This window comes from Jaculus jaculus, chromosome X (genome assembly GCF_020740685.1).
Source record: "Jaculus jaculus isolate mJacJac1 chromosome X, mJacJac1.mat.Y.cur, whole genome shotgun sequence".
In the NCBI taxonomy this organism is placed as follows: Eukaryota; Metazoa; Chordata; class Mammalia; order Rodentia; family Dipodidae; genus Jaculus; species Jaculus jaculus.
In genome coordinates, this window is record NC_059125.1 from 119,941,789 (window position 1) to 120,013,877 (window position 72,089).

Here is a 72,089-nt window from a genome sequence, read left to right on the forward strand (position 1 = left end):
TAGGCTTCACAGGCAAGCACTTAGCCACTAAGCCATCTCTCTAGCCCCAGATGCAAATTTTAAAGGCAAAAGTAAAAACAAAATCAAACAAACCCCCCACATACAAAAAGGAAAACAAAGTGGGGCATGTTAGCTCTCAGTACTTGATATGTGGAGTGAAGGCAGGAGGATCAGGATTTCGTGGCCATCCTTAGATACATAGCAAATTCAAGGCTAGACTGGTGAGCCCTACTTCCAAAAATAAGCAGGGAAAATAAAAACAAAATAGTGAAAACAAAATCAAACAAATAAACAAAAAACGTGCTAGCCCGGTTTGGTGGCTCACACCTGCAACCCAAGGATTTATGAGGCTGAAGCAAGAGGATCACACATTTGAGGCCAACCTGGATTATGTAGTGAGTGGCAGGCCAGTCTCAGCTGCATACTGAGACCCTACTTCCAAAAATAATACCACAAAAAAAGCAAACAACAAAAATTGTCATAAAATACTTCAAGCCCAATGAAGCTGTTTGAGGAAATAAAAGATACATAAATCTTCCAGGTCAGGGAATGAAAGAAGGGTTTGCTTAAGGAAGTCTATTCACCTACTTTAAACAAATTACCGGGAGGCAACACCAAAGACCTAATGAGAGGTTCTGTTCGAAGAGGCTGGAGGCTTGCCCTAGGGAAAGAGGGGACCTATAAGGCTAAGGAGATTTACTCTTACCCTGGAGGCAGCTGAAAGGTTTAACTCAGATAGCCTTGGGCATGCTAAATTGTGGGAGTAGGGACAAATCTAGGGACAGAGAAATCAGCAGACTGAGTAATAGTCAGGTTGTCCTGTAATCAAAGATCTAGGATTGAATCACTCACTGTTTCACCTCCCACACAGACTTGTAGCATGAGTAGGCAAATCATCTAGCCTCTCTAACACTCACTTCCCCCTTTATCTTTATTGATTCATTTGAGAGAGAGAGAGAGAGAGAGAGAGAGAGAGAGAGAGAGAGAGTGTATGTGTGTGTGTGTGTGTATGGGCACACCAGAGCCTCCTGCCACTACAAAGAACTCTAGAAGCATGTGCCACTTTGTCTGGCTTTATGTGAATATTGGGGAATTGAACCTGGAGGGGCAAGAGCTTCAGGCTTTGCAAGCAAGCACCTTAAACCACTGAGATATCTCTCCAGCCCTTTTCTCTGCTTTAAAGTGGGGTGATGAAGCCAGGTGTGGTGGCGTACACCTTTAATCCCAGCACTTTGGAGGCAGAGGTAGGAGGATCACCGTGAGTTTGAGGCCACCCTGGGATTACATAGTAAATTCTAGGTCAGCCTGAGCTAGAGTGAAACCCTACCTCGGAAAAAAAAAAAAGGTGGGGTGATGAGCCTGGTGTGGTGGCACATACCTTTCAAAGATCCCAGCACTTAGGAGTCAGAGGTAGGAGGATCACTGTGAGTTTGAGGTCAGCCTGGGTCTACTCAATGAGTTCCAGGTGAGCCTAGGCTAGAATGAGACCCTACCTCAAAAAAACAAAATCAAAAACAAGCAAAAACCAAAATGGAGTGTTGATACATCAATTTATTCTGGAGACAGAGACAGGAAGGATAACTTGAGGTTTCCTCCCCCACCCTTTCTGTCTCTCACACACAGTCTCTTGCTTTGTTTTTTGAGATAGGATTCCAGGCAGTTTAGGCTGACCTCTGGATCCATTATGTGGATGAGGATAACTTTGAACTCCTGAGCCTTCTGTTGAGAAATTTGTGGGCACCATGGACAAAATGGTAAGACCCCATCTTCAAAGAAAATATGGGGGTTAATGAGTTATATACCAAATAAGACTGTTGTGAGGAATGAGATGTTTGTTTGAAGTTATTTGTGTGTGGGGTGCTGGAGTTTGAACCTGGGCCTTGTGCGTGGTAGACCTTTGCCACTGAGCCCCACGCTTAAGCTAGCAGCACTACAGTAAGTTAGACGAGATTCTCAGTGCTGTGACAGTAAGCGATAACCTCAAAGACGTCCCAAGGACAAAACAACATTTTTTCCCTCTCTTGCCTCCTAGTTACCTTCATGTAGTACAGTATTACTTAACAGCACAGGTGCTACTTATGATTTTCCATTTGAAATAATATTCAGATGTTATCATCTCAGTACAAAAGTGATAGCGCATATCTTACTTCAGTCCCAATACTTGGGAGGCTAAGGTAGGATTGGTGTGAATTTGAGGCCACGCTGAGACTACATAGTTACTTCGAGGTCAACTTGAGCTAGAGTGAGGCCCTACCTGAAAAAGAAGCCTCTAAGAGTGTAAGTTCCTGCAAACAAAATTCTCATATCTATCTAAAACTATTACTGGATATGTGAGACAAAAGAGAGGGTGTGATCAGTTTCATGTGCAAAGGCTTTCCGTATTTCTTTTCTGCCTGCTTTATTCTCTCTCATTTTTCCTTTTCCTCTCTCTCTCTCTCTTTTGTTTTTTTCGAGGTAGGGTCTCACTCTAGCTCAGGCCAACCTGGAATTCACTATGTAGTCTCAGGGTGGCCTCGAACTCATGGTGATCCTCCTACCTCTGCCTCCCACGTGCTGGGATTAAAGGCGTGTACCACCACGCCCAGCCCTTTTCCTCAATTCCAACATTGCCCCACCCTGTCTGTCTCTCCCTATGCTATCATTCCTTTCACCGCTTTCTCCTTAAAAACATGTTCGATTCTAATGTCAGTTCCCTTGTCTATCAGGTAGATAATACCTTTCCTGGGCCTCAGTTTTCCCTGCAGAGTGTATTCAGTAATAGTACCCTGGCTTAGGTTGCCAAAATCACAACAAAGAACACGTTATACGTCTATGTCTAGCACCGTGCCTGGTATATAGTTAAGCCTCAACATGCTCAGTCCCTATTACCCTCGTTCTTTTCTTTTTTTCTTTTGGTCTTTTAACGTGTACTCCCCCACTTCTCAGCCCCCAAAGTCCAGCCCTTAAAAGCCGTGGGAAAAAAAAAAACCCAGGAGGCTAAAGAAGGAAATGCTTGAGCTAGGGGCGGGGACTGCGCGGTGTCTACCGCGCATGCGCGCCCGCTAGGTCGGGGTTTGGAGCTGGAGGGGGTAAGGGGGATGGGATGGGGGAGATGAAGAGGACTCGGTGTTTTCTGGGTGCCCCCTTCCGGCTCCGGGAAGTGGCGAGACGTCGGCGGCGCCCCGAGCGGGCGCGACGCTAGTCCAGGGACGCCTGGGCCCGAGGGGTAGGTTGGAAAATGGCGGAGCGGGGAAGAAGGAGGGGCTTTGCAGGGCGGGAGCTGACCTTTCCCGTGGGGAGGTGGGAAGGAGAGGGCCAGAGGCCAGTGGCGTTGCTGGGGCCCGGGAGAGTGACGGGCCGCGCCCGGTGGCTTTTCGGAGGGCCTGACGTAGACACATTGGGTTCCCGACTCCGGGGACTTTCGAGGGCCGGGCCGGCTGTGTGAAGGCGACGTAGCCACTTCCGTTTCCTTCTAGGCCGGGGACCGGCGGCCCGACGGACTTGGTTTGGCCAGGTTAGGGCTCGGGCCGCCCCTCCTCCGGGACCCTCCCCTCGGGAATCTGCGTCGCCGCCGGCGGTGGGAGCCACAGCTTTCCTGGCGCGGTGGGTACCATCCTGGCGGGCTTTCCCAGCGTCCCCTCCCCTCCCCAAGGATTCCTTCCCTCTCCTCCTCTCCCCGAGGATTCCTCCCTTCCCCTCTCCCCGCCCCTCCCCGGGCCCGCGCGATGGGGAGGGCGGGAAGGCCGCGCCCGCCGGTCCGCGGAGCTAGGGCTCCTGGCCTTGATTCTTAGGACTGCCCAAAAGGAAGCTGTGGGCGGATAAGTGGGTGGGTGACTTGGAACCCTTGAGTCTGCCTCCTTAGATCTCGTGACACCTAAGATAAATCAGGGCACATAACTTAAAAAAAAAAGCGATCAAAGGGATCCCCCCCCCCCAGTCTGATGCCTGTGGTTAGGGGGGTGTGTGTCTGGCGAGGGCGTGTGAAACCAAAAGAATGGAGGCCAAAGAGCTTCCGGAAGAGGAAATTAGCTGGTAATTCTTTCCAACCTTTACTGCCCAGGTCATCTCCCCAGCATATTGTGTGGAACAGAATGCCAATTTGACTTTCAGTTTCATTATTTAGACTACTCAGTTCATTGAAATCGTGTGTGTGTAGGGAGAGGAGTGGTGACTCCTGAAACTAAGCTGTAGTCCCCCAACATCTCCATAAAGAGAAACGTCAATCAAAGCTTTATAAAAACCTATCAGGTTTTAATAATCTACTACTTTGGCTTGATATAGTTCTGTCACTGTCTTGTTATATCTGTAACTTGATCGTTAATTAACCCATAGACATTTACTCTTTGTAAAACTGGAAGTTGTCCATAGTGTTTCTTTCTACTTTCATTTCTTTTTTTTTTTTCCCTTTCATTTCTTACAGCCAGTTCAAGAGAACACTTACCCATAGCCGTCTTAGGATTTTTAACATTTTAGGGTTGTAAAAGATCTTAGTCAACCCCTTTGTTTTAGGAAGTAGAAGAAATTAAGGCTCAGGATCTCATGGCTTGTCTAAAGCTACCTAACTAGTTAGATTAGAACCTAGGTTGTCTGACTCCTTACCCACGCCATTCCTGCGATATTGCTTCACCAAACCTCCAAAGCACAAAAATTAAATATTTTCTCTTTAACATTTCTGAGAAGTATACTACTTTTTACCAGTGACTGCCCCATTTTCAGTGCATTGAACATGCATGTGAAAACGGTGCCAGGGATTTCTCCCTCATTTAAGAAGGAGAAACATGCCGGGTGTGGTGGTACATGCCTTTAATCCCAGCACTCAGGATGCAGAGGTAGGATCACCATGAGTTTAAGACCCTATCTTGATACCTACCTTGAAAAAGCAAGCAAAAAATGTAACAGTTGAGGTTAGAAAGATTTATGCCTTCACAATCTTGTCAGGCACACATCCCCCTTGTATTGGGTCAATAGTTTCTTCCCCTTTTTTGGTGGGGGTGTTTTTCTTGGTAGGGTCTCATTCTACCCAGGCTGACCTGGAACTCACTCTGTAGTCTCAGGGTAGCCTTTAAACTCACAGTGATCCTCCTACCTCTGCCTTCGGAGTGCTGGGATTAAAGGTGTGCCCCACTCTGTAGTCTCAGGGTAGCCTTTAAACTCACAGTGATCCTCCTACCTCTGCCTTCGGAGTGCTGGGATTAAAGGTGTGCCCTATCATGTCTATCTAAGGTCCATTAGTTTCTTGAGAGATACACAGGAATATTGACAACCATGGTTGTAGGATGAGAAACTTTTACTTTGGTCTTCACTTCTGTCCTGAATCTATGTATGAATATCTTACCTTAAGTAAATTTTAGCTTTCTTAAACAAGTTTTTTTTTTAATTAGTTATTTTTTTTTTTTTTTTGAGGTAGGGTCTCACTGTAGCTCTGGTTGTCCTGGAATTCACTATGTAGTCTCAGGGTGGCCTCAAACTCACAGCAATCCTCCTACCTCTGCCTCCCCAGTGCTGGGATTGAAGGCGTGCACCACCACACCCAGCTTTTTTTATTTTAAAGAGAGAGAAGCAGATATAGATGTATAGATATAGATCTATTTTTTATTTTTATTTATTATTGTCGAGAGAGAGAGAGAGAGAATGGGCATGCAAGGGCCTCTAGCCACTGCAAGCAAACTCTAGATGCATGCACCACCTTGTACATCTGGCTCATGTGGGTCCTGGGGAATCAAACTTGGGTCCTTTAGCTTTGCAGGCAAGTACCTTAACTGCTATGTCATCTCTCCAGCCCTTAAACAAGTTTTGCTGGAAAATGTGCTAAGCTTCTTTATCACTGAGTATTGTAGCATACCATAGTAACCAAAATACTGAATTTGACATTTATATGAAAGAAATTGAAAGTGTAGGATCTTTGTATATGAAAAAGTATTTTTTTAAATGGTTAAGGAGTAGGCTGGGATGTAGTTCGGTTGGAGAATGCTAGCCTAGCATGTACAAAACCCTGGGTTTGATTCTCAGCACTGTAAAAAAAAAAATTAAAAAGGAGAAATAGGGAAAATTAAGCCAGGCATGGTAGGTCTCACTCTATCCCAGGCTGACCTGGAATTCACTCTGTATTCTCAGGATGGCCTTGAACTCACGGTGATCCTCCTACCCCTGCCTCCTGAGTGCTCAAGTGCTGGGATTAAAAGCGTGCAGCACCACGCCCGGCTGCACCTGTGGTTCTTAAAGTGTGGAAACCAGGCAAGAGAAGTACATGCTCAAGGGGAGCCTGGGCTAAGTAATGACACCTGTCTCCAAAAGAAAATATAGGTCCTTACAACTGCAATCCTGGGGTTTGAGAGGCAGAGGAGGAAGGTCAGGAGTTCTAGCCTCACCCAGCTTACATGAGACTCTTTAAAAAATGCCAGAATCTGTCTTTTTTTTTTTAATTTATTTATTTATTTATTTATTTATTTGAGAGCGACAGACACAGAGAGAAAGACAGATAGAGGGAGAGAGAGAGAATGGGCGCGCCAGGGCTTCCAGCCTCTGCAAACGAACTCCAGACGCGTGCACCCCCTTGTGCATCTGGCTAACGTGGGACCTGGGGAACCGAGCCTCGAACCGGGGTCCTTAGGCTTCACAGGCAAGTGCTTAACCACTAAGCCATCTCTCCAGCCCCTGTCTTTTTTTTTTAAGGCAGGGTTTCACACTAGCCAAGGCTGACCTGGAAGAACATTTTCTACTGCCCAGCATTGTTTGGAACTTAAAACGTGTAAACTTTTCCTTTTGTGGAGTCTTTGTCATATACATGTCATAAATGTACTAGGCAGATTTAAAACATAGTAAGTTATTATTATTTTTTTTGATGTAGGGTCTTACTGTAGCCCCAGCTGGCCTGGAATTCACTATGTAGTCTCAGGCTGTCCTCAGACTCTTAGTGATCCTCCTACCTTAGCCTCCCAAGTGCTGGGATTAAAGGTTTGCGCCATGACGCCTGGTTGTAAATCATTTTTTAATTGGAAAAGATTACAGGGTTGGAACAGTTCAGTAGTGGAGTTTTTTCCCTGCATACACAATGCCCTGGGTTCAACTCTCAGCACTAAAATAAATAAATAAATAAAGTTGAACTTGGAAAGGTCTCTAGTTATTAGGCGTTCAAGTGTGTGTATGTATTAAAAAATGCTAAATTGCTAATTAAGACTAAAGGATGGAAAAATAAATTGCCCAGAATTGTATAGCTGTTTACTAGTATATCCTTTTTTTAAGGTTTATTATTTTTTTTAAAATTTATTTATTTGAGAGTGACAGAGAGAGAAAGAGGCAGATAAAGGAGACAGAGGATGGGCGTGCCAGGGCTTCCAGCCCCTGCAAACGAACTCCAGATGCGTGTGCCCCCTTGTGCATCTGGCTAACGTGGGTCCTGGGGAATCAAGCCTTGAACTGGGGTCCTTAAGCTTCACAGGCAAGCTCTTAACCACTAAGCCATCTCTCCAGCTCAGATTTATTCTTATTTGAGAGAGAGAGAGAGAATTGGCCCAGGACCTGTAGCCATTGCAAATGAACTTCAGATGCATGTGCCACCTTGTGCATCTGGTTTATGTGGGACATGGAGAATCAAACCCGAGTCCTTAGCCTTCGTAGGGAAGCTCCTTAACCACTAAGCCATCTCTTCAGCCCTATCAGTAGATCTTTGATAAGAGTATTCTGTAGCAATCCTCCTATTACACCTGAAACTTGATTGCTTTCTGTTGCATTCAGTGAGCTTAACTAAAAAAGTAATTCTAAGTACTGGCTGGAGAAATGGCTTAATGGTTAAGGCATTTGCCTATGAAGCCCAAAGAACCAGGTTCAGTTCCCTAGTATCCCCATAAGCCCGATGCACATGGTGGCTCATACATATGGAATTGGTTTGTAATGGCTAGAGGCCTTGGTTGAGCCCATTCTCTTCTCTCTCTCACTCACTCACAAATAAATTTTAAAAACACTTTTAAAAAGTAATGCTAACTAAGGTCAGAGGAGGATAGAGGGGAAGGAAGGAGGGAGGAGAGGAGAGGGGTCATGAATTTCAATGGGCAAGAATTATTGTAAATAATGTACTGGTTATTTTGTATAGAGCTTACAGTATTGACATGTTCTCCTTACATTTCAATGGTAAAGGTTGATTTGTTTATTCTATGTTTAATGCTTATAGACCCCAAATATACACATGAGATTTCACTGTTTTTTGTTTGGTCTATTTTTTAAAAAAAGATACTTATTTATGAGAGAGAGAGAATGAATATGGGCATGCAAGGGCCTCTACCACTGCAAACGAACTCCAGATGCAAGCATTACCTTGTGCATCTGGCTTATGTGGGTACTGGGGAATAGAACGTGGATCCTTAGGCTTCATAGGCAAGCACCTTAACCACTAAGCAATCTCTCCAGCCCTGTTTGGTCTAACATTTAAGTCTAGTAGCAAGTGCTGTCTGGAAAGGGCTCCATACCTTTAATCCCAGCACTTAGGAGGCAGAGGTAGGAGGATCAAGGTGAGTTCAAGGCCAGTCTGAGATTACATAATGGGCTATAGTGAGACCCTACAACAAAAAACCAAAGAGAGAGAGGGAGGGAGGGACATTTATTGAGTACCTGCTGTGCACCAGACACTACACTTTACAGTAGGATTCCAAGGATAATAGATGTCATGTGTGGTGATGCCCACCTGTAATTCCAGTACTTAGTAGGTTGATGCAGAACCATCACAAGTCTCATATAGCCTGGGCTATGTGTGCAAACCTTGTCAAAAAACTAAACAAAAAACCCGGGTGTGGTGGCACACGCCTTTAATCCCAGCACTTGGGAGGCAGAGGTAGGAGGATCACTGTGAGTTTGAGGCCACCCTGAGAATGCATAGTGACTTCTAGGTCAGCCTGAGCTAGAGTGAGATCCTACCTCGAAAAACCAAATAAAAACCAAAAATAAAAAACCCAAAAAACAAACAAACAAAACTAAACAAAAATGCCTGTCATGGTGGCCAGTGTTCTTAATCACAGCACTCAGGAGGCTGAGGTGGGAGGATCACTATATCCTGAGGATACAGAGTGAGTTCCAGGTCACCCTTGTCTAGAGTGAGACTCAGCCTGGAAAACTAAACAGAAAGATGACTAAAGATGTTAAAATAGATGCCCTTATTTTGAGGTCAGAAGATTCTTATGAGCTGTCAATTCTTAAATGTTATCTCTGGTATAATCTGTTAATCATATTATCAAATGTAATCTCTTAGCACAGTTTAAGGTCATTGAGTAAATGAGAAGAAACGGTAGTGAGAATTAGAAATTAATATTGAATTTAACAAATATCATGCTATGGGAAACTGAGTCACACACAGATGGCACCAGAAAGAGTGGAGAATCAGAAAATGTATTCATGTCAGCATGGATTCAGAAATAACTTCTAAAGCCTGAGTACTGAGCTCTGATAGTTCAGAGGGGTTTTTATTTTTATTTTTCTGAGGTAGCGTCTCACTCTAGCCCAGGCTGACCTGGAATTCATGTAGTCTCTGGCTGGCCTCAAACTCAAAGTGATTCTCATACTTCATCCTCCCAAATTCTGGGATTAAAGGCAGTTTAAAACAATGTATTTTATTTATTTATTTTTATTTGAGAGAAAGAAAGGAAGAGAGAGAGAAAGAATGGGCACACCAGGACCTCCTGATGCATACATCACCTTGTGCATCTGGCTGATGTGGGTACTGGTGATTGGAACCTGGGTCCTTAACGCTTTGCAGGCAAGTGCCTTAAAGCCATCTCTCCAACCCAGCTCAGAGTTTTATAGACAGTATGGCAGGCAGTCTGACATGACCTTGAATTCTTTACACTATTAGTGGGTTACAAGTTTCTAAAGTTACATGATTTGGGGGCACAAACAGAAAATTTCTTACCAATAAGTCATTGAAAAGAAAGTGCAGCCAGGCATGGTTGCACAGGCCTTTAATCCCAGCACTCGGAGGCAGAGGTAAGAGGATTGCCATGAGTTCGTGGCCACCCTGAGACTACATAGTGAATTCCAGGTCAGTATTGGCTAGATTGAGACCCTAACTTGAAAATATAAAAAAAAAATTAAGTACAAATGTAGAACAGAAAGCTGTTTGTTCCCGGGTGATTGTGCCTGTGGCTGCACTAACCAGATAACATGCAAGCAGGAGCTGCAGAGATAAGGAGGAGACTCAGGTTACTCCCTGGTAAGGGCTTGTATGATAGAAAACTGTCTTAGGGCTGGAGAAATGGCTCAATGGCTAAGGTCCGTGCTTACAGTCTAAGGACCTAAGTTTGATTCCCCAGTGCCCACATATGCCAGAAGTGGCACATGTGTTTGGAGTTCATTTGTAGTGGCTAGAGGCCCTGGCACACCCATTCCCGCCCTCTATCCCTCCCTTTTTCTCTCATATACATAGATAAAGTATGTTAAAAGAAGGAAACTCTTTTAGAGTATCATCTAGGCCTGGTTTCCTAGTTAAATTTCTTCTACCACAATGTGGGACAGTGGAAAACACACTGGATTTTTTGCCATGATACTTGAAGCTTTGTGTTGGCATTATTTTCAATTAGTTGTGGGATTGTGACTCTGTGTCTCTGTTTCTTTGTTTTTTATTTTTATTTTTAAAATATTTATTTTATTGATTTATTTGAAAGAGAAAGAGGCATATTTTGTGTGTGTGTGTGTGAGAGAGAGAGAGAGCGAGAGCGAGAGCGAGAGCGAAAGAGAAAATGCACTTCTAGCCTCTAGCCAGTGAAGACAGATCAGATGTATGCACCCCCTTGTGCATCTGACTTACACGGATCCTGGGGAATCAAACCTGGGTCCTTTGGCTTTGCAGGCAAGTGCCTTAACCGCTAAGACATCTCTCTAGCCCTGTTACTTTGCTTTTTTACATAAGTATGTTCTATTAATTTCACACCATAGAAAAGATATTTTGAGCATTTTAAGTTATGAGGTATTACTGAAATTTGTAGTCACTGTAGTACATTACTTTGTACACTTTTACTTCAAAACCTGAGCAAGAGCAGGGCATGGTAGTGCATGCCTCACATTCAGGTAGACCAGGAAATCTAAGGAGTATAAGGCCAGCCTGGGCTACATGAGACCTGCCTCAAAAAAATCCCAAACAATAAAATAAAAATATTTAAAAAGAATTTATGGCCAGGCATGATGGCTTATGCCTTTAATTCCAGCACTTGGCAAGCAGAAGCAGGAGGATCGCTGTGAGTTCAAGACCACTCTGAGAATACAGAGTCAATTCCAGGTCTGCCTGGGTTAGAGTGAGACCCTACCTTGTAAAAACAAAACAAAAAACAAGTATTTATTAGAAAGGAGAAAGGGAGGGAGGGAATGAATTTACCAGGACCTCCTACCACTATAAACTCCAGATGCATGCACCACTTTATACATACAGCTTTATGTGGGTACTGGGGAAACAAACCCAGGCCTTCGGGATTTGCAAGCAAGTGCCTCAACCCCTGAGCCATTTCTCCAGCCCATTGTAGAGCTTTTGATTTGACTGAATGTAATTAACCTGGAAAAGATTGTATTGACCATTTAACCTAAAGTTTAAAGGAAATGTGTTTTATTTTTGAGACAGTTTTACTGGTCTGGAATGCACTCTGCAACTTAGGGTGGCCTTAAACTTTGCAAGCAAAACCTGCCTTTCATCACTGAGCAATCTTACCAGTCCTGCCTTTGAACTTTGAACCCTCATGCCTTAGCCTCCCCAGTGCCGGGATTACAGCTTCTTTTCATTGTTGAAGAACCTTAGTAACATACATGAATAACTTTACTCAAAGTTGGGTTTGATGTAAATGCTTGCCTACATGCTGAAGTGGCTCAGTGGGTAAAGAGCTGAGTTTGGAGTCCTAGAACCTGTCTAAAGTGCTGGGCAAGGCAGCACAGCACATTGTAATATAAGCACTGGGAAAGTGGAGACAGGAGCATCTGGGCTTTTTGGCTAGCTAATCTAGACCAGTTGTGACATCTGGTTCAGTGAGAGACCTTGTCTCAAAAAATAAATGTGGCTAGATGTGGTAGGAAGTATAGGAGGATCATCATAGTTCGAGGCCACCCTGAGAGTACATAGTGAATTCCAGGTCAGCCTAGGCTAGAGCAAAACACTACCTCAAAAAACCAAGATGAATAAATAAAATAAAATAAATGCGTTTCCATAAACAACCTGAGTCTATTTCTATGCAGGAGTTCTTTACTAGGATTAAGATTCCTGGAGGGATTAAACTTGATCCTGGCGTTGTTGTTTGTGAGCTAAGCCCCAGAACTTGGCATCAGGGCTGGTTAGCTCAGCTGCCATTCAAAACTTATAGATGACCCCAATTTGGGTCTCTAGGTAGGCTTGTATCAACTCCTGCCTTCTCATGGGCAGGAGCTCTTCATAATCTCTCCTCTTCCCTTCTCTTAGTTTAATAAAGTCTCTCTAAACTTGAAAAAATTCTTTTTAGTATATTTTATATATGAGAGAGAGAGAATGGGCATGCCAGGACTTCCAGCCACTGCAAACTGCAAACAAACTCCAAATACATGTTCCCCCTTGTGCACCTGCCTTACGTGGGCCCTGGAAAATCAAGCCGGGATCCTTTGGCTTTACAGGCAAACGCCTTAGGCACTAAGCCATTTCTCCAGCCCTCTTTTTTTGTTTCACGCATCCAACTTTTTTTTTGTTTTGTTTCCTAAGATAGGTTAGCCCAGACTGGCCTTGAACTCCTTATCCTCCTGCCTCTGTCTTCCAAGTGCTGAGATTATAGGTATGGTTTACCATACCATGCCTAGCTAAGTAGTATAATTAATTTGAAGAGTTTCTACAGTACAGGTTTCTGATTTGTTTTTCCTCCAGACTGGATTTCAGTCTATAATTCAGCCTGGCCTCGTACTCAGAGCAACCCTCAGCTTCCTGAGTGCAGAGATTATAGGCATGAGCAACCATGCCAAGTACAGGTTTCTGTCACTAAATAATTACATTGTCTGGAATGCACATATTATTTCAGTCAAGTTTCTAAGGAATCATGACATATTAACAATTTTATTTTTTTAATTTTTATTTATTTGAGAGAGCCAGAGAGATAGGAGTAGGGAATGGGCATGCCAGATCTCCTACCATTATAAATGAACTCCAAATGCATATGTACTACTTTGTGCATCTGGTTTTTTATGTGGGTACTGGAGAATCGAACCTGGGCCATCAGGCTTTGTAAGGAAGCACTTTTAACCACAGAGAGCCATTTTTCTAACCCAAGATAAAATTTATTATTATTATTATTATTGTTATTAAATATTTATTATTTTTAAATTTTTATTAGCATTTTCCATGATTATAAAAAAATCCCATGGTAATTCCCTCCCTCCCCCCGCACACTTTCTTATTAAATATTTAATTGCAAGCAGAGAGAAGACAGACAGAATGGGGTGCCAAGGCCTCTAGCCACTGCAAACAAACTCCAGATGCATGTGCCACTTTGTGAATCTGCCTTTACGTGGGTACTGGGCCATCAAACCCTGTGTCATTAGGCTTTGTAGGCAAGGACCTTAACCACTGAGCAATATCTGCAGCTCTAATTTTTTTTTTATTTGTTTGTTTTTGTTTTTTCAAGATAGGGTCTTGCTCTAGGTGGCCTATAATTCATGGCGATCCTTCTTCCTGTCTCCCAAGTGCTGGGATTAAAGGCATACGCCACCACGCCTGCAAGCATTGAAAATTTTAAAATACACTTTTTCTGAGTTAAATAGATGTATTCCTTAAAATATTTTTATTGTTTGTAAGCACTGAGGGGCGGGGAGGAAGGGAGGATGAGTGGGTGTGCCAGGGCCTGTTGACAGTGCATATGCATTCCAGATGCATATGCCACTTTGTATGCCTGGCTTTATTTGCATATTGGGGAATTGAACACAGGCTTTGCAAGTAAACACTTTTAGATCCTAAGCCATCTTTCCTATCCCCTGTTGTTCTTTTGGTTTGTTTTGTTTTAGTGTTCTGTTGTGTAGCCAAACTGGCTTGGTACTCATTACTCATTATAATGTCTGGGCTGGGCAGAACTTACAGCATTCCTTCTGCCTCAGCCTCTGAAATGCTGAGATCATAGGCATGTACCCCCACACTGACTTTCAAAGTGCTTTTAAGGGCCAAGCGTGGTGACACACACTTTAATCCCAGCACTTGGGAGGCTGAGGTAGGAGGATCATTGTTAGTTCGAGGCCATCTTAAGAGTACATAGTGAATTCCAGGTCAATCCCATCTCAAAAAAACAAAAGCTGACGTTTTTAATTTCATAGTGTATGTTTTTTTTTTAAGTTTCATATTTTATTTAGGACAGCTGAATAGTAATGGAGTGGAAACTAGTAGTTGTATTAGCTTCCAAGGGTTGCCTATTAACAGAGTACCACAAAGAAAAATACCACAAACTGGATGGCTTAAATAGCAGAAATATATTCTCTTATAGTTCCTGAGGCTAAAAGTTCAAAATCAAGGTATCAAAAGGCTTTAGGGGAAACCTTTTCAAAGCCAATACCAAGCTTCTGGTATTGTTGATCCTTGGTGTTACTTCCTTTATGTAGGTTCAGTCACAACAGTATCGCCTATCTTCCTGTGGCAGTTTTCTTGGGGGTGGGGTATTCCGTGTCTGTATACTTTGCCTCCCTCTCCTTGTGAGGAGCCTCCTTTAGTTAGGGACAGCCCAACTTCCTTGGCCTTCTAGGTGCTGGGATTACGAGTATGAGTCATCTCACATGGTTCTTTTTTGTTGTTGTTTTGTTTTTAAGAGGTAGAGTCTCACTCTACCTCAGGCTGACCTAGAATTCACTATGTAGCCTTAGGGTGGCCTCGAACTCTCAAGCAATCCTCCTACCCCTGCCTCCCAAGTGCTGGGATTAAAGGTGTGCGCCACCACGCCCGGCTTACATGGTTCTTGTTTTAGAAGGATTCCAGCTATATTAAATTAAAGGTTACTATGAGGACTTCATCTTCGCTTCATTATATTTTATTTTATTTTTTGTTTTTTGAGGTAGGGTCTCACTCAGGTTCAGGCTGACCTGGAATTCACTGTTTGTTTATTTATTTTTATTTATTTGAGAGCAATAGAGAGAGAGAGAAATGGCCACTGCAAACGAACTCCAGATGCATGCACCACCTTGTGCATCTGGCTTACATGGGTCCTGGGGAATCAAGCCTTGAACTGGGGTCCATAGGCTTCACAGGCAAGCGCTTAACTTCTAAGCCATCTCTCCACCCCAACTTCATTATATTTGTGAAGCTTCTATTTCCAAATAAGGTCACATTTAAGAACAGTGATTTATCTTGCTCAGTGGGGTTAAGGTGTTTGCCTGCAGAGCCTAAGGGCCAGAGCTCAATTCCCCAAGGTGGCACATGTGTCTGGACTTCGTTTGCAGGGGCAAGAGGTCCTGGCATGCCCATTCTCTCTCTCTCTCTCAAACAAATAAATTTTTTTTTTTTGTTGGTTTTTCGAGGTAGGGTCTCACTCTAGCCCAGGCTGACCTGGAATTCACTATGGAGTCTCAGGGTGGCCTTGAACTCACAGCGATCCTCCTACCTCTGCCTCCCAAGTGCTGGGATTAAAGGCGTGCGCCACCACGCCTGGCTACAAATAAAATATTTAAAAACTTTCAGTTGGTATTTATAATAGTTAATTCTCAGTTGTCAAAGAAAGTGCCTTAGGGAGCCATTTTAAATAAAGTTGTATTACTCTTCAGAGTCAAAGGTACTTCCTTCATGGCTGAAAGTTATGACTTAATTCTGGTGGTGGTTTTATGGCTAAGAGAATGGCGGACAATGAAGGCTTGGCTCATGATGAACCAGATGGAAGTAAGGACTGTATCAGAAACATTGCTAGAGGCAACTTAGGTGATACTCTTGCAAAGAAACTGCCTGTGTCCTGAGAACTTGAGCAAAATTGAATTTGAATGTGATAGACTAATGTGTTTTGGTAGAGGAAATTTCAGGCAGAAGAACATTGAATTGGTAGTATAGAATCTCTTTGCTGCCTTGATTCAGATCTACAAGGGAAGAGAAAAATACACATTAGAAATATATGAAAAATACAGTTTGCCACAGAATTAAATGTACACAAATATAAAGTTTCAGGCCCAAAGATGGCATTTGATTTGGTTGTAGTTATTAGAGATTACTACCATTAATAAGGGACAATAAAAAGCGCCCCAAGAACAAGACTCCAACACATTGGAGGCTCAAAATAGGAAAAACCAAAAATTTTTTGGAAAGGAAATATGCAGAAGGTGGTTACTGTCCCACAAAGTCAGCATTCAGTGGTTGCTACAGCTGTGTTCTCTGGGCACCAGGCTTCATCCCAATCTGTCAGCAGAACTTGGCAGTGCTGTCCAATGGTATTGGTTTTAGAAGAATGAACAATACAAGATTGAGGAGGTCATGGAGTATTGTACCATGGTTTCACAGACCTGCTGGCACTAAGCAGTGTTAGAACTGAAATCCCAGTGAGACCACTTGTGAAGGTAGGAAGGTGAATCCTCAGTTGCAGTGGAGACCTCAGAATGATAAAGATTCTAGGACCATGGGACATCTGCTAAGAAAAGCTGTGGGTTGGGTTAGATCTGGTCCAGGAGAGAGGTTGTAGGTAGCACAGTTGCAAGGGTGAAGCTACCCAAGGCCTTTGGAGTCCACATGATTCCATCCTGAGTCCCAGATAGTGGGCATGGAGCTTCAAGATTTGTAGTTTATTCTGCTTGATCTTGCTTTGATCATTTCTTGCCATACCCCCCAATTCTTCCTTTTGGATTGATAAAGTTTACTTTGTGCCAGATGTTATAGGAGTTCATATTTAAGAATTTGCCTGAGTTTCATGAAGAGACTGCACTTACACTTCTAAACAGTTAAAGGCTATGAGAATTTTTGGAGTTGGATTGAATGCATGAGTGCATCTTCCATTTTTAGATGGCAGTGAACCTTTGGACATAGGGATGGAAGGTTATGGCTTTTCTTTTTTTTTTTTTTCCTTTTTTTGAGGCAGGGTTTGTCTCCTGGAATTCACTCTACTCTCAGAGTGGCCTTGAACTCACAGTGATCCTCCTACCTCTGCCTTCCAAGTGCTAACATTAAAGGCATGCACCACCATGCCTGGCTAGGTTATGGCTTAAAAGTGTTACTGTTGGAATGCCAAGTGTGGACTTTTGATGGATAATCTCTGGTTGTCAAATTGACAGGATTCAGAATCATCATGGAAACAAATTTCGGGTCCTGTCTGTGAGGGATTTTCTAGATTAGATTAGTTGAGGTGGAAGGACCCACTCTAACTGTAAATGGCTTTGTCCCATGGGCTGAGCTTCTGGACTGTGTGCAAAGTAGAATGCTAGCTTAGTATTCAGCCTTCATTATTGCTCTCTTTGCTCAGTGCTGGAATGAATGTGACCAGGTCCTGCCATGCTTTTCCTGCTGTGATGGACATGCCTTGGTATATAGGCTGAATTAAACCCTTTTCCTTCTGTAAATTACTTCTCGTCAGTCATTTTTTTCTCAACAACGGGAAAGAAACTAATACAAGGTGCAGGTACAAGTTGAGATGAAGGCTTTTAAAAAAAATATTTTAGAACACACCTTTAATCCCAGCACATGGAAGGCAGAGGTAGGAGGATCGCCAGGAGTTCAAGGCCAACCTGGGACTACAGAGTGAATTACAGATCAGCCTGGGCTAGAGTGAGACCCTACCTCAAATTGTTTTTTTGAGGTAGGGTTTCTCTAGCCCAAGTTGACCTGGAGTTCACTATGTAATCTCAGGGTGGCCTCGAACTCCTGGCGATCCTCCTACCTCTGCCTCTCAAGGGCTGTGATTAAAGGCATGTGCCACCATGCCCAGCGAATTTATTTATTTATTTGAGAGAGAGAGAATGAAAGAGGCAGATAGAGAGAGGGGGAAAGAGAATGCGTGTGCCAAGTCCTCTAGCCATTGCAAAAGAACTCCAGACACATGCGCCACTTTGTGTATCTGGCTTACGTGTGTATTGAGGAATCAAAACTGAGTCCTTAGGCTTTGTAGGCAAGAGCCTTAACTGCTAAGCCATATCTCTAGCCCTTCAGAATACTTACTTATTTTTATATGGTTTTTTTTTTCATTCTTTTTTTTTCCTTTTTTTTTTTTTTTTTTTTTTGAGGTGGGGACTCACTGTAGCCCAGGCTGACCTGGAATTCCCAATTATTTATTTATTTATATTTTTTTCTTCAATTTTTTTTTATAAACAACTTCCATGATTATAAAAAAATATCCATGGGAACACCCTTACTCTGTCCACTTTCCCCTTTGAAACTCCATTTTCTATTATATCCCCTCCCCCTCTCAATCAGTCTCTCTTATTTTGTTTATTTTTTTTCAATTTTTATTAACATTTTCCATGATTATAAAAAAGTATCCCATGGTAATACCCTCCCTCCCCCCCCACTTTCTCTATCATATCCCCTCCCCATCTCAATCAGTCTCTCTTTTATTTTGATGTCATAATCTTTTCCTCCTCTTATGATGGTCTTGTGTGGGTAGTATCAGGCACTGTGAGGTCATGGATATCCAGGCCATTTTATGTCTGCAGGGAGCACGTTGTAAGGAGTCCTACCCTTCCTTTGGCTCTTACATTCTTTCCACCACCTCTTCTGCATTAGACCCTGAGCCTTAGAAGGTATTATCGAGATGTTACTCAGTATTCCAGTCACTTCTTTCCAGCATTATGATACCTTCTGAGTCATCCCAAAGTCACTGCCATCTGAAAAGAGAAGATTCTCTACCCAAAGTGAGAGTAGTGTTAATATGAGAGCATGAATATTAAGAGAAGTGCTTACTGGGCAGTTTCCTCTTTTTAATTTTTATTTTCAAGGCAGGTCTCACTCTAGCTCAGGCTGACCTGGAATTCCTTCTGTAGTCCGAGCTGGCCTTGAACTCTTATTGCTCCTCCCACCTCTTTTTTTTACTTTGAGGCAGAGTCTCTCACTGAGTTGCCCATAGTGGTATTGAAGAAGCATGCACTTGATGGTGCATCCTGTAATCCCAGCACTCAAGAGGCTAAGCTTGTCTGGACCAAAAAGCAGTTCAAGGTCAGTCCAACTTCGACCCAGTCTCAAAATTAAAAAAAAAATATTTTTTTTATTTATTAATTCGAGAGGAAGAGGCAGGTGGGAGAGATAATGGGCATGCCAGGCCTCCAGCCACTACCAGAGAACTGAGACACATGGGCCACCTTGTGCATCTGGCTTTACTTGGGTACTGGGGAATCAAATCCAGGTCCTTAGGCTTTGCAGGTAAGCGTCTTAAGCACTGACTCATCTCTCCAGTCCCTAAAAACACTATATGAAGAGCTGGGGACATACTTCAGTCTTAGCTCACTTGTGTAGCATGTATAAGGCCCAAGTTTCAATCCCAGCACCACAAAACACAACAGAATTGCCTACTACTATATAAAAAGACAAAGGGTCTGCCCTCCATTGATATTTGGAATAAGGACATGCATTATTAAAGGAGTGTTTTGTATTATCAGAGGCAGAAATTAACTGCCTTTTAAATAAATTATGCCTTATTTGGATTAGTTTATAAATATTATTGAAATTATTAAATTAGTTTATAAATAGGGTATAAATATTAAGAGAAGTGCTTACTGGGCAGTTTGATAAGCATAGTATATACATTTTTCCAGACATCAGCAGATGTTAAACCCCTATGTCTCATGACTACCCCTGTTTTAAGTTTTCAGTATTACGGATGTGTTTCCCCTTATGGAGTGGGCCTCCAGTCCAATTGGAGGGCAATTGGTTACTACCATGACAGATGTGCCACTATTGCACCCGTTGGCTCATTTGGCCTGGCTAGCCAATTATAAGGCTTGCAGTGTCCACTGTTGAGTATCTTCACTGGTGGTATCTCCTTTTCCAATTGTAGAATGTAGAATGGCTTCTTCTATCTTTCTGTCAGCTGGTCTACATGGAGGGGGTTATCATCTCAGTTCCAGCAGGATTTCTCAGTGGCCTTGCAGCCAAACTATGTGTAGTCTTCAGCAGTAGGGTCTTACCATCTATTCTTGGTGGGAAACCAAGGGCCTCGGCAATGGCCTGTAATGTTTTGGGGGTCTTTTGACTTTTTATTTGTTTTCGAGGTGGAGTCTATCTCCAGCCCAGACTGACCTACACCTCAGTCTGTAGTCTCAGGCTAGCCTCAAAACTCACAGCGATCCTCCTTCCTCTGCTGGGATTAAAGGCATGTACTACCACACACGGCTCTTCTTTTTTTAAATTTAAGGGCTGAAAAGATGTCCCAGTAGGCTACTGTTGCAAAGCATGCTGGCCCGGGTTCAGTTCCCCATTACCCACATACAGCCAGATGAAAAAAAGTGATGTAAGCATCTGGCATTCCTTTGCAGCCACAGGAGATGCTGGTGTGCCCATATACTTGACACACACACACATGCACACACACACACTTGGCAAATAAATATTTTGTTATGTATATATTTATCTGGGCCGAGGAGATGACTCAATGGTTAAAGGTACTTGCTTGCAAAACTTGTTGGCCCAGGTTCATTTCCCCAATACCCATGTAAAGCCAGATGCACAGAGTGGTGGTTTATGCATCTAGAGTAGATTTGCAGTGGCAAGAGGCCATAGGCACCCATTTTTTTTTTTTTTATTCTGCCTATCTGCTTGCAAATAAATACATAAAAATAAATTTTGACTTGAGCATGCATGTGTGTGTGCCTGGGACTTGTACAGCTGCAAACAAACACCAGACATTTATGTGGATGACTTGGGAACTGAATCCAGGCTGGCAGGCTTTGTAAGGAAGCACCTTTAACCACAGAGCCATCTTCCCTACTCCTGTTTTTTGTTATTTTTGAAACAGGGTCTTATGTATATTGGAGGGCAATTGGTTACTACCATGACAGATGTGCCACTATAGGGGTCCAATCTCTCTGTAATGGAGGAAAAGCTTGATCCTCCTATCTCCAGCTCCCAAGTGCTGGGAATATAGGTGTGTGCCACCAAACTTAGCTTTAATATTTTCCAGTGCAGTTCTTTGTTGATAAGTGTTCCTGAAAAAATTTTTTTTTGCATTTTTTTTCTAGGAAACCAAAATTAAGTTGACCTGGAATTCACTATGTAGTCTCAGGGTGGCTTTGAACTCCTAGAGATCCTCCTACCTCAGCCTCCTATAGGAAACCAAAATTAAAACATACTTTATAGGGTAGCTCTGTGATAGTGCAGATACTTAGTATTCATGAGGCTATGATTTCAGTCCTCATCACTACCAAAAAATACATTTATTTATTTATTTAAATATTTTTATTGATTTATAAGCAGAGAGAGATAGAAGAGAGAAAGAATGGGCATGCCAAAGCCACCTCTAGCCACTACAAATGAACTCCAGACACATGTGCCACCTCAACCATCTGGCTGTATGTAGATTCTGGGGAATCATACCTGGGACATTAGGTTTTGCAGGCAGGTACCTTAACCGATGAGCCATCCCTCCAGCCTTAAAAATACATTTAAATCATACATACCATTCCATGATTTGTAATATTCACAGTTCTGCACCTATCACCAAAATTTTAACTTTAGGACTTTATTATTATTATTTTGGTTTTCCGAGGTAGGGTTTCTCATTAGCTCATGCTGACCTGGAGTTCACTATATAGTCTCAGGGTAGCCTCGAACTCATGGCGATCATCCTACTCTGCCTCCCAAGTGCTGGTATTAAAGGCATGCACCACCACACCCAGCTTAACTTCAGGACTTTTTTGGCTATTCCGGAAAGCAAGAAACCCAGTCACCATTTGCAGTTATTCCCCAGTTCCCACTCTCCCAGCCCTAGGCAACCACTGATCAACTTTCTGTTTGTGTTTGTTTTAGTACCATTTCCTCACTTATTTAGAAGGAATCAAACCATTCTTTCCAGACTCAAAACTGACTGTTGTACTTGTGTTAAGGGTTCCAGGCTGTTACCTTCTCTAATAATGTCATCCTCAACATTGTTTTTATTCTGTTTTGGTTTGTTTTGAGACAGGGTCCCATGTAGCTCAGGGTGACTTCATACTTATGTAGTGGAGGCTGGCTTTTAACTCCTGAACTTCCAGCTTCTATCTCCCAAGTGCTAGCATTTCTGACATTGGTCATCATGTCTGGCCATGTCTTCATTTTTTGTCTTAAAATTGTTTGAGTCTGCTCTGGCCAGCCAGAAAGTTGACTTTGCCCAGCAGTGCTCAGTATAGTTCTCTGCTCTCACTGCTATGATGTGTGTGCTCTTGTTAGAATCATCCTTGATTGGCTTCCAACTTGTGGTCACTTTTTTTTCTGTCTCTCAGACTTTGGGATTATAGGCATATGTACCACCATGCTCCTGACTCCAGGCTGCTACATAATTGAGATGCTTTCTTGAAACTTCTGTGTTATGTACATATAAATGTTTTTCTAATAATGAGTATTGAATCTAGGGCCTTATTCATGACAGGCAAATACTCTACCACAGATCTATATCCTTAGCCTTTTTTAAAATATTTTTTTATATTTAGTTATTTGACAGAGGGAGAGGAGGAGGGAGAGAGAGAGAGAGAATGGGGTGCCAGGGCCTCCAGCCACTGCCAATGAACTCCAGATGTGTGTGCTCCCTTGTGCATCTGGCTAACATGAGTCCTGGAGAATCGAACCTGTGTCCTTTGGCTTTGCAGGCAAACATCTTAACTGCTAAGCCATCCCTCCAGCCCTCCTCAGCCTTTTTTATATTCTTTTGAGATAGGGTATCATTAAATTGCCTAGACTGAACTTAAGCTTGCTGTGTAGCTCAGGCAGATCTTAACTTTGCAGTTCTTATGCATCAGCCATCCAAGTAGCTAGGGTTATAGGCATAGACTACAATGCTTGGTTTCTACCATTAACTTGCAAATAATCCTTGACAGCTAACATTCCTGCGTCATGAGCTAGACCTCCTGAACCTAGTCAGGATATAATGATCCCCGGGACTTTCCCTCAGCCATGTGGTGTCACCCACATGGGAATTTTTAATGTTTTGTTTATAAACATGAACCCTGTGATGAGTTTCTGGTAGAACATTCACATGCATAATTTGACAAAACATGTCTAGCCAGGTGTGGTGGCACTTGGGAGGCAGAGGTAGGGGAATTACCATGAGTTTGAGGCCAGCCTGAAACTACATAGTGAATTCCAGGTCAGCCTGGGCTAGAGTGAGACTCTACCTCAAAACCAAAAGAAAAAAAAAAATCACCCCAAAACACAGGTCTAAAGTCTTGGTACATACTAATAACTGGATGTGGCCTTTCTGTTATTGATATAACAGAATGCATCCATAAAAACATTTCTCTTAAGCCGGACGTAGTGGCACACACCTTTGATCCCAGCACTTGGGAGGCAGAGGTAGGTGGATTGCCATGAGTTCGAGACCACCCTGAGATTACATAGTTTATTCTAGGTCAGCCTGGGCTAGAGTGAGACTCTACCTCGAAAAACCAAAAAAAAAATTTTCTCTTTTCTAATAGCATGATTGTATGAAACATATTTTTGCCTATTTCTTCCTTGGGCATAAGAGCTTCGGGATAGTTATCAATATCATTTGTTAGGTTTTAAGTTTCTCTGGATGTCTGCGTAGTCTACTGAAATATTAACATTAGGTCTCTTAGGAACATATTACAGCAATCCTTTAACTCCTGAAAGTTTCTAGTTCTTGCTTTTTTCAGTGAACACCAGGGAATTGAGTGCCAATCCTGCTCTTAAGGTGCAGAATACCAGTCCCACTAGCCATAGTCCATAGGTGCATGTGTCTACAGATGTAATTGGCGCCTGGACCTTGAGCTCCACTGGTGTGCTCTTAGCACAGCTATGTACCCTTGGCTTTGAGAGGGCTGAGTACCCTACTTTCCTGCTGTCTATCATAGCCAGGCAATTGAGGGAAGCTTGAGAAGTTTTCAGTGTTAATACTTTTTCAAAGAAAATACACGCTTATTTTGAATCAATTAAATGACAATACTATTAAAGACTTGTTTATTTTTTTTACTTTTTTTTTTTTTTTGAGGTAAGGTCTCATTCTAGCTCAGGCTGACCTGGAATTCGCTATGTGGTGTCAGGGTGGCCTCGAACTCATGGTAATCCTCTTACCTCTGCCTCACACATGCTGGGATTAAAGGCGTTTGCCACCACGCCTGACTAAATACTATATTTATTTTTATATTTATTTATTTATTTGAGAGTGACAGAGAAAGAGGCAGAGAGAGAGAGCGAGAATGGGAGCACCAGGTCCTCCAGCCACTGCAAACAAACTCTAGATGCATGCGCCCCCTTGTGCATCTGGCTAACATGGGTCCTGGGGAATCAAGCCTCAAACCAGGATCCTTAGGCTTCACAGGCAAGCGCTTAACCACCAAGCCATCTCTCCAGCCCTTATTTATTTATTTTTTTATTTGCTTCAGAGTTGTGGCATTTCAGCCCTCTTCCTTTCCCAGTTCTGTCCTAATGTCAGCCCTCCCATCCAGGCCCACCGCCATGCTGCCAGTCAAGGGAGCACTACTATGGAAGGGCTCTGAGAGGCGCCCTACATGCAGCAGGCAAGAATCCCTGCCCGAGTGAGATAGCAAGTGAGTAAACAGTACCCAGTGCTGGTACAGGGTGCTGCTCAGTGGTAGAGCACCAGGCTGACCTGCCCAAGGTCTTGGTTGGGTTCCATCCCCAGTACCATAAGGGAAAAGAATATAAAACTGCAAGCTGGGCGTGGTGGTGCACGCCTTTAATCCCAGCACTTGGGAGGCAGAAGTGGGAGGATCATCATGAGTTCATGGCCACCCTGAGACTACATAGTGAATTGCAGGTCAGCCTGGACTAGAGTGAGACCCTGCCTCCAAAAACAAAAAAACAAAAAAAAACCCCAGCAGATACTAGTGCCAAATAGTGACAGAAGTGGCCCCAAGGAGACTGGGGGAGACCTTTTGGGTAGGGGGCACCTAGAAGGGCAGCCAATGTGAGGACTCATGGTTGGGGAGCTGGAAGCTCCTGAAAGGGGGCACTGTCCCAAAGTGGCCAGAGGTCTCAGCTCCTAGCCCAAAAAGCAGGGCCTCAAGCCTGTATTCAAGTTTGTCTGCACCAGGATTGCATCACTGACCAAGCCCTTACTATATTTTTTTATTTGACAGAGAAAGAGGGGGAGAGAGAAAGAGAGAGTGCACACACACACACACACACACACACACACACCAGGGCCTCCCGCCACTGCAAACGAACTCCAGATGCATGGGTCCTGGGGCATCAAACCTGGGTTCTTTGGTTTTGCCAGCAAATGCCTTAACCACTAAGCCATCCCTCCAGCCTTTTTTTTTTTATTAATGACTTCCATGATTATAACAAATATCCCATGGTAATGACCTCCCTCGCCATTTTTTTTTTTAATTTTGAGGTAGGGTCTTGCTCTAGCCCAGGCTGACTTGGAATTCAAAGAGTCTCAGGATGGCTTTAAACTCACAGCAATCCTCCTACTTCTGCCTCCCAAGTGCTGGGATTAAAGGTGTGCGCCACCACACTCAGCAACACCTGGCTTTTAAAGACATCCTGAGATTAAGGTCATCAGCTTAACATATTTTCCAATTTGGTAATTGGATATTGACCATAAGTATGTTTTAATGTAGTAGCAGTCTGGCATATATCCTATTTATACCTTTTATTTTATTTTATTTATTTGAGAGGAGGGTATGGGCACTCCAGGGCCTCTAGCCACTGCAAACAAATTCCAGACTGCCACCTTGTGCTTACATGGGTCCTGGGGAATCAAACCTGGGTCCTTTGGCTTTGCAGGCCAGCACCTTAACAACTAATCCATTTCTCCAGCCCTTTTATTGTGTATCTTTGAAAACAAATCTGGGAGACATAGAAACCTTTGTACTGTCTGCAGATAAATTGAGTTTTCTTAGTGTTTGTCTCAGTCTGCACTGCTCTTTCCTTGTTTGTGAATTAGTGGTCAGTCCCCTCTCCTTGGCATCTACCCATGCCTTTCTTCACACAGCTGACTAGGCTAGATGTGTTCATGTACATGTGTATTTTATTTTAATATTTTTGGTGGTGTTTTAAGACAAGGATCTTTTCTTATTTCCCAGGCTGGCCTGGAACTCTATATACCTGAGGCTGACATTGAACTCCTAATCCTTCTGGATCACAGGCATGCACCCCCCGCCCCCTACCATTACAAGTGTATTCTAAATACACTGTCTCACTACGATGGCAGGGGGGACAATGGCATGGGAAGAGGGTGGGCATCACCCCCTTGCCAACATCAAGTGGACAACAGCAATAGGAGAGTATGCCAAACACTGGCATGGGGAAACTGGCTATAACACCCATAGCTCGCCCCCAACAATACACTCCCTCCAGGAGGTGTTAATCCCCAAATATCCATCAGCTGGAAACCTAGCATTCAGAACACCTAAGACTATGGGGACACCTGAATCAAACCACCACAGTTACCCCGAGTTTAGAGTAAATACACAGGTAGCAAGTCTAGGTTTTGTGAGACCACCCATGTGGTAGATTTGGAGATGAGAGGAAAATCATACATGTAATTAAAGTGAGAAGTTACTCCAAACTATAAAGTAGAGACAAGCAGAAAAGGTTAGATTAAGAAACAATGCAGTGCTCTCCTGGTAGAGGTACAGGCCAGACTCACTGGTGTCTGAGAGCAGAGAGACCCACATACACCTGGCGTGTGCCAGAAGTGAGGAGAGGGAGGGCCTGGAAGGCTGCAGCCTTTATAGCATCAGTCAGGTATGTAAGGGGATTTACTAGCCTGATTGGCTAGTAAATTTGGAGGATGAACCTGTGGGTCAGCCCACCTATGTAGCCCAGTAGACTGTGGGCAGCAGGGACCACTGTAGATAGGTCTCAATCAGACAATTTTTTTTCCCCCAAGGTACAGTCTCACTCCAGACAAGGCTGGCCTGGAATTCCTATGTACTGTCAGAGTGGCCTCGAACTCAGTGATCCTCCTACCTCTGCCTCCCAGGTGCTAAGGTTAAAGACTTGTACCACCACACCCAGCTCCCAGTGCTTTTCTTTTTTGAGTCAGTGTCTTGATATGTAGCCCAGGCTGGCAGCAAACTTACCATCCTTATGCCTCAGTTTTCTGAGTGTCAGGATTACAGACATGTGCCATCTTGCTCAGCTGAAATTTCCTCATGAAAGCATCACTCAGTGATTCTCTTGCTCCTGTTCAATGATGGAGTTTCACATATTATTATCTGGAAAGGGATGAAAACATCCACCATTGTGAAATGAGAGTAAATGTTTGATTTTTACACTGGTTTGGTTGGCCAAAAAATAAAGCCTGTTCCCTCAGGGATGTGTTTTAGTTTGTATTGACCATTCATTCTTTTTTTTTTTTTTTTTTTTTTTTGGTTTTTCGAGGTAGGGTCTTACTCTAGCCCAGGCTGACCTGGAATTCACTATGGAGTCTCAGGGTGGCCTCGAACTCACAGCGATCCTCCTACCTCTGCCTCCCGAGTGCTGGGATTAAAGGCGTGTGCCACCACGCCCGGCTTTCTTTTTTTTTTTTTTTTAAGGCTCTTTTTCTTTATTAATTTTGCAAGCAGAAAGAGAAGAGAAACAGAGAGAATGAGTACACCAAGGCAAACAGACTTGTGCATCTGGGCTTACGAGGTTAAATACTTGAAGATGCTTAGTCTCCTGATCACACTGAAGTCCCCTTGAGTGATGGGAGGAACATATAATCTCCAAGGCAACATGATCCATCTTGTCATGCTCTTGGTTTTAAAGTTCATCCTTGTATGAGATTCAAATGTATTTTTTTTTATATTCATTAACCTTAATTACGCTGTCAAGCTACATAGAATTTGGATTTCCTTTCCACATGACAGCGTTTTAGGTATAAGGTAATTCTCTCTACTTTTCCAATCACAACCTTCCCTATCTCTGGGGTTAAAAAAAAAAAAGCCTCAGCTCTTCCATCTATTCCTCATACGATATCAATTTTGTCATCCTGATTGCTCAGTCAGGACATTAAATTTGGTCAGTGTTCTTCCTAAAATGTGTTTAGGACAGGAGATAATATTCAATATGGAGCTGAATTGGATGTGAATGTTGTACATCTGGATACTAACACAGCCTGAAGTTGCTTTGAGGGCTTTTAAAAAAAATTTTTTAGCAGCCATGTAATGCTGGCTTACATTGAATTTGTAATTAACTAAAATCCCAAGGTTTTAAACTGGAGCTTTGCCTTTCCATGACTTCATTCCAAATCACATCTTCCTTTTCCTTTGTTATGCAACAGATTTTTAAAAACCAGTATGTAGCTCAGCAATAGTGGCTCATGCCTTCATTCTCAGTACTCAGAAGGCTGAGATAGGAGAATTGCTGTGAATTTGAGGCCAGCCTGGGCTAGAGTGAGACCCTGTCTCAGAATTTTTTTTTTTTAAATTCAGAATGTAAGAATTAAAATTTTATGTTTCTGGCTGGAGAGATTGCTTAGTGGTTAAGGCTCTTTCTGGCAAAGCCAAAAGCACCAGGTTTGATTTCCCATTACCCACGTAAGGGGTTGTATGCGTCTGGAGTTTGTTTGCAGTGGCTGGAGGTCCTGATGTACCTGTTCTCTCTTACCTGCTTCCTTCTTTCTCTCTCTCTCAAATAAATAAAAAAGAAAAATAATTATGTTTCTAGTAAATCATTCAGCATTTGGTTTATTTGAATCTTGTGTTGTAATCATCCTTCTTATTAATGCTGATTCAACAAGAAGTTTGAAGATAAACTCAGAATTTTTCAGACATCTAGAAAATGCAGTCCAAATAATGCAAACTGTCTTCCAAAATATTTTTGTATTCAGATGTGAGTCAACTCTTAGGGGATATTCATTCATTAATGCCACTGACAAGGCCAGGAAGATATGAAGTTTATTGCTAGCTTTCAAGAGAAAACATTGTGTTGAATTTTACTCATGGGTAAATGATGTCATGAGACATTCTGTGCCAAGATAATGTCAAAGGGTCTACATACATCTTCCCCAAATCCAACAAAACTAATGCATGCATGAACTAGACAGTCATTGTGACCATTTTTTATTTTAAATTTATTTTTTTAAATTTATTTATTTTTTATTTTAAATTTATTTATTTATTTATTTGAGAGAGAGAGAGAATGGGCATACCAGAGCTTTCAGCTGTTATAAACAAACTCCAGACATATGTACCACTTTATGTACCTGACTTACGTGGGTCCTAGGGAATCAAACCTGGGTCCTTTGGCTTTGCAGGAAAATACCTGAACTGCTACCCATGACCTTTTTTTTTTTTTTTTTTTTTTTGGTTTTGTGAGGTAGGGTCTCCTTCTAGCCCAGGCAGGCCAGGAATGGAGTCTCAGGCTGGCCTTGAACTCACAGTGATCCTCTTACTTCTGCCTCCCATTGTTGGGATTATAGGTGTGCGCCACCACGCCCAGCCTCATGACCATTTTTTTGAGACAAGCTATCACTATTTAGCCAAACTAGCCTTGAAAGCAAGGTCCTTGTGTCTTAGCCTCCTAAGTATATTTTTCCTTTAAAAAAACATATATAGCCAGGCCGTAGTGGTGCACGCCTTTAATCCCAGCACTTGGGAGGCAGAGGTAGGAGGATCTCTGTGAGTTCAAGGCCACCCTGAGACTATAGAGTTAATTCCAGGTCAGCCTGGACCAGAGTGAGACCCTACCTCGAAAAACCAAAAAAAAAAAAAAAAAAAAAAAATATATATATATATATATATATATATATATACACACACACACATACATACATACATACATATATATATGTATGTATATACACACGCATATATACACATACACACATATACATACATACATACATATATATATATATATATATATATATATATATAATTTATTTAAGAGAGAGAAAAAAAGAGAAAAAGGAGAGAAAGAATGGTCCAGCCAGGGTCTCCTGCCACTGCAGATGAACTCCAGACACATGGACCACTTTGTGCATCTGGCTTTACATTGGTATGAGAGAATAGAACCCAGGCCATTATGCTTTCCAAGCAAGCACATTTAACCTCTGAGCCATCTCTCTGGCTATATTTTTATTTATTTATTGTTTCTTCAAGGTAGGGTCTCAGTCTAGCTCAGGCTGACCTAGAATTCACTATGTAGTCTCAGGGTGGCCTCAAACTCACAGCAATTCTCCTATATCCCTGCCTTCTGAGTGCTGGGATTAAAAGTGTGCACCATCACATCCAACTTCTGTCCCTGTTTTTATTTTTATTTATTTATTTTGTTTTTTTGAGATAGGGTCTCGCTTTAGACCAGGCTGATGTGGCATTCACTCGGTAGTCTCAGGGTGTCCTTGAACTCACTGCGATCCTCCTACCTCTGCCTCCCAAGTGCTAGGATTAAAGGCGTGCACCACCACTACCAGCCCTATTTTTTTGTATTGACAACTTCCTTAATTATAAACCTATTTTTAATTTTTAATTGATATAATTCTATAAATTTATGAGGGTGCAGTGGAATTTCACTACATGTATACAGTGAGTACTGGTCAGATCAGGGTAGTTGGCATATCTGTCACCTTGGATATTTGCTTTTCTTTAAATTGGGAATATATTGAAAACCCTATTAGCTATTTTGAAATACTCAGCCAATTATTTTACTCACCATAGTTATCCTAGAGTGCTGTAAAACAGAAATTAACTTCTACAGAGTATGGTGGTACATGACTATAATCCAGCACTCCAGAGATTTAGGCAGGAAGATCTTGAGTTTGGGGCCAGCCTGGAATTACATAGTAGCAAAATACTATCTTAAAAGAACGAAAAAAAAAAAAAGGCTAGGTGTGGTGGTATGTACCTTTAATCTCAGCATGGGATGCTGAGGCAGGAGGATTGCTGTGAGTTGCTGTGAGGCCAGCCTGAGCTACAGTGAATTTCAGGTCAGTCTAGAGTAAGACCCTCTTTGAAGAGTAAAAGAAAAGAACAGTTATCCTATCCAACTGCACCCCTGTGCCTGTTGACCATCCTGTTTCTATCCCTTACCCTTTATCCAGACTGTTACCTGTTTTTAAAACTTTTTATTGACAACTTCTATAATTATACAAAATAAACCATAATTCCCTCCTTTCCCCCTGCTAACTTTTTTTAAACTTTATTTTTATTTCTTTATTTATTTGAGAGAGAGAATGGGCATACCAGGGCCTCCAGCTACTGCGAACAAAGTCCAGATGCATGCACACCCCCTTATACATCTGGAGTATGTGGGTCCTGGGGAATCGAACCAAGGTCCTTTGGCTTTGCAGGCAAATGACTTAACTGCTAAGCCATCTCTCCAGTCTTGATAACTCTTTTTTTTTTTTTTTTTTTTTTTGGTTTTTCAAGGTAGGGTCTCACTCTAGCTCAAGCTGACCTGGAATTCACTCTGCATTCTCAGGGTGGCCTTGAACTCACAGCAATCCTCCTACTCTGCCTTCCGAGTGCGGGATTAAAGGCGTGCACCACCATGCCCGGCTTTTTTTTTTGATGTAGGGTCTCACTCTAGCCCAGGCTGACCTACTTGGATCTCTGTAGTCTCAGGTTGGCCTTGAACCCACAGTGATCCTCCTACCTCTGCCTCCCAAGTGCTAGGATTAAAAGCATGTACCAACACGTCTGGCTACTTTTTCATATTCTCCTTCTATAGGGTTAAACCTTTGGCTTCCGTATTTGTGTCTGACTTATTTCACTTAACAACATGCCTTTTTTTTAAAAAAAAATTATTTATTTATTTAAGAGCGACAGACACAGAGAGAAAGACAGATAGAGGGAGAGAGAGAGAATGGGCACGCCAGGGCCTCCAGCCTCTGCAAACGAACTCCAGATGTGTGCGCCCCCTTGTGCATCTGGCTAACGTGGGACCTGGGGAACCGAGCCTCAAACCGGGGTCCTTAGGCTTCACAGGCAAGCGCTTAACCGCTAAGCCATCTCTCCAGCCCCCCTTTTTTTTTTTTTTGAAGTAGGGTCTTACTCTAGCTCAGGCTAAGTTGGAATTCATTTTGTGGTCTCAAGCTAGCCTCAAACTCAAAACAATACTCCTACCTTGGCCTCCTGAGTGCTGGGATTAAATATGTGTATGTGCGCCACCACCCCTGGCTCATTTCTTCTATCCATGTTGTTGCCAGTAGCAGAAATACATTCTTTTAAAAGCTATTATATTTTATACATATACTAAATTTTCTTTGTACATTCAACAGTAGCCACCTAAGTTGATCCTGTATCTTGGTTGATATGAACAGTGTTTTTTTTTTTTTTTTTTTGTAGTTGTTGTTGCTTTGTTTTTTTTTGAGGTAGGGTCCCACTCTAGCCCAGGCTGACCTGGAATTCACTATGTAGTCTCAGGGTGGCCTCGAACTCATGGTGATCCTCCTACCTCTGCCTCCCAAATGCTGGGATTAAAGGAGTGCGCCACCACGCTTGGCTATGAACAGTGTTCTAATAAATGAGAACAAATACAGATTTCTCTATGACATACTGATTTCAGTTCCTTTGGATATATGCCCAATGGTGATATTGCTAGATAATGTTAGATCTGCCCCTAGGTTTTGGAAGAACCTCTATTGTTTCCCATAATAGGTATGCTAGCTGACAACCCCACTCTTTTTGTGGGGGGGCCAGTGTTCAAGGTAGGATCTTGCTCTTGCCCAGGCTGACCTGGAATTCACTCTGTAGTCTCAGGGTGGCCTCAAACTCAAAGCGATTCTCCTACCTCTGCCTCCCGAGTGCTGGGATTAAAGCCGTTTGCCACCACGCCCAGCTAGGAATTGTGTTCTACTTGTCTAAATAGTACAGTCCTCCAAAAGAGAAAACGGGGCTCAGGATATGGCTCATTGTCAGAGTGCTAGCCTGGAATACAAGAGGCCCTGCAATGGATATTAAGCACAATAATGTGTTCGTGTCATTTCTCTTAGAATTGAATAGAATAGAATAATACTAATAAATAAGAAATAAATCCACCTCAGAAAACCGACAAGGGATATAGTTTGGTGTGAGAGCATGTGCTTCCCCTATGAGAAGCCCTGAGTTCAATCCATAAAACTGTAAAGAAAAAGAACAAGGGCTGGAGAGATGGCTTAGCGGTTAAGCGCTTGCCTATGAAGCCTAAGGACCCCAGTTCGAGGCTCGGTTCCCCAGGACCCACGTTAGCCAGATGCACAAGGGGGCGCACGCGTCTGGAGTTCGTTTGCTGAGGCTGGAAGCCCTGGCGTGCCCATTCTCTCTCTCTCCCTCTATCTGTCTGTCTTTCTGTGTCTCTCGCTCTCAAAATAAATAAATAAAAAAAAATTAAAAAAAGAAAAAGAACAAAAAAAAATTGCCAGACTTGTAAGACTTGAGTCTCAAGTGGTATGGTAGAACTCTAGTATTTAGAATAAAAATAATTATGCAATTATTTTTCTGTCATCAGCTCCTAATATCAAATATATTTCTGATGTTTCACGTTTTGGAATTCCTAATGTAATATTCTCTTTTTAGAAGAGGTGGACAAATCCTGTTTTCAAAAGAAGATGACTTTGAACAGTTTTGAAGGATCTAAAACTTGTGTGCCTGCAGACAACAATAAGGATGAGGAATTTGTAGAAGAGTTTAATAGACTACAAACATTTGCTAACTTCCCAAGTAGCAGTCCTGTTTCAGCGTCTACACTGGCACGAGCAGGTTTTCTTTACACTGGTGAAGGCGATACTGTGCGGTGCTTTAGTTGTCATGCAGCAGTAGATAGATGGCAATATGGAGACTCAGCAATTGGAAGACACAGGAAAGTATCCCCAAATTGCAGATTTATTAATGGCTTTTATTTTGAAAATAGTACTGGACAACCTACAAATCCTGGTATCCAAAATGGTCAGCACAAGGCTGAAAGCTATCTGGGAAGCAGAAATCACTTTGCGCTAGACAGGCCATCTGAGACTCATGCTGATTATCTTTTGAGAACTGGACAGGTTGTAGATATTTCAGACACCATATACCCGAGGAACACGGCCATGTGCAGTGAAGAAGCTAGGTTAAAGTCCTTTCAGAACTGGCCAGACTATGCCCACTTAACCCCCAGAGAGTTAGCTAGTGCTGGACTCTACTACACAGGCATTGATGATCAAGTGCAATGCTTTTGTTGTGGTGGAAAACTGAAAAATTGGGAGCCTTGTGATCGTGCCTGGTCAGAACACAGGCGACACTTTCCAAATTGCTTCTTTGTTTTGGGCCGGAATGTTAACATTCGAAGTGAATCTGATGTCGTGAGTTCTGATAGGACTTTTCCAAATTCAACAAGTCCTCCACGAAATCCAGCCATGGCAGAGTATGAAGCACGGCTCCTGACTTTTGGAACATGGATATACTCAGTTAACAAGGAGCAGCTGGCAAGAGCCGGATTTTATGCTTTAGGTAAACTTAACTCCTAAATTACTTTCCAATTTTCCCAGGACTCTTAAAAAGACATACCTTTAACCCTCTTGAATTGGTAAACATGTAGATATAAGCTTATATAATTATATTAGTATTCTCTGCATTTGTATGTTGAATCTGAAACTACTGAAAATATGCTATCCTTGAGATAAATATATCTAATAGTAATATCAGCTATTATTTATTTAGTATCCAGTATATGTGCTCAAAATACATATGACACACATTTTCTTTGTTTATGTAATCCTAACTGGCCTGGAACTCAGTGATCTGCCTGTCTTTGCTTCCTGAATGCTGAGGTTACTTGCATGGCACCTGGCCATATTACATGTATTTCCTCTGTGCCTCTCAACAACCCTGTTAAAAAAAAAAGGTTATTAAAGAGTTTATAGTTAGGTCATATTAAAATGAACATCAAGCCAGGCATGTTAGCATATGCTTGTAATTGCAGCACTCAGGATGCTGAGGCTGAGGGGATCACCCAAGAGTTGCACCCCAGTGTGTGCTACACAGTGACACCTGTCTCCAAAACTAAACAAAAATCAACATCTAACTTTAAGACATACACTTCATATTTGAGAGCTGCCCAATATTATGTCTTACTGCTTTAAAGAGTGTTTTTTTCTTAAATGTTATTTTTCGAGGTAGGATCTTGCCCTAACTCAGGCTGACCTGGAATTCACTATGTAGTCTCAGGGTGGCCTCAAACTCATAGCGATCCTCCTACCTCTGTCTCCCAAGTGCTGGGATTAAAGCCTTTAATTGGATATTTTGAGGCAGTGTCCCACTATAACCCACACTGGCCTCTAACACACAGTAGTCCTATCTCAGCCTCATGAGTGCTGGGATTTTAGATGTGAGCCATCACACTTGGCTGAAAGAGTACACATCTAGTATATGCTATAGGCTTACCAGGAAAGGCCAATGCTGTGATGACTAAGAGAACTATTGAATATTGTGTGTGTGTGTGTCATTTGTCTTAGATTTGAATAATACAAATAAAAATTATTTAATTTCTTTACTTGCTACATGTTGTACAGCTATAACCTTAGAAACTTGTAATTTATTATACTTACTATAATTAATACTTGGAACATAACAAAAACATCCCATTTTGATGAAATGTGTAATGTTGGCCCAAATGATATACATTAGAAAAGTCACAACTGTGGCTTGTAAAATAAAAAATGTGCGAGTTTTTAGTCTTAAACATCTCAGATTTGAATCAATGAATTTAGTATGTATTTTCTCCAAATTATTAAGACCATTACTTTGATGTAAATGGTGTTCTGATTTGTTTTGTTTTGTATTTTGGTTTTTCGAGGCAGGGTCTCGCTCTAGCCCAAACTGATCTGGAATTCACTATGTAGTCTTAGGGTGGCCTTGAACTCATGGTGATCCTCCTACTTCTGCCTCCCAAGCACTGGGATTAAAGACTTGGGTCACCACTCCCGGCTGATGTAAAGGTCTTTTAAGCCATGACATTTTTAAAAAAATTTTTTTTACTCATTTTTATTTATTTATTTGAGAGTGACAGAGACAGAAAGAGGCAGATAGAGAGAGAGAGAATGGGCGCGCCAGGGCTTCCAGCCACTGCAAACGAACTCCAGACGTGTGCACCCCCTTGTGCATCTGGCTAATGTGGGTCCTGGAGAAGTGAGCCTTGAACTGGGGTCCTTAGGCTTCACAGACAAGCACTTAACCGCTAAGCCATCTCTCCAGCCCAAAGATTTTTTTATGTAAGTTAAGTGCTTTTAGCATAAGTATCTTTGGGTAAGCTTTAGTTGCACAGATAAGCATATTTCACTCGTGTATTTTCATAGGTAAAGGTGATAAAGTGAAGTGCTTTCACTGTGGAGGAGGATTGACTGATTGGAAACCCAGTGAAGACCCTTGGGAGCAACATGCTAAGTGGTATCCAGGGTAAGCTGTTTAATTGTTCATTCAGTAATAGGAAAATTGGACAGTGTGCAGTGGAAAGATTTGAATTACTTTTCACTTCAACTATTTTTTGCTTTCAGTATGGCTTGAAATTCACACCAGGTTTATAGAAATGGGGTCACCTACTTTATAGAAAAGAAAAACACCTAAGATTTCACTGGTAGCCAAAACATATTCTCCCTCCTCCCTAGTCCCTCCCCCTCCCTCTCTCTCCATATATATATATATATATATATATATATATATATATATATATATATATATATATATATATATATATATATATGAATGACATTCAAATGGTTCCATGTCTTTTATTTATTTATGAGACAGACAGACACACAGAGAGAAACAAAGTGTATGGGCATGTCAGGGTCTCTTGCCACTGCAGATGAATTCTAGGTACATGTACCACTTTGTGCATCTGGCTTTAGATGGATACTGGGAATGAAATTCGGGCTGACAGGCTTAGTAAACAAGCACATTTAATAGCAGAGCCATCTCCCAGCCCAGAAGATACCATTTCTAAACAACAAATTAAAATATATATCTTTTTATTTGTTGGAAGTATGCTGTGTTGTGATGGACACAAGATTGCCTGTAGGGATGAGGAGTCCTAAAGAATCCATCATAAGGAGAATGGAATTTCAAATGGGAAAGTGTGGGGGTGGGGAGGGAGGGAATTACCATGGGATATATTTTATAATCATGGAAAATGTTAATAAAAATTTTTAATTAAAAAAATCCATCATAATGTATCTTCAGTTTCATTTGTGACAAGGTCTCTCAGTAACTCAGTCTGGCCTAGAACTTCCTATATAGCCCAGGCTGGCTTTGGCTTCAAATAAATCCTCCTGCCTCAGCCTCCTAATTGCTAGGATGATAGGCATATGGCACCTTGCCCAGTTCTCATTCATTTTATGGTATGCAGTTCACATTTCAAGACCTTTTTGTTTAATAATTTTACTTACTTATTTGAAGGGGGGCTGATAGAGAGAATGGATGCACCAGAGCTGCTAGCCACTGCAAATGAACCCGAGATGCATGTATCACCTTGTGCATCTGGCTTACATGAGTACTGCAGAATCAAACCTGGGTACTTAGGCATCACAGGGAAGCACCTTAACTACTAAGCCGTCTCCCCAGCCCCACATATCAGGATCTTTAAATCACAGTATATCTGATGGTAGATCACTGTCTCAGGTGGGGGAAAAAATAATCATGCGCTTTTTTTGAGGTAGGGTCTCACTCTAGCCCAGGCTGACCTGGAATTCACTATGTCATCTCAGGGTGGCCTCGAACTCACAGTGATCCTTCTACCTCTACCTCTCAAGGGCTGGGACTATAAGGCATGTGCCACCATGCACGGCTAATCATGCTTCTTACAGTCAGTGGCATTTTAGAATAATGAAATACTCCATATGTCTCTTTGTCATATTGCCTTTTTGGGTGTGTTCTCTTAGCCTTTAAAAAAATTATTTTAGCTGGGCATGGTGGCACACCTTTAATCCCAGCACTCGGGGAGGCAGAGGTAGGAGGATCGCTATGAGTTCAAGGCCACCCTGAGATGACAGAGTTAATTCCAGGTCAGCCTGGACCAGAGTGAGACCCTACCTCAAAAAACCAAAAAAAAAAAAAAAATTATATTAAAAATTTTTTTCATGGGCTGGAGACATACATGTCTTAGCTGCTAAGTGCTTGCCTGTGAAGCCTGAGGACCCCGGTTCGAGGCTCGATTCCCCAGGACCCACATTAGCCAGACGCACAAGGGGGCGCACGCCTCTGGAGTTTGTTTGCAATGGCTGGAGGCCCTGGTGCGCCCATTCTCTCTCCCTCCCTCCCTCCCTCCCTCCCTCCCTCCCCCCCCCCCCCCTCTCTCTCTCTCTCTCTCTCTCTCTCTCTCTCTCTGTCACTCTCAAATAAATAAAAATAAAACAAAAAATACTTAATTTTTTTTTCATATTTGTTATTTTTTTATTTAACAGAAAAAGAGAGGGGGAGAGAGAGAGAAAGATGTGTGCTCCAGATGTGTGCGCTGTCTTGTGCATCTGGCTAATGTGTTCTTTGGGAATTAAACCTGGATCCTTTGGCTTTGCAGGCAAATGCCTTAACCACTAAGCCATCCCTCTAGCCTAAATATTTTTTTAATTTATTTGCAAGCTATAAGAGAGACAGGAGAGAAAGAGAATGGCCACATCAGGGCCTTTAGCCACTGCAAACGAAGTCCATACACATGTTCCACTTTACGCATTGCTTTACGTGGATACTGGGGAACTGATCCCCTGTTGTTAGGCTTTGCAGGCAAATGCCTTAACCACTGAGCCATTTCTCTTTTTTTGGAATTTCTTTTATTTGTTATTTTTTTCTCAATTTTTATTAACATTTTTCATGATTATAAAAAATATCCCATGGATACCCTCCCTCCCCCACACCTTCCCCTTTGAAATTCCATTCTCCATCATATCCCCTCCCCATCTCAATCAGTCTCTCTTTTATTTTGATGTCATAATCTTTTCCTCCTCTTATGATGGTCTTGTGTAGGTAGTGTCAGGCACTGTGAGGTCATGGATATCCAGGCCATTTTGTGTCTGGAGGGAGCACGTTGTAAGGAGTCATACCCTTCTTTTGGCTCTTACATTCTTTCCGCCACCTCTTCCGCATTAGACCCTGAGCCTTGGAAGGTGTGATCGAGATGTTACTCAGTATTCCAGTCACTTCTTTCCAGCACTATGATACCTTCTGAGTCATCCCAAAGTCACTGCCATCTGAAAAGAGATTCTCTACCCAAAGTGAGAGTAGCATTAATATAAGGGTATGAATATTAAGAGAATAGTATATACATTTTTCCAGACATCAGCAGATATTACATCCCTAGGGCTCATGACTACCCCTGTTTTCAGTTTTCAATATCAGGGATGTGTTTTCCCCCATGGAGCGGGCCTCCAGTCCAGTTGGAAGGCAGTTGGTTTCCACCATGACAGGTGTGCCACTATTGCACCCATTGGCTCATTTGGCCTGGCTGGCAAAATTTAAGGCTTGCTGTGTTCACTGTTGAGTATCTTCACTGGTGGTATCTCTTTCTCCCATTGATCTACATGTAGAATGTCTTCTTCTATCTTTCTGTCAGCTGGTCTACTTGGAGGAGGTTATCATCTCAGTTCCAGCAGGATTTCTCAGTGGCCTTGCAGCCCAAGTATGTGGAGTCTTCAGCAATAGGATCTTACCATCTACTCCTGGTGTCTCTTGTTTTTATTTTGAAACAGTCTCATGTAGCTTATGATCTTCCTGGCACAGCTTCCCCAGGGCTGGCATTAAACATACCACACCTGATTAATAATTCATTTTTGTTTGTTAATAATTTTTGTTATATTAACATTAACATAAATAATCCAAAAAGGAACATTATTTGGGGATTAAAGAAATGGTTTAGTGGTTAAAGGTGCTTGCAAAGCCCACTGGCCCAGATTTGATTTCCCAGTACCCATGTAAAACCAGATATATAGTGTGTGATGGGTCTGGAGTTTGTTTGCAGCAGCAGGAGGTTTTGGTGTACCCATACTCCTTCCTTACTCCCTGCTCACAAATAAATATAAAGATTTTTAAAAATATATTTTATTTATTTAATTGAAAACTGGGCATGGTGGCGCACACCTTTAATCCCAGCCTTTTGGCGGCAGAGGTAGGATTGCCGTGTGTTCAAGGCCAGCCTGAGACTACACAGTGGATTCCATGTCAGCCTGGGCCAGAGTGAAACTCTACCTTGAAAATAAATTAATATATTTTATTTATTTATTTGTTTGTTTGTTTATTTGAGGGAGAGAAAGAGGCAGACAGAGGGTGGGGGGAGCGAGACAGTTGGCATGCCAGGGCCTCCAACCACTGCAAAGGAACTCCAGACGCTGTGCCCTCTTGTGCATCTGGCTAACGTGGGTCCATGAGACTTGAGCAGGATCCTTTGTCTTTGCAGGCAAATGTGTTAACTGCTAAGCCATCTCTACAGCCCTAAGTTTTTAAATTTTTATATATATTTTTTTTATTAACAACTTCCATAATTGGAAACAATATCCCATGGTAATGCCCACTCCCCCCCAACTTTCCCTTTTGAAACTCCATTCTCCATCACAACCCCTCCCCAGTAATCAGTCTCTCTTTTATTTTGATGTCATCATCTTTTCCTCCTATTATGATGGTCTTGTGTAGGTAGTGTCAGGCACTGTGAGGTCATGGATATCCAGGCCATTTTGTGTCTGGAGAGAGCACGTTGTAAAGAGTCCTACCCTTCCTTTGGCTCTTACATTCTTTCTGCCACCTCTTCTGCATTAGACCCTGAGCCTTGGAAATTGTGATAGATATATTGCACTAGTGAGCACTCCTGTCACTTCTTTCCAGCACGATGATGTCTTCTGAGTCATCCCAAGGTCACTGCCATCTGAAAAGAGAAGATTCTCTACCAAAAGTGAGAGTAGCATTAATATGTGGTTATGAACATTAAGAGAAGTGCTTACTGGGCAGTTTGATGTGCACATTATATACATTTAAAGAGAACTGTATTTTAACCTTGAGGTGGCAGCTGGATAGGGAATTGGGTAGCATTTTATTTTGTAGCTCTGTAGAAACACCAGTGCTGAGGCTGTCAGTACAGGCCTATTAAAGTTCTCAATTAAAAAAATATATATACACACACATACATACATACATACATACATACACACACACACACACACACACACACACACACACACACACACACACACACACACATATATAGAGAGAGAGAGAGAGAGCGAGCGCGAGAGTGAGCAAGCCAGGGCTGGCTCATTGGCTAAAGGCAGTTGCTGGTAAAGCTTGACAGCCCAGGTTCAATTCCTAGTACCCATGTAAAGCCAAATACACAAAAGTGCTACATGCATGTAGAGTTTTTTTGCCGTTGCAGATGCCCCTACTTTCTCAGTTTCTCTTTCCTTCTCTCTTCCTCACCTCTCTGTTAAATACACACACACACACACACACACACACCCTAGCACCCACCACTGTTTGTGGTAGGGTTTCACTCTAGCCCAGGCTGACCTAGAGGTAGCCTTGAACTCCTGGTGATCCTATTGCCTCTGTCTCCCTCATCCTGGGATTAAAGGTGTGAACCCATCTGGCTTTAAATAATTGTTTTTTAGAGTAAAGATGTTTTAAAAGATTAAAAGGAGTGTGAGAGATGGCTAGCTGTCAAAGCCACTTGCTTGCAAAGTCTGCTGGCCCGGGTTCAGTTCCTCAGTATGCACATAATGCTAGATGCACAAAGTGACACATGTATCTGGAGTTCATTTGCAGTGGCAGGAGGCCATGATATGTGTGCGCTCTCTCTCTCTCTCTCCTTCCTTCTCTCCCTCCCCTTGCAAATAAATAAAAATAAGATAGAGTGCTTGTTTTAGCAGCACATATACTAAAATTGGAATGATACAGAGAAGATTAGCAGGGCCCTTGTGCAAAGATGACATGCAGATTCATGAAGTGCTCCACATTTTTAAATAAAAACATAAAGATAATAAAAGTAAAGTGGAAACTGATTAAGAAGACACACAATGTCAACCGTTGGTCTCCACATGCATGCACATCTGATATGCACACACATGTATACCATATGCACACACCAACAAAAGAAAAAGGATAGTTGATAAAATTAGTATGATTAGCCAGACGTGTTGGTGCACGCCTTTAATCCAAGCACTTGGGAGGCAGAGGTAGGAGGATCACCATGAGTTCTAGGCCACCCTGAGAATACATAGTGGATTCTAGGTCAGCCTGGACTAGAGTGAATCCCTACCTCGAAAAACAAAAACAAAAAAAAAATTAATATGATTGATGGGCTGGAGAGATGGTTTAGTGGTTAAGGGGCTTGTCTGTAAAGCCTAAGGACCCTGATTCAGTTCCCTAGTACCCATGTAAGCCAGATGCATAAGGGGGCACATATGTCTGGGGTTTGTTTACAGTGACTAGAGGCCCTGGCATGCCCATTCCCTCATCCTCTCTGCCTCTTTCTCTTTTTCTTCCTCAAAAAAATAAAACTAAAATGTTTTCTTAAAAATTAATATGATTGTGCTGGTGCATGCCTTTAATCCTGGCACTTGGGAGCCAGAGGTAGGAGGATTGCTCTGAGTTCGAGGTCACCCTGAGACTACAGAGTGAATTCCAGGTCAGTCTGGGCTTGGATGAGAGCCTATCTTGAAAAACAAACAAAAATAATATGATTGAGACTATAGCAAAGCTAACACTTCCCAAATTTATCAGCAAGTAGAATTTAATCTTCTCTTATTGTTTAGGTGTAAATATCTATTGGATGAGAAGGGACAAGAATATATAAATAATATTCATTTAAGCCATTCACTTGAAGAGTCTTTGGTAAGTCCCTGTTACATAATTTGTATTTTCAATTATATCATTTGTTTTGTTGTTACCTTTATTACAATCATTTGTTTTGAAAATTCAAGGTATACTGTTGTAATTAATGTCTGGTGAGTTTTTTTTAATTTTTTAAATTTTTTTATTAACAACTTCCATGATTATAAAAAATACCCCATGGTAATACCTTCCCTCCCCCCACATACCCCTTTGAAACTCCACTCCCCATCTCAGTCAGTCTCTTTTTTACTTTTGATGACTTGATCTTTTTCTCCTCTTATGATGGTCTTATGCAGGCAGTGTCAGGCACTGTGAGGCCATGGATATCCAGGCCATTTTGTGTCTGGAGGGAGCATGTTGTATGAAGTCCTACACTTTCTTTGGCTCTTACATTTTTTTCTGCCACCTCTTGCACATTAGACCCTGAGCCTTGGAAGGTATGATACAGATATTGTAGTACTGAGCACTGCAGTCATTTCTTTCCATCACTATGATACCTTCTGAGTCGTCCCAAGGTTACTGTCATCTGAAAAGAGAAGCTTCTCTAATGAAAAGTGAGAGTAGCATTAATATATGGGTATGAACATTAAGAGTGGTGCTTACCGGGAAGTTTGATAAGGATAGTATATACATTTGGCCAGACAACAGCAGACGCTACACCCCTAGGGCTCATTACTACCCCTGTTTTCAGTTTTCAGTATCAGGGATGTATTCCCTCCCATGGAGTGGGCCTTCAGTCCAATTAGAGGGCAGTTGGTTTCCCCCATAACAGACGTGCCACTATTGCACCCGTTGGCTCATTTGGCCTGGCTGGCCAATTATAAGGCTTGCAGTGTCCACTGATGGGTATCTTCACTGGTGATTTCTCTCTCTCCCATTGAACTGTATGTCGAATGGCTTCTTCCAGCTTTCTGTGTGGTGAGTTTTAAAGAGAAGAAGTTGAAAAAAGCTACTTATTCTGATCCTAAATTTGTGAATCTTTCTTTGAAAAAATGTTTTGTAGATGATGACATCAGAATAGAAGAGAGACTAATTGGAAAGAAGGGATTCAATGGAGGGTGGATTTGAGAGGGGGATAATGGGAGTTGGGGAAGGAATAATCATGGCTTTTTGTCTATACTTAAGAATTCCCTCAATAAAAATTTTTTGAAAAGAATTCAAGATGTTATCAAACTGCCTGCCTGTCATATTGTCTATAAAAACAGGCTATCCAATATAGTGATAGTGCTAGCTATCAGAGCTCAGCATTCAGGCTTTGGAAAATACTACCCTGAGTCCATGGTGACATGAATAAGTCTTCAGATTCTTCACTCTAAAAAATAATTGTGGAACTGATTGAAGTTTCAAATGGGATCGAAGCACTTTATTCCCCTTTGGTATGTATGTGTAGTGTCCATATAGATACATGTGTATAGATGCCCGCAGCCCAGGGGAATGTCTGGGTATCCTCCCCTGTAGTAGGTCTTTTGCTTCTGTTTCCTTGAGATGGAGTCTCTCACAGCCCACGGTAGTCATTTTAGGATAGACTGCCAGAGAAGTCCTCCATGCCCAGTGTTTTATGTGGGTGCTGGGAATCAACTCATGCCTGAGTTGTAGTATAATTTGCTTTCAGAAAAAGGTTCACTTTTTTAAAGAAAAAAAATTATTTATTTCTGTTGAGTTTGAGGGATTTCCAGGTCAGACTGGGCTAGAGTGAGGCCCTACCTCGAAAAAACAAAAGAAAAAAAAAATACATTTGTTTGCTAATTTGAGAGAGTGGGGGATGGAGAGACAGAGTAAGAAGCAGATAGAGAGGAGGACACACCAGGACCTCCAGCCACTGCAAATGAACTCTAGATGCATGTGCAACCTTATGCATCTCCTTATGTGGGTACTGGAAAATTGAATCCCCATCTTTAGGCTTCTCAGGCAAGTGCTGTAGCAGCTAAGGCATCTCTCTAGCCCAGTTTACACATTTTTAGATTGAGAAAATGTAATGGCAAAAAATGAATCTAAATTGATTATATTGCACTGAGGTGGTTCAGCCATTGATAAAATTTGAGAAGAACCCTGGACTAGAATGGTAATCGAGTTTGCCTTAGTAGTTCTACCATTGTTTTTGCCTTCAAGCAGTTATTTGATCTCTTTGGACCTCAGGTTTTTGTCTGTAAAGTGGTGGAAATGTATTAGATAGTCTTAACTTTCTTGTACTCCCATCAGACTTTGCATGTTGGTAAATATTCATGTTTTGCATTAGAATAAATCCAGTTTATTTCAGATATATTAATTTTTCAAACTAAAATAATTACTTTCTACTGAAAAGAGTTGTTAACATTCTATTTCTATTTTAGGTAAGAACTAGTGAAAAAACATCACAAGCTAAACAAATAGGTAAATATGTTTACTAAAATATGTTTAATTTTGCTGCCAATTTATTAGTTATGAGGTAAAAAACTGAACATATTCTTTCAAAGTCACCATAAATGTTTATTAGAAATGAAAACAAAATGAGAAAATATTCTTTATTATGCAAAGATGATGTTGATAAGTTGAGTTGTTTTGTTTTTGTTTTTGTTTTTCCTGAAGTAGGATCTCACTCTAGCCCACGATGACCTGGAACTCATTCCGTAGTCCCAGGCTGGCCTTGAACTAGCAGAGATCCTCCTACCTCTGCCTCCCAAGTGCTGGGATTAAAGGAATGCACCACCATGCCTGGTGGGTGCTTTATGTTTTTTTGGTTTTGGTTTCTTTTTGTTGTTGTTGTTTTAGTTTTTTGGGGTAGAGTCTCACTCTAGCTTACGCTGGCCTGGAGTTCAGTCTGTATTTTCAGGGTGGTCTCAAACTCATGGTGATCCTTCTGCCTCTGCCTTCTGAGTGCTGGGATTAAAGGTATACGCTACCATGCCCAGATTATTTTTTAAATATTTTTTTAAATTTTTTATTTATTTATTTGAGAGCGACAGACACAGAGAGAAAGACAGATAGAGGGAGAGAGAGAGAATGGGCACGCCAGGGCTGCCAGCCTCTGCAAACGAACTCCAGACGCGTGCACCCCCTTGTGCATCTGGCTAACATGGGACCTGGGGAACCGAGCCTTGAACCGGGGTCCATAGGCTTCACAGGCAAGCGCTTAACCGCTAAGCCATCTCTCCAGCCCCTTTTTTATTTATTTATTTGAGAGTGACAGAGCAAAAGAGGCAGATAGAGAAACAGAATGTGCATGCCAGGGCCTCCAAACACTGCAAACAAACTCCAAACACATGGGCCACCTTGTGTATCTGGCTTAACTTGGGTATTGGGGAATTGAATCTGGATCCTTTGGCTTTGCAAGCAAGAACCTTAACCACTAAGTCATGTCTCTAGGCCTATTGTTTTTTTTTGTTTTTGTTTTTTTTTTTACTGTGTAGCCCAGGCTGGTATAAAATTTGCTGTGTTCCTGCCTCAGTATTGAGTGCTGGGATTACAGGTGTGTACCGCCATATCCTGTTAAACAAGACAATATTTTAGGACTTTTCTTTTTCCAGTACTATATATTGAACCCGAGGGCCTTGCTGTGCTAGGTAAGTACTCTACAACTTAGCTACATGCCTGACAAAAATACTGTTATTTCCAGTTTTCAAGTGACAAAACAGAGGTCATAAGATCTACCCACAGTCACATTATGAATTGTTAGAATTGAGCTGTAAATGAGATCTTTTGAATCCTGTACCACACTGTATATTGCATTACTTTACAATCTCATTTTTCAGTTAGGCAGCATGTTCCAAAAAAATAGAAAGTCTAGTATAGAATGTCTGGTGATTCCCTACTCTCTATGATTGTACCATCTTCTGTTTAGTATCTTAAAGATTACAAGGCAGAGCTGGAGAGATGGCTTAGTGATTAAGACGTTTGTCTACAAAGTCAATTGACCTTGGTTTGATTTCTCAGGACACATGTGAAGGCGGATGCACAAGGGGCGCACACACGTGGAGTTTGTTTGCAGTGGCTAGAGGCCCTGGGGCTCCCATTCTCTCTCTTCCTCTCTCTGCCTGTCTCTCTCTCTCTCTCTCTCTCTCTCTCTCTTTCTCTCTCAAATAAAAAATGAAGTTTTAAAAACATCCAACAAAAAAAGTATAAAATAAAATATCTTATGTATTTTTTTTTAAGTCCTACCAAGTCACCCAGGCTGTTCTTGAACTCATTCTGTAGCTCAGACAGGCCTTGAACTTGTGATCCTCAATCTCCTGAGTAGCTAGGATTACAGGACTGTGACATCAGTCCCAGGTGTCTAACCTCCCCACATAGTTTTTTCACATCAAATAAAAATGTAAAGTTACTTTTGTTATCTACTATATAGTATTCTTTATAATCAAATCCCTGCATGTCTCCCTTTCCTGCCTCTTCCACTTTATCTTGGTATTGTGTGTGTGTGTGTGTTTGTTTGTTTGTTTGAGATAGGGTCTTGCCCTAGCCCAGGTTGACCTTGAGTTCCCTATGTAGTCTCAGGCTGGCTTCGACTCGGAGCCATCATCCTACCTAAGTGCTGGGATTAAAGGCATGCACTACGACACCCAGTATCTCCTCCATTTTGATGAACATTTAATATGGTGCTGGAGAATTGTTCAATAGTATAGCATTTGCCGAGCATGCATAAAGCCCCGATTTTAATCCCTAGCTCTGGGGGGGAAAAAAGACAACATTTTGACATTAATTTAACTAGGATAACATATTTTAAGGTTGGAGTGATGGCTCAATGGGTAAGAGTGCTATCCATATAAGCATGAGGGCCTGAGACCACCTAAGTTTGATTCCCAAGCACCAACATAAACAACAAGGTGTGGCCAGGTACATCTGTAACCCCAGTTCTGTGGGAATTATAGACTAAGGAATTTCTGGGGCCCATCAAAACCTCAAGCTTTGGAATCAGTGAAACAGTCTGTCTCAAGGAAACATGCTGGTGACTTATGGAGGTAACTGGCCTGATGTTCTCTGGCCTGCACACGTTACACACACACACATGTCAAAAGGTATTTTATGTACCCTAATAGTTTCAACATTATTTATTTATTTAGAATGAGGCAGATAGAGAGAATGGGTGCACCAGGGCCTCTAGCCACTGCAAACAGACTCCAAACCCATTCAACACTTGTACATCTGGCTTTTACATGGGTACTGGGGAGGTGAACCTCAGTCCTTAGGCTTCACAGGCAAGCACCTTAAACACTAAGCCAAATCTCCAGCCCTCAACTTGATTTTTTTTTTTTTTCAGAGATAAGGTCTCACTCTGGCTCTGGCTGGCCTGGAATTCACTCTGTATTCTCAGAGTGGCCTCGAACTCTTGGTAGTCTTCCTACCTCTGCCTCCCAAGTGCTGGGATTAAAGGCGTCCACTACCATGCCTGGCCTTCAACTTGAATTTTAATATGTATGTATACTTGTATAACCTTTACCCAGATCACAGTGTCAGAACAACTCTTTTCCACCAGAAAGTTCTTTTTAGCCCCTTTCCATTCAGTGCCCATCTTTTAGTTATATTCTGCCTTTAGTTACCATGGATTAATTTAAGCACAGATTAGTTTTGAACTTCTTTAAATGGAATTGAACAGTGTTTTGTATTATGTTCATCATTATGATAATGTTTTGCTTGTCATCACACACATACTTTTTTTTAATTTTATTTTTTTGGTTTTTCAAGGTAGAGTCTTACTCTGGCCCAAGCTGACCTGGAATTCACTATGTAGTCTCAGGGTGGCCTCTAAATCATGGCGATCCTCCTACCTCTGCCTCCCGAGTGTTGTGATTAAAGGTGTGCACCATCATGCCCAGCTGCTTGTCCTATATTTGAGATTCATGCATGTTGTACATGGCAGTAGTCAGTTTTTTTTTTTTTTTCAGAGGGGGGAGTTTTGAGATAGGGTCTCTGTCTTGCCTAGGCTGATCTGGCACTCACTATGTAGTATCAGGGTGGCCTTGAACTCATCATGATCCTCCTATTTCTGTTTCTCAAGTGCTAGGATTAAAGTTGTGAGCCACCATGCCCAGCTGGTTTTGTTTTCTTGCTATGTAGTGTTTAAATATACCATGACTTACTTATCCATTTTCCTGATGGTGGACATTATTTGAGTTCCTTCCAGTTTAGGGTCATTATTAATAACAGTACTATCAATATCTTTATGTATGTCTTAGAGATACATGCTTAATTTTAACAACCAAGAATGGAATTCATGAGGCAGGGAGTAATGTCTCCATCCTAAGAACTTTCCTATATATTCTGTATTCCTACCTTAATGTCATAGCTGGGTATGGTGGCACATATCTTTAATCCCTGTACTTGGGAGGCTGAGGTAGGAGGATCCCTGAGTTTGAGGCCAGCCTGGAACCACAGAATGAATTCCAGGTCAGCCTGGGCTAGAGTGAGACCCTACATTGAAAAAAACAATAAATAGGGCTGGTGAAATTGCTTAGCAGTTAAAGCATTTGCCTGTGAAGCCTAAGGACCCTGGTTCGATTCCCCAGGACCCACGTAAGCCAAATGCATAAGGGCATGCATGTGTCTGGAGTTCATTTGCAGTGGCTAAAGTCCCTGGCATGCCCATTCTCTCTCTCTCAAATAAATGAATAGAATATTTTTAAGAAGAAAATAATAATATTATAAAAATATACCTACTTGAGTATCATAAAATTAAATTTTCTGGGGCTGGAGAGATGGCTTAGCAGTTAAGCGCTTGCCTGTGAAGCCTAAGGATCCCAGTTTGAGGCTCCATTCCCCAGGACCCATGTTAGCCAGATGCACAAGGGGGCACATTCATCTGGAGTTCCTTTGCAGTGGCTAGAAGCCCTAGCGCACCCATTCTCCCTCCCTCCCTCCCTCCCTCCCTCCTTCCTTCCCTCCCTCCTTCCCTCCCTCTTCCCCTCTCCCTCTCCCTCCCTCCCTCCCTCCTCCTTTCCATCTGTCACTCTCAAATAAATAAATAAAAATAAACAAAATTTTAAAAAATTTTTCTTGGGGCTGAGGAGATGGCACAGTAGTTAAAGGTGCTTGCTTATAATGCCTGCCAGCCCAAGTTCAATTCTTCAGCCACCCACATAAAGCCAGACAGGCTCAGTGGTTAAGAGCCTTACCTGAAAAACCTAATGACACGAGTTCGATTCCCTAGTACCCACATAAAGCCAAATGCACAAAAGAGGTACATGTATCCGGAGTTCATTTTTAGCAGCTAGAGGCTCTGGTGCGCATGCTCACTCACTCTCTCCTCTCTGTGCTTGCAAATAAATAAATAAGAATATTTTAAAAAAAAATAATTGTGGGACTGGAGAAATTGCTTAGTGGTTAAGGCACTTGCCTGCAGAGCCTAAGGACTCAGGTTTGATTCTCTAGGTTCCATGAAAGCCAGACACACAAGGTGGCACATGCATCTGGAGTTCATTTGCAGTGGCTAGAGGCCCTGGTGTGCCTATTCTCTCTCTTTCTCTCCCTCTCTGTCTTTAATAAATAAATGAAAATAAATTTAAAAAATAATATGTGTATAACTAGGTAAGAAGAACCAAAGTACTTACAGTTTGCTGTTTCTGTTTTTCTTTCTGTTTTTTGTTGTTTTGTTTCAAGGTAGGGCCTCATTCTAGCCCATGCTGACCTGGTGGTCAGTAGTTCAAGGCTGGCCTCAAACTCTCAGTGTTCCCCCACCTTAGCTTTACAATTGCTGGGATTAAAGATGTGCACCAACACAGCATTCAGATTTAAAAATTTTTTTTTTTTTTTTTGGTTTTCCAAGGTAGGGTTTCACTGTAGCCCAGGCTGACCTGGAATTCACTGTGTAGTCTCAGAGTGCCCTCAAACTCTCAGCAATCCTCTTACCTCTGCCTTCTGTGTGCTAGGATTAAAGGCATGCACCACCATGGCCAGCTAAAAAAAATATTTTATTTATTTTAGAGAGAGAGAAAAAGGTAGAGAAAATGGGCGCACCAGGGACTCTTGATACTGCAGATGAACTCCAGACACATGTACCACTTTGTGCATCTGTCTTTACATGGGTACTGGGAGTTAAACTTGGGTCCTTTGGCTTTCTAGACAAGTGCCTTAACTAGTATGCAATCTCTCCACCCCAACATTCGGATTTTTGAGACACTTAACTTTCTTCTTACCTGTTTACCTTATTTTGCTATTTATCAGTATTTTAAAAATATTTGAAAGAGAGAGAGAGAATGGGCCTTCAGCTGCTTCAAACAAACTCCAGGCATGTGTGCCCCTTGTGCATATGTTCGACATTGCATGCTTGTGTCACTGTGTATCTGGTTTATGTGGGACCTGGAAATTTGAACATGGGTCGCTTCGCAGGCAAGCGCCTTAACCACTAAGCAATCTCTCCAGCCCTCAGTCTTTTATCCCAATGCTGGGAATCAAACCCAAGACCCTCCTCCTCCCCCACTCTATATCTCTCTGTCTCTCTTTCCCTCTCTCTCTCTCTCTCTCTCTCTTTCTCTCTCTCTCTCACACATACACACACACACAACTAGGCAGACTAGTATACCTTACACAGTACCACTGATTTACAACCCCTGCCCTATCATGTTTTTTTAATACTTTATTTATTTGAGAGAGAGAGAGAGAAACAAGCAGAGAGAGAGAAAGAAAGAAAGGCATGTAGAGAGAGAGAATAGGTGTGCCAGGGCCTCCAGCACCTTAACCGCTAAGTCTTTTCTCTAGTCCTCTTATCATAGTTTTTCAAGCCCTAAAGTATTTTGCTGTTGAGTTGTGTTCATGAAATATTTGTTTCTATGTTCTTTTTCTACCCAATTTTTATTTCAGATGATACCATCTCCCAGAATCCTATGGTACAAGAGGCAATCCGAATGGGATTCAGTTTCAAGGACATTAAGAAAATAATGGAGGAAAAGCTTCAGACATCTGGAAGCAACTACCTGTCACTTGAAGTCCTAGTTGCAGATCTCGTGAGTGCTCAGAAGGATGATTCACAAGATGAATCAAGTCAGACTTCATTGCAGAGAGGTATGCATTTCTAAAAGTAAGCAAAGCCTAGTGACTAGGAAGTCCAAAGCCAAGGAGCTCACCTCACCCTGAGGGCCCTGCACATGGCTTCCTTCATGCTGCGTCTTCACAGGGTGGTTGTGGAGGAAGGGTGCATAAGCTCTCTAGTCTTTCTTCCTCTACTTCTTTTTTTTTTAATATCTTATTTAGTTATTACAGAGAGAGAGAGAGAGAGAAAGAGGGAATGGGCACGCCAGGGCCTCCAGCCACTGCATGTGAACTCCAGGCGCATGTGCCCCCTTGTGCATCCGGCCTACATGGGTGCTGGGGAGTCAAACCCGGGTCCTTAGGCTTTGCAGGCAAATGACTTAACCGCTAAGCCACTTCCCCAGTTCCCTAGTCTTTCTTCCTTTACTTCTTAAGGGCACTAATTCCTTCAGGAGTTCAAATGCAATGGCTGCATGATGTCTGGAAGACAACTTTGCACAGCCCTCATCCTCCAGCACTTTCATTCTTTCTGCCCCTCTTCCATGATGTTCCCTGAGCCTCAGAGGGTGGTTAAGAAAAATGTCCCATTTAGGTCTGAGCTCTCAACAGTCTCTTATTCTCAGCACTCTGACAAGTTATAAGTCTCTGTAGTAATAACCACCCACCGCTAAAAGAAGCTTCTCTGACCAAAGCTGACAGCAGCACTAATCTGTGGAGTTAAATATAAACATTTAGAAGGCAGTTTGACATGCGCATTAGATCACTTTAGCAAATCAACAGCATTACCTTCTCCACTGGGTCCTACAACCCTAGCACTAGGATTACAGGTTGTGTTACCACACCATGAATGTTTAAGAAGAGGTTAAATAATCCTTTTGTCTACTGTCTACACAGAGAAATCTCTCAGGAACAAAACTGTGACCATCTCTCTCTCCAATTTAAAACCCTTCACTAGGTCCCAGGACCCTCAAAGTCAGTTTCCAGCTCATCTCTAGTTTGCTATATCTTTCATGATCAGCTCTTGCTGGCCTTTTGTTACCTGCTCTCATGCCGTTTTCCTTTAAATCCAATGGCCAGGCTTTCCTTGTATGCTATGTTCTATCTCTTCAGAGCTTGCTACCATTTCTTTTACCTGGAACAATTTCCCCGCCCTGTCCATGACCTCCACCTCTGCTAGGTAACTCTTAACTCATTCTGTAGGACCCAAGCTAGGTACAGTTTCCTCAAGGAGGCCTTCCTTTGTGAAATGCACAGGTACATAGTAATTATGTCTGTCATCATAATGGATTATAATTTCCTGTGTACTCACGTTCCTCACTTCTCTGAATTTGGGGGGGGGGGTGCTGAAGTCTTAGATATTTGTTAATTATATCCATATGCCTAGAACCCAGGTTAGTGTTCAATAAGTATTTATTGAATAATATTAAACCACTGTTGTCCAAGCATGTTTTGTGGTTAATGTTCCCCAGGACACTAAAAAGGGAAACCATGAAAATGGAGCTCCAAGGGGCTGGGGAAGTGGGTTTATTAGTAAAGCACCTGCAGTGCAAGCATGAGGACCTGAGTCGGCCCCACAGCACCTGCGGAAATGCTCTGTGCACCTGTAATCTGTGCTCTCGGGAGGCAAAAAGGAAAGGCTCCCTCTGGCAAGTAGGCTTGCTGGACTAGCTAAATTGGTGACACAGGGTTTAGTAAGAGACCCTGTCTTGATAAGGTTGAGAGATAAAGGGAGACACCCCACCCTGACTACTGGTACACTCAAATGCATATGTACACATACACATATGCGTGCCACATAAACACTCCAAAAAGGAATGTGCCTGAGTCTAGAAAACGGGACCCAAGAATTTGTTGTTAGAATGCCATAGGGGCCAGAGTGTATTTCAGTGGTAGAATGTTTGCCTAGTAAGATTGAGGCCCTAGGTACAATCCCCAGTTTAAAAGTCATGCCACGGGCTAGGGATATATCGCAATGGTAGAGCATTGCCTGGTATGCACAGAGCTTTAAACTCTCCTCCCCAGTATTCCACACTGTCCACAAAAAAAGCCTCAAGTCATTCTCATTTGAGGCCAGATTTGAAAGCCATTAGTGTACAGTGATTACAAAGATAATTAAAATATGTAATGCATTTGGAATAGTGCCTAGCGCATAGTATTTGTGCTTTATTACTACCAACTGCTACTGCTGCTGTGATTATATTTATGTAGAACCATGAAACACATTTTTTGTAGTGCATTTGTTAGTATTTTACAAACTTATTTTGGGAAAGGTTAAATTGTGTAACTACTTCAGTGTCTCTACTAATGACACCCAGAACTCATACTAGCCCTGACATCTGACTAGATTTAGCTCTCCATTTACTTACTATTTTTTAAAATATTTTATTTATTTATTTACAAGCAGAGAGAGATAGAAGTGAGAGGAAAAGAATGCACACTCTAGGGCCTCCAGCCACTGCAAATGAATTCCAGATGCATGCGCTCCCTTGTGCATCTGGCCTTATGTGGGTTCTGGGGAATCAAACCCAGGTTGGAAGCTTTCCAGGCAAGCGCCTTAACCACTGACCCAATTTTCCAGCCCATTGCTGACTATTTTTGCTTTCTTGTGCCCTGACAGTACTTCAAAAATCTCTGACAATATCAAACCTGTACTTCCTTTTATATTTGCTATAACTATCATGATCTCCTTCTCAGCCAAGTTAGCATTGTCTTTAAACTTTGTATTGAGAATTTCTTTCTTTTTTTGGTGGGGGGGGTTCAAGGAAGGGTCTCACTCTAGTCCAGGCTGACCTGGAACTCACTAAGTAGCCTCAGGGTAGCCTTGAACACAGTGATCCTCCTACCTTTGCCTCCCGAGTGCTGGGATTAAAGGCGTGTGCCACCACACCTGGCTCCTGTTTTGTTTTTGAAATAGAGTCTTACTCTGGTATCCAGGTCGGACTTGAACTCACAAGGATCCTCCTGCCTTTGCCTTCTGAGTACTATTAAAAGCATATGCCACCATGCTGGCCAATTTAGTACTTTTCAGACCTCCTCACATCCAAATACCAAATCTACTTGTCCCTCTGCAGAAATATCCTTCAAAGGATCCCTTTTGAGAATTAGCCTTGTCCTTTTTGTATGTTACTTTTGCCTCACCCTTGCTTTTCTGGGCGGTAAGTTATTGCCCATGCTTAAATGTCACTCCTCCACTGTCCTCCTCCCTCCTATAATGCCTTCCCCAACTAGCTTGGACAGAAGAACTTGTTTGTCTTGTCCCAGAGCACTTTGTATAGAACTTGATTACAGCCCTTATCACTGTGTACTTTGTCCTTACCTCACTAGCCTCTCCCACCCCCACGTGAGGACTCAAGAGCGCATACCTCCTGTGAACTGTGAATCATCCTCATACCTCCCAGTTTGAGTGTCTGCTCATAGTAGTAAATCCAGAATTTTTTTTTCTCATTGTGCAGATATGAGTACGGAAGAGCAGCTAAGACGCCTGCAAGAGGAGAAGCTGTGCAAAATCTGCATGGATAAAAATATTGCTGTAGTTTTTATTCCTTGTGGACATCTGGTCACTTGTAAACAATGTGCTGAAGCAGTTGACAAATGTCCCATGTGCTACACAGTCATTACATTCAAGCAAAAAATCTTTATGTCTTAATCCAGCACCATAGTAGACATGCCTGGTCAAATGTGTGATGTGAAGGACCTTTTTTTTAGTCAGCATATAATCCCACATGGAAACAAATGTTAGCAGCACTGTTTCAGTCTAAACTTTGAATTTTTGGAGTTTTCAGGTTATTAGCTTACTATTTATCCAATTTTTATTATTATTGTTCAATTGAAACCCTAGACTACAAATCATTTAACTTATCACAATAAGTACTTGTACACTGACTTGGTTTCTATGTGTAAGTAAGTTAATCATCCGAAGTTTTCATTCTTTTCAGATAGGCTTAACAAATGCAGCATTCTGTATAAGCATGGAGATTAGAGTTAATCTCCCCAGTCACATAATTTGTTTTGTTGAGTAAGGAATGAACTGTTCCACACTGGTGGAAAGATAGACTTTATTTTTAGATGTTTGTCTTTGTGTTTTAGGATTCTGTCCATTTTCTTTTAAGATGATAACCATAATTGTGTGAGTGATTTTTAAAGTGATTTTGCCATTTCTTAAAGGATAGTGATAGACTTCCATCTAGGCAATATGTACTGACACAGGAAGATGGCAAAGATATATTAAATGTAAGATACAAGTGTCAAAACATGTATAGTATGAGCCAAATCAAGGTATGTGTATTTTGTATTTGTATATAAAAATATTTGGAAATATATGCACCAAACTATTCAATGTTTTTCTTGAGGGGGTGGGGGAAGGGTCACAAAGGGGCTTACAGAAGCCCTTTACTTTTTTTCCATTTAGTTTTTTTTTTAGGTTTTTATAAGTATGTATTACTTTATATAATCAGAATTTTTAGAAAGTATTTTACTGATTTAAAGGCTTAGGCATGTTCAAACACCTGCAAAACTACTTATTGCTCAGATTTAGTTTTCAAATCCAAGAAGGCAGGGTAGTTAACCTTTTTGGTGCCAATGTGAAATTTAAGTGTTTTTATTTTACCTGCTTTGTGGATGAAAAATATTTCTGAGTGGTAGTTTTCTGACAGGTAGACCATGTCTTCTTATCTTGTTTCAAAATAATATTTCTGATTTTGTAAAATGAAATATAAAATATGTCTCAGATCTTCCAATTAATTAGTAAGGATTCATCCTTAATCCTTGCTAGTTTAAGCCTGCCTAAGTCACTTTACTAAAAGATCTTTGTTAACCCAGTATTTTAAACATCTGTCTGCTTATGTAGGTAAAAGTAGAAGCATGCTTGTAAACTGCTTGTAGTTGTAGTGACAGCGCTTCATGTGTTTTCATCATTAGGATGGTTAAGATGTATATAGGATACAATGTTAAGTCTTTGCTTTTGTTTTCTTGACTAGTAATAGTAGTAGATATTTTTTTAAAAAAATTATCTCAAAATCCTTAAAATATCTTGAAAGTTACAAGAGTGATTGTTTAAATATTTTTAAGAACTTGGATAAGCATCAAGATGGATAAAATTGGAAGTTGAAAAATACTTCACAGAACATCCAGGATTTACATTACAACATTGTAATAAAGGATCTATTGTAGCCAGGTGTGGTGGCACACGCCTTTAATCCCAGCACTCATTTGAGGTTGAGGTAGGAAGAGCACCATGAGTTCAAGGCCACTCTGAGATTACATGGTGAATTCCTGGTCAGCCTGGGCTAGAGTGATACCCTACCTTGAAAAAAACAAAAAACAACAGCAAAAAAAAAGATCTATGTACAGATGGGGCATTTTACTGCAAAGAGCAGTTTGAGAGAAAAACTGTTACATATTATATTTTTGGTTGTATTTTCTAAGAGAAAGAGTATTGTTAGGTTCTCCTAACCTCTGTTGACTACTATGTTAAGTGATGTTACCTTAAAGTATTGAAAATTTAATTAGAAATTTTAAAAATTAATTAATGATTGCCCTGTGGTCCCCCCACCACCACCCTCTTTCTTGGTTTCTGCAATTTAGAAAACCCTCAGTTCTACTTAGCTTCAATTATGTAGTTGAACTTTGGTCTGTTTAGACTTAGGTTAAAGCTAAATTGACATTTGCATTCTACAAGGGGAGAAAAGTGTTAAAGTTTTTTCAAATGTGTTTTTCAGAACACTTCAGCTCCAAGTCACGTAGGTAGTTCAATCTAGTTGTTAGCCAAGGACTCAAGGACGGAATTGTTTTAACATAAGTCTTTTCCTGCCTGAGAGCCTTGGGTTATGAAAACTCTTCTTTGAAAACTTGTATGTTGATAGTTAAGCAAGACTTTTTTTTTTTTTCTTCATGGGTTGTGAAATGTAATGCATGAAGCTGATGTGGCTAACAAGTTTATTTTAAGAATTGTTTAGAAATGCTACTGCCTCAGGTTCTTTAAAATCACACACCACTCCAACTTCTAATTAAATTTTTGGAGACTTACCAGAGTTTGTATTCACACTACAAAAAAACAAAACACTAGATTCTTCCCATATAGTTGTCCAAAAATTGATTACATGCAAGGTCAAAAAATATAAGTGAATCCAAATCACCCCCTAGAATTCTTAGTATTTTACATGTTGATTTTTCTTTTCTGTATAAAGTTTACCTCTAGCATTTTGAAGTCACCACCTATATTACTACATGCTAGTCATGTGAAGATGGAATCATTTTGTGACAGCTAACTTTATTTGTAATAATCTAGTGTGCTCGTCAAAAGCTTTGCATTAATTTTTGAAAGTGTAGCATTTAATAAATGATAGTTTATTTGATTAATGACTTTGTATTGCCTCCTGATAGATTTGTTTCCCCTCCTTTGGTTAGGGATAGAGGAAGGGTGAGTGTAGTAAGTGTATATAATGTGATTTGGCCATGTGTATTAGAATATTTTGAGTTTTGTTGTTAAACTATTTAAAGTTTGTATTTTTTTTCAGTTTTCATTTCAGTGGATAAAATTTGTATCTTAAACTCGTAGTGGAAACTGCCATCCCAGCATTAGTTTGCATTGTTTCACTCCTAATTACCCAGGCGTTGCTTAAGGAAAGGGATGGAGGAAGTAGAAGAAAGAAATGAGGTAGACCGGTTGCCATTGCTATTTAGAGAAATTAGAAAATGTGAGGGTGAATTTGACAGACATAGTTCTTTTTAGTCAATTTTTTTAAGTAGCCATTTAAGCCACCGTGGTGACTCATGCCTTTAATCCCAGCACTTGGGAGGAAGAGGCAGGAGGATCGCTATGAGTTCAAGACCCTACCTCGAAAAACCAAAAAAAAAAAAAAAAAGGTAGCCATTTCTCCACTGTAAAGCACCTGCTCTAGATGTTAATTCCTATCCTAACACCTTTAACCCCTCCATTTGTTTGCCTTGGCCTGGAAACTTAGGCTAAAGCATAGAAGAAATTCCTACATAATTCTTCCAGTCACGATTACTCATCTTTTTTGGATGTTTCTCATAATGAAGATATAATCACAATAAATATGTAGGTCAGGTAATAGATGTAAAGCAGCTCTGAGAGAACAGAGACTTTTGCCTGGCTGCCTGTGCTACCTGCTGGTGTGTGCAGTTACCCTCTTGCTGCCATCCTCTGCTGACATTGTACCTCGGCTGCTTCAGCCTTCCACTGTGGACAGGAGACCAGCAGCTCTCCAGGAATCCCCAAGACCTTCAACACCAGATTGGCACTGCTCAGGCACCCAGCCTCATGGACAGAGCAGCTACTGGGTTCTCTGACTTCTCAGCACATAGCCTGTAAGCCAATCTGATTAAGTCCCTTTTCTAATAAAAAAAAAAAATAGGTCAATCTCCTAGAAATGTTTAATTAAAAAACTAGAAAAATTTTTATTCTTAAATTCATTTGAGTTTTCCTAATAGAAACAATTGACTTATTCCCATCCTAATAGTGTCAACTTGACTCATACATTTAACGTAATGTAGATTTATTTCACAGTGTAATAGAATCAATCATGGAGTATCAGAGCTGACCTTAGAAAATAACTGATTTATCCCCCTCATTTTATTATAATCGTTGAGGGAACTGAGGCTTGAAGGAGAGGTAATTTCTTTAAAGCTATATAGCTAATTAGTTGGCAGCACCCTGACAGAAAAATAGTTTAAACACAAAAAACATATTTATTTTCAGTCATTCCTTCTACTATACCCTTTCACCATATATTAAATGATATTTTATAATTGATATAATAGGACAATCCTAAATACATATATCTTCAAATTAAACAGTATTACATTAATATTTGGGTGGTACAATATTATTTTAAAGGCTGAAGTTTTACGTATAGATTTTTGGCATTTACCACATGCTTGTTGTATATCATTAATGTAACATTTAAGATTACTGTGTAAGTATTAATGTATCATTTAAGATTACTATGTAAGTATATCTTATCGTTTTGTCCATACTTAGCAACCAATTTGCATTTTTGATTTGGTGTAACAAAGGCTTTAATGTAATTGGTTAGATTTTGCATTTTTCATTAGTTACACTGAACCTGATGAGTGACTGGTTCTTAGTCATTGTGTTAGTGTTGTGAATAATCATGTCATGTTTTGAGAGAGTACTATATTTGTGAATATAAATTTATAGCTTCTTCTTTTTGTCATTTAGTAGAAACCTTTACATCATTATGGAAAATTATGAAAATTGCTTTCTGCTGTATAATCTGGCATTTGTTGTAGATTAAAGCTTATTTTTCTGTGAATTAAATTTATCCAATAAAGCACTATTCTAATGATTTATTGCTTTGTATTTGTTTGACTTCATTGAAGAAGCTAGTCTTTTAACTGGCCAGGCATGGTGGTGACATCTGTAATTCCAGTACTGAGTAGGCAGAAACAAATTTGAGGCCAGTCTGGGTTGTATAACAAAGCTGTCTCAAGTAAATTAATAACTGAATGAATGAATGAACAAATAAGTAAATAAATAATAGTCTTCTTAACAGTATTAAAATTAGTCTGAGAAGATGGCTCAGCAGTTAAAGGCACTTGCATGCAAAGCCTGCTGGCCTGGGTTCAATTTCTCAGTACCCACATAAAGCGAGATGCAAAAAATTGGCACATGTATCTGTAATTTGTTGGCAGGGGAAAGAGGCCCTGGTTGCCATACACCCCCTCACTATCTGCTTGCAAATAAGTATTTGAGAAAATTAAAAATATGTATATATATTACATTTGAGCGTGCTTGCAAGATAGTTCAGTCAGTGAAATAGTTTGCTGTGAAGGCCTAAGGACCTTATTTCAGATCCCCAGCACCCATATAAATGCTGAGTGTGGCAGTACATATCTATAATCCCAGTACTGAAGAGGTAAAGACAGGCAGATCCCATAGACAAGCTTGTTAGACTAGCCAAATGAGCAGGCCCCATGTTCAAAAAGCTGTCCTGTCTAAGCCCAGCATGGTGGCACATACCTTTAATCCCAGCACTCATGAGGCAGAGGTAGAGGATCTCCGTTAGTTTGAGGCCACCCTGAGACTACATAGTGAATTCCAGATCAACCTGGGCTAGAGTGAGATTATACCTTGACCCGCCCCCCCCCAAAAAAAAGTGGCATTGATTTGCAAGAAATTCTGGCACACGTACATGCAGAAACACACATACAAAAACATTCAAATAAATATATGAACTATGGATGGGAGCTGGCTCAGCGATTAAAGGTGCTTGATTGCAAAGCCTGCCAGCCATGGTTTGATCCCCCAGTACCCACATACAGCCAGCTGTATCAAGTGGCACATGTATCTGGAGTTAGTTTACAATAGCAAGAGATCTTGGTGTGCCCATACTCTCCCTCCCCTCACAAATACATAATAAACTAAACTACTTTTAAAAATATTTTTTTTAGTATTTTATTTATTAGGGAATGTATGCACCAGGGCCCCAAGCTACTGCAAATGAACGCCAGATGCATGCACCACACAGCATCTGGCCTTATGTGGGTACTGGGGAATTGAACTTGGGTCCTTTGGCTTTGCCAACAAGCAATTTTGAGGCAGGAAACAAAAAGGATGTGAGTTTAGAGACTGCCCAGAGTTTGTGAACCTGTGAGCAATCTGCTGTAATAAAAAAAAGCATGTGAGTAAGGAATCTTTTGACAGAAATTTAGAAGTAGATATTTCAAGTGCCTATTCTCCTGTGCCTTATAGCCCACAATGTAGGTTCCTAAATGATGAATTGTATTTCAAGCCAGGCATGGTGGCTCTCATGCCTTTTAATCCCAGCATTTTGGAAGCTGAGGTAGGGGAATTGCCATGAGTTCACGGCAAGCCTAAGCTATAGATTGAGTTTCTAGTCAGCCTGGGCTCAAGTGAAACCACCTCAAGAAAAAAAAAAAAAAAATAGCTGGGCGTGGTGGGGCACGCCTTTAATCCCAGCACTCGGGAGGCAAAGGTAGGAGGATTTCTATGAGTTCAAGGCCACCCTGAGACTACAGAGTGAATTCCAGGTCAGCCTGAGCTAGAGTGAGACCCTACCTCGAAAAACCAAAAAACAAACAAACAAAAAAAAAAAAAATGAAGCAGTCCTCTTTCCTGTGGCTCTCATATTCTTTTCACCACCGCTTCCACAATGGTCCCTGAGCCTTGAAGGGTATGATAGAGATGTTTCACTTAGTGCTGAACACTCCAGTGTCACTCAGCAGTTTGGTGAGTTTTGAATCACCACAGTCGCCAACCATCTGAAAAGAGAAGTTTCTCTAAGCAAAAGTGAGAGTGGCATTAATACATAAGCATAAACATAAGTGATTAGAGGGCCATTTGGTGGGTATAGTGTATTCTTTTTATTTTTTTTTTAATTTTTTTTGTTTATTTTTATTCATTTATTTGAGAGACACAGGCAGACATAGAGAAAGAGGCAGAGCAAGAGAAAATGGGTGCGCCAGGGTCTCCAGCCACTGCAAACAAACTCCAGATGCTTGTGCCACCTTGTGCATCTGGCTTATCCTGGGGAATCAAGCCTTGAACTGGGGTCCTTAGGCTTCACAGGCAAGCGATTAACCGCTAAGCCATCTCTCCAGCCACCCCTTTTAATTTTTTAATACTTTATTTATTTGACAGAAAAAGAGAATAGGCACAGTAGGGCCTCCAACCACTACAAATGAACTCCAGATGCATGCATCCCCTTGTGCAGCTGGTTAACATGGATCCTGGGGAGTCAAACCTGGGTCCTTTGGCTTTGCAGGCAAACGCCTTAACCTCTAAGCTATCCCTCCAGCCCCATAATGTATTCTTTTAGCCAGAAAATAGTGGTAGTTTTTCCCTTTAGGGCTTATGACCTCCTCAGTCATAGCTTTTGTCTAGATTTTCCATACCAGACTTGAATTCTCTCCCATGGACTGGGCCTCAAATCTTGTCAGAGAACAATTGGTTTCCTCCCAAACAGACATGCCAACATTGTACCAGCTGATACATTTCACTCGGCTGGCCAGTCATAAAGCTTGCAGGGTCCACTGCTGGTTAGCACCATTAATGATTTTTCTCCTCCCAAAGGTTACATAGCTCTTTCCAGTATCCTGACAGCTAGTCAACAGGGAAGAGGCTTCCAGCTCAGCTTCAGCTTGATTTCTCAGTGACCTGCAGCCCAAGCTTATGGAGTCTTTAGCAATAGGGTCTGTCCATCTAGTTCTGATGGGAAACCAAGAGTCTTGGTGTGATGGTTTGATTCAGGTGTTCCCTCCCCATGAACTTATGTGTTCTGAATGCCATGTCTGCAGCTGATGTCAATATGGGAACTAAAGCATTCTGGAGGCAGTGTATTGTTGGGGATGGGTTTATGGTTGTTATAGCCAGCTTCCTCTTGCCAGTGTTTGGCACACTATTCTTTTTTTTTTTATTTTTTTTAAATTTTTATTTATTTGAGAGCGACAGACACAGAGAGAAAGACAGATAGAGGGAGAGAGAGAGAATGGGCACGCCAGGGCTTCCAGCCTCTGCAAACGAACTCCAGACACGTGCGCCCCCTTGTGCATCTGGCTAACGTGGGACCTGGGGAACCAAGCCTCAAACCGGGGTCCTTAGGCTTCACAGGCAAGCGCTTAACCGCTAAGCCATCTCTCCAGCCCTGGCACACTATTCTGTTGCTGTTTTCCATCTGATGTTGGCCAGAGGTGATGTCCATCATTTTCCCCTGCCATCAGCTTCCCCTCAAGTGTATACACCAAAATAAACCCTTCCCCCCCCCCCTCACACTGCTCTTGATCGGTGTCTGCTAGTGATGCAAACCTGAGTGCAACACTTGAAAATAACATGTAATGTTTGGGGTGCATCAGGGGCCTTCTTGGCCAATAGTTCTGGAAGGTATCCCACCCTGGCACTGAAATTTTTCTAATAACAACTTATGGCTCCTGGGCACATTTTCACCTTTACAGGATATTTCTGCCCAAACTACCTTTTCTAATACATATACTATTAGATAGCAAAGAAGTAGATGTCTATATGGCTTACTCATAGCATCTTAAAATTCATTAACTCTCCTCCCACTCCATCTTCTCCTCCATCCCTTCCCCTTAGACCACTCCTCCCTTCCAGTATTCTGCCCATCTTCTTACATATCTACTATACCCTCTACTTAAGCTCTCCCCTTTCTTCCTTCCCTCTGGCTAAAAAAAAAATTATATTTCAGGCTTTCTATGTGGGGATTGATTAATCTTTGATGATATCACTATTTGAGCAAAACCATAAGGACCTTCTCCATACTTTTTTAAATGTCAACTATGTTTTCAGTTAATATTAAAATGTGAATTTTCAAAGATTTCTATTGCAGAAAATTTCAAACTAACACAGAATTATAAAGGGAAGTTTAATGAACCCATGCTTCTCATCAATCAGCTTCAAAAAATACCAGCAGCATCTGGCTAAATGTATATACTATGCTCATCAAACTGCCTAGTAACCACTTCTCTTTATGTTCATACCCATATGTTAATGCTACTTTCACTTTTGGTAGAGAACCTTCTCTTTTCAGATGGCAGTGACCTTGTGACAACTCAGAAGGTATCATGGTGCTGGAAAGAAGTGACCGGAATACTCAGTACTGTAATATCTCTATCACACCTTCCAAGGCTCAGGGTCTAATGTGGAAGAGGTGGCGGAAAGAATGTAAGAGCCAAAGGAAGGGTAGGACTCCTTATAACGTGCTCCCCCCAGATACAAAATGGCCTGGATATCCATGACCTCACAGTGCCAGACACTACCTACACAAGACCATCATAAGAGGAGGAAAAGATCATGACATCAAAATAAAAGAGAGACTGATTGAGATGGGGAGGGAATATGATGGAGAATGGAATTTCAAAGGGGAAAGTGGGGGGAGGGAGGGTATTACCATGCAATATTTTTTATAATCATGGAAGATGTCAATAAAAATTTGAAAAAAATAATTAATTCATTAATTTTTTAAAAATATCAGCAGCCAGGTGTGGTGGTGCACACCTTTAGTACCAGCACTTGGGAGGCAGAGGTAGGATCACTGTTGCAGTCCGGTTCGCATTGCTGGTAGAAATCACCCAACCAAGAGCAGCTTCTGAGAAAAAGAGATTTATTTTGGCTTACAGGCTCGAGGGGAAGCTTCACGATGGCAGGGGAAAATGATGGCATGAGCAGAGGGTGGACATCACCCCCTGGCCAACAGAAGGTGGACCACAGCAACAGGAGGGTGTGCCAAACACTGGCAAGGGAAAACTTGCTATAACACCTGTGGTGGTTTGATTCAGGTGTCCCCCATAAACTTAGGTGTTCTGAATGCTAGGTTCCCAGCTGATGGATAATTGGGAATTAATGCCTCCTGGAGGGAGTGTATTGTTGGGCGCGGGCTTAAGGGCTTTATAGCCAGGTTCCCCATGCCAGTGTTTGGCACACCCTCCTGTTGCTGTGGTCCATCTTATGTTGGCCAGGGGGTGATGTCCACCTTCTGCTCATGCCATCGTTTTCCCTTGCCATCGTGGAGCTTCCCCCTCGAGCCAGAAGCTGCTCTTGGTTGGGTGATTTCTAACAGCAATGCAAACCGGACTGCAACAACACCCATAAGCCAGCCCCCAACAATACACTCCCTCCAGGAGGCATTAATTCCCAAATTTCCATCAGCTGGGAACCTAGCATTCAGAACACCTAAGTTTATGGGGGACACCTGAATCAAACCACCACCATCACCATGAGTATGAGGCCACTCTAAGACTACATGGTAATTTCAGGTGAGTCTGGGCTAGAGCAAGAACCCTACCTCAAAAAAATAAAATTACCAGCAGCCTGTCATGGTGGCACACACCTTTAATCTCAGCACTCAGGAGACAGAGGTAGGAGGATCATAGTGAGTTTGAGGTTAGCCTGACATTGCATAGTGAATTCTAGGTCAGCTTGGGCTAAAATGAGACTCTACCTTGAAAATAAAAAAAAAAATACCAGTATGTTGAGTTAAGGTGTGGTTGGCCATGCCTGTAATATGAGTACTTGGTGGGTAGAGAGGCAAGAGGACATGAGTTTAAGTCAACCTCAGCCACATAGCAAATCCAAGGCTTGTTTGGATTTTGTTTTGGACCCTGTCTCAAAACCCACAAAAGGGGGCTGGAGAGATGGCTTAGTGGTTAAGCGCTTGTCTGTGAAGCCTAAGGACCCCAGTTCGAGGTTCGATTCCCCAGGACCTATGTGTGCCAGATGCACAAGGGGGCGCATGCATCTGGAGATCATTTGCTGTGGCTGGAGGCTCTGGTCAGCCCATTTTCTCCCTTTGTCTCTCTCTTTCTCTCTCTGTCTGTTGCTCTCAAATAAATAAATAAATAAAAATAATTTTGAAAAAATACAAAAGGGCTGGAGAGATGGCTTAGTGGTTAAGGTGCTTGCCTGTAAAGCCAAAGGACCCAGGTTTGATTCCCCAGGACCCATGGAAGTCAGATGCACAAGGTGGCTCATGGGACTGGAGTTCATTTGCAGCAGCTGGGGGCCCTGGCACACCCATTCTCTCTTGTCTGTCTCTCTGTCTCTCAAATAAATAAAAATAAATTTTTGAAAACTCACAGAAACGTCAACATTTTGCCATCTTTGATCTAGGTCTTCCCTCATCCCTAAATGCTGTAAATCATAGACAAAATGTCATTAATTTGTGACCTAACTCATGTCTGAGTTCTAGCAGGGTATAATGTAGCACAGGCTGGCCTCTTACTTCCTATGTAGCTATCAATGACCTTGGTACTTATTTTTAGTTTTGATTGAAAACTTTCATAAATATGGGCAATATACCATGAGAAGAATCCCTTCCCACCACTCCAGTTTCACCCTCTAAACTCTGCCCTACACTGAATATCTTTCTTCCAACTAGATTTTTATTGTGATGGCATCCTTTTCCCCTCCTATTGCACAGGCTTGTGTAGGTAGCATCAGCCACTATAAGGACATAAATACCAAGGACAGTTTGTGTCTGGAAGAGTGCATTGTAAGCAGTCTGACTTTTCCTTTGGCTCTCACATTTTTTCTGCCACCTCTTGTGCAATGGTCCTTGAGCCTTGGAGGGTGTAATAGAGATGTCTCACTTGGTGCCTTAGTGTTGAACACTCCACTGTCATTTCTTCTCAGTACTTTGGCCAGTTTTGAATCACCTCATTAACTCCACTGATGACCTTGAACTTTTTTTTTTTGGGGGGGGAGAGCATGTTTCAGAGTAGAGTTTTGCTCTACTCCAGGGCTGACCTGGAATTCACTATGTAGTCTTGGGGTGGCCTTGAACTTATGGCAATCCTCCTACCTCTGCCTCCCAAGTGCTGCGATTAAAGGTGTGCACCACTGTGCCTGGCTTTGAACCTTTTTTTTTTTTTTATTTGCAAGCATAGGTAGATAGAATGGCCACACCAGCACCTCTAGATGATGCTACTGAACTCCAGACGCATGCACCACTTTGCACATCTGGCTTTATGTGGGTACTGGGGAATGAATCCCAGGTCGTTAGGCTTTGAAGGACAGTGCCTTAACTGCTGAGCCTTCTCTCCAGCCCCACCTTGAAACTTTTGATCCTCTTGCCTCCACCTCTTAAATGTGGATATTAGAGGTGTTTGCAAACATACACAGCTTGGTTTTTGGTTTGGAGTGGTATCCTGCTGCTCACTGTTGTCCAAGCTGACCTTGAACTTATAGCAATCTTCTTGCCTCAGCCTTCCTGAGTGCTAGGATTACAGATGTACACTACTCTGCCCAACATCAAATATAAACTTTTAAATTTTTTTCTTTTTGGTTTTTCAAGGTAATGTCTTGCTCTAGTCCAGGCTGACCTGGAATTGACTATGTAGTCTCAGAGTGTCTTCGAACTCATGGCAGTCCTCCTACCTCTACCTGCCAAGTGCTGGGATTAAAGGTGTGTGCCGCCACACCAGGCTCAAATATGAAGTTTTAAACTCAATATTATTATTGCTGAATTTTAACAGAGTTGAAACAGTCAAAAGCAGCTTTCTGCATTTTCCCTTTATTTGAAGACTAAGGGATGTAAAATTCCTCAAACATTAAATATCATTAAATAAAGACTTTAAAAATATTTATTTATTTGAAAGAGAGGAAGAGGCAGACAGAGAGAATGGACGTGCCAGGGCCTGCAGCCACTGCAAACAAACTCCAGGTGCATGTGCTACCTTGTGCATCTGGTTTATGTGGATCTTAATTGCTAAGCCATCTCTCCAGCCCAATAAATCCTTTTTTGTTTTTTTTTTTTTTTTTTTTTTTTTGAGATAGGGCCTTAGTATAGCTCAGGCTGACCTGGAATTCCCTATGTAGTATCAGAGTGGCCTCAAACTCACAGTGATCCACCTACCTCTGCCTCCCAAGTGCTGGGATTGAAGGTGTGTGCCACAATGCCCAGCTTAATACTTTGAACTGGAGGAAGTAGTTCAATGGTAGAGCATTTGTCTAGCATGTTTAAGACCCTGGGTTCAACCCCTTTGCCACAGAAAACTTTTCCCTTGGGGAGACATAAATACACATCTTCACCCAAATTAGGGCTCACATGGCAAACCAAAGTATGATTGCATGAATATCAGATTGGTGAACCAATGAGTTTATTCGAGGTTGCTTCCAGACCATGGAGAGGTTTGTTGTTTTTTTTTTCCTTCCATAGGAATGTGGAGCCCCCAAAGCAGCCACTTTGATGGGGCTTCCTGTGTCAAAATTCTTGCATCAAAATCAGATGCTCCTCCCTCAATCTCAGGGTGTGGGCTTACTTACAGAGCAACTGCACCACCAAGGAGTCTCATCCCACCCTGAATGATGATATCCCTGTGGCTGCTTCCAGATCTCCTGGTCTCTGTCCAGGACTATGGAGACCACTTCAGTGGGATTTACTATGCTGGGATTACCCCCAGGGATGCTTTTACCTCAAATTGGGGGTGACAGCTTACTTATAGAGCATGAGACTCCAGAAAAACCACTTAGCCAAGTTCTTGTTAAGATGGTGGCATAGAATCCATGCCAAAGCAGCCTATGAGGGGGAAATAAGCAGAAAAATAGCACATTACACTCTTCTGAAAACTGAAGGTGTATACAGAATTATCAACCACAGCAGAGAAGCAGGAATTCGTCTGCAGTGGCTGGAGGTCCTGGATCACCCATTCTCTCTGTCTGTCTCTCCTCCCTCCCTCCCTCCCTCTCTCTCAAATAAATAAATAAAATACTAAAAAAAAATTACAAACCTGTAGAAGAAGACAGCAGGGACCAGCTGAGCAGCCCCAGAACAATACTAGGCAATCTCTCTAGCATCCCCGCTCTCAACCACCAGCACTGGAGAACCACTGGGGACTCAGGACTCCAAGGGATCTCAGCCACCCAGCACCAGTACAGCCGATCAGAACAGCAGATCAACTGACCCAGTCAGCCTAGCTGAGCCCACAGCACAACAAAGAGGGACCCAGGTGGGCACTCAGCATAGGTGAGACAGGAAGCCATCCCAAAAGGGCCTACTTACACTGCGTTAATACCTGCCCCAAATCAAAGTATATAGGACAAATTGCACCTTCCATGTCAGGGCAGATTGTGTGTTAAATTTGATTGATGAGTTACTCTTGGTTGGACTTAATATTCATTAATAAACTGCATTTTGGGGTTGGCTTTTGTAGCTTTTGATGTTTCATGATTTATAGTGCCCTTTTCTGTTTCTTCTGTCATGCTTGGAGGCAGTCTTACTCAGCCCCAGGCTGACCTGGAACCCATTACAGAGCAGAAATCACAGCCTCTCAGTTGAGAGGATTAAGGGTGTAGGGAAACACACACTCTTAGGGAGTTTAACTTTGTTAGATTATTTGTGTGTTTTAATCCCCACTCTTGCATAAGTACCCTGTGCTGGTTTTAATTTTTTTTCTTATGTAGGGTCTCATGTAGCCCAGGCTGACCTGGAATTCACTCTGTATCCTCAGGGTGGCCTTGAACTTATGGCCATCCTCCTACCTCTGCCTCCCAAGTGTTGGGATTAAAGGCATGAACCACCACACCGGATTTTCTGTGTGGGTTTTTTTTTTTTTTTTGAGGTATGGTTTCACTCTAGCCCAGGCTAACCTGGAATTCACTATGTAGTCTCAGGGTGGCCTTGAATTCATGACAATCTTCCTACCTCTGCCTCCTGAGCACTGGTATTAAAGGCGTGCGCCATCACACCCGGCCCTGTGCTGGTTTTGGTTGAGTATGTATATTGCTCAGTTGAATTTTAGAATTTGCCTGTATTTGCTACACCCAACCTACTAGAATACTTGTATAGCAGCAAATTCAACACCTAGGGTCATTTCTGCTGTTACTCTGGGAGTAATATAAGAGCCACACCTGGAACCTTAAGCTCCTACCCTGAAGATGTATAACATAAAATTTTCACATCCAAGAATACTGAAGATAATTAGAAAACCCAAGTGCCAAATTAACTCAAGATGCAAAAATCTCTACAATATAATACAAGAAACACAAAAAAATCAAGACAACATAATTCCACTAAAAATTTTAAATCTATCATAAATGACCACCAGTGAGATTGATTTAGCTGAAACAGAATTCAAAACAATTATATATATGTTCAAAGAAGAAATCAAAGGAATCAAACAAAAAAAAATAATAAACTCAAACCGGGCGTGGTGGCACATGCCTTTAATCCCAGCACTTGGGAGGCAGAGGTTGGAGGATTGCCATGAATTCTAGGCCATCCTGAGACTCCATAGTGAATTCCATGTCAGCCTGGGCTAGAGTGAGACCCTACCTCAAAAAATAAAAGTTAAAAAAAAAATTCCTGAATGAGAACACATGAAGCCAACTTAATGAAATAAGGAAGTCAATACAAAACATGAGTAAGAAAATAGAAATAATGAAGGAATAGCAATCAGAAATACTAGGAATACAAAATAGAGTAAGTCAAATAGAAAACACTATAGAAAGTCTCACCAGTAGAATGGGTGAAGGAGAGGACAGAATATCTAAACTAGAAGACAAGATGATAGATCTAGTACAGTCCAACAAAGAGAAAGACAAACTAATAGGAAAATATGAATGGGAATTTCAAGACATTTGGGGCCCTATGAAGAGATCAAACATAAGAATTCAGGGTATAGTAGAAGGAAAATAATTCCTCGCCAAATGCATACTAGGTATTTTCAACAAAATCATAGAAAAAAATTTCCATCAAATATCAGAAGAGATGCCAGTACAGATACAGGAAGTCTTTGGAACCAAACAGACAAATCAGGAAAGAACCTCTCCTCACTATATATAATTAAACTACTAAACACACAAACTAAAGAATATATGTTGAATGCCATTAGAGAGAAACATCAAGTCACATATAAAGGTAAGCCCATCAAAGTAAGAGCAGATTACTCAACACAAATTTTAAAAGCTAGAAGACCCAGAACTTGGAGGCAGAGGTAGGAACATGGCTTTGAGTTCAATGCTACCTGAGATTACATAGTCAGCCTGGCCTACAGCAACACCCTACCTTGAAGAACAAAAAACAAAAAATAAAATAAATCAATCAATAAGGCCAGAAGGGCTCTAAGATATCAACTGTCAACCAAGATTACTATATCCAGCAAAGCTATCCATCAAAATAAAGAAATAAGGACACTCCACAATAAAAATCAGGCTAAAGGAATATATGACCACTAAACAAGCTCTGATCCTTCACACTGAGAAGAAAGAAAAGCACACACATGAGGAAACAAGAAAAAAAATAAAGCATACTCAAATAATAATACAAGAGAGTAAAAGAAAAATAGTGGGCTTGAGAGATAGATGGCTTAGAGGTTAAGCACTTGCCTGTGAAGCCTCAGGACTCTGGTTCAAGGCTCAATTCCCCAGGACCCATGTTAGCCAGATGCACAAGGGAGCGCACACATCTGGAATTCGTTTGCAGTGGCTGGAGGCCGTGGTCCACCTATTCTCTCTCTCTCTCCCTCTTTCTCTCTCTGTCTGTTGCTCTCAAATAAATAAAAATAAACAAAAAATTAAAAAAAAGAAAAATAGTAGACCCTACAAGAAACTGCTTGGTTGGAACTCATTGTTCCTTGATCTTTTACCTTCTATTTACTCTATCTCCCCCTGAGGTCACAAGACTTCATGAGTTATTGCATACAGCTGGGAGAGAGAACTACTGAGACCTCAGGTGGGAGTGTGATGACAGTCCCCATGCCTTCTGTCTTTAGTTGTCCCAGCTGCCTTGGATAAAGCTGGCAATAGTTGTTCACTCTTTTCAGTGTGGAGGATTTTGCCATGCAATACCTTATACTGCCAAACATTTTGAAGACCACTGGAAGATGGGCATGGCAGTACCCCACTGTAATTTGGGCACTCAGGAGGCTGAGGCAGGATA

The 72,089-nt window shown here is 41.7% G+C and overlaps 1 protein-coding gene and 1 non-coding gene across 5 annotated transcripts; both read left to right on the forward strand.

The window, feature by feature from the left end:
• The first annotated feature begins 3,102 nt into the window (after nucleotides 1-3,102).
• On the forward strand, nucleotides 3,103-60,023 carry LOC101609069 (X-linked inhibitor of apoptosis). 4 transcript variants are annotated; one of them, XM_045140275.1, is made up of 8 exons: nucleotides 3,136-3,205; nucleotides 3,456-3,582; nucleotides 33,499-34,407; nucleotides 36,252-36,351; nucleotides 42,681-42,759; nucleotides 45,090-45,129; nucleotides 51,526-51,726; nucleotides 55,146-60,023. In XM_045140275.1, the coding sequence occupies exons 3-8, from the start codon at nucleotides 33,531-33,533 to the stop codon at nucleotides 55,337-55,339; spliced, it is 1,491 nt and encodes a 496-aa protein (XP_044996210.1). In that variant the 5' UTR covers nucleotides 3,136-3,205; nucleotides 3,456-3,582; nucleotides 33,499-33,530; the 3' UTR covers nucleotides 55,340-60,023. The 4 variants fall into 4 exon arrangements, with proteins under 4 accessions (XP_044996211.1, XP_044996210.1, XP_044996209.1 ...); XM_045140276.1 differs by lacking the exon at nucleotides 3,456-3,582 and having other exon boundaries at nucleotides 3,103-3,205; XM_045140274.1 differs by lacking the exon at nucleotides 3,136-3,205 and having other exon boundaries at nucleotides 3,374-3,582.
• Nucleotides 41,780-41,886, forward strand: LOC123456821. Its single transcript, XR_006634699.1, has one exon. It is a non-coding gene; the product is annotated as a U6 spliceosomal RNA (small nuclear RNA).
• Nucleotides 60,024-72,089: the final 12,066 nt, after the last annotated feature.

What these genes read in the sequence shown, in the direction of transcription:
- LOC101609069 (XM_045140276.1), top strand. Translation starts at nt 33,531, where the DNA reads ATGACTTTGAACAGTTTTGAAGGATCTAAAACTTGTGTGCCTGCAGAC. An exon ending in ATCACAAGCTAAACAAATAG is followed by an intron (nt 45,130 to 51,525) that starts GTAAATATGTTT and finishes TTTTTATTTCAG; the next exon opens with ATGATACCATCTCCCAGAAT. An exon ending in TCAGACTTCATTGCAGAGAG is followed by an intron (nt 51,727 to 55,145) that starts GTATGCATTTCT and finishes CTCATTGTGCAG; the next exon opens with ATATGAGTACGGAAGAGCAG.